At 38.7% G+C, this 72,089-nt stretch overlaps 2 protein-coding genes across 3 annotated transcripts in view; both read left to right on the top strand.

The window, feature by feature from the left end:
• Positions 1-15,325: 15,325 nt before the first annotated feature.
• Positions 15,326-63,766, top strand: cpa6 (carboxypeptidase A6). The gene is made up of 11 exons (XM_036558797.1): positions 15,326-15,578; positions 27,225-27,300; positions 38,638-38,762; positions 41,624-41,738; positions 45,964-46,065; positions 46,145-46,249; positions 52,439-52,549; positions 54,428-54,518; positions 58,318-58,520; positions 59,048-59,132; positions 61,040-63,766. The coding sequence occupies exons 1-11, from the start codon at positions 15,490-15,492 to the stop codon at positions 61,228-61,230; spliced, it is 1,293 nt and encodes a 430-aa protein (XP_036414690.1). The 5' UTR covers positions 15,326-15,489; the 3' UTR covers positions 61,231-63,766.
• Positions 63,767-70,584: 6,818 nt separating this feature from the next.
• The window catches only part of arfgef1 (ADP-ribosylation factor guanine nucleotide-exchange factor 1 (brefeldin A-inhibited)), a 95,768-nt gene continuing 94,263 nt past the window's right edge, over positions 70,585-72,089 (top strand). For both annotated transcript variants that reach the window (XM_036558578.1, XM_036558577.1), the window contains exon 1: positions 70,585-70,809. In XM_036558578.1, the coding sequence (XP_036414471.1) occupies positions 70,686-70,809 (124 nt within the window). In that variant the 5' untranslated portion in view covers positions 70,585-70,685. The remainder of the gene's footprint in view (positions 70,810-72,089) is intronic.

Here is a 72,089-nt window from a genome sequence, read left to right as displayed (position 1 = left end):
TGGATAGTATCTGGAGATACATAGCACAGCTGAAAGCTAATGTGGGACAGTAATGAAAGCTAACTTTCCCAAATTTCCCAGTCTTTCAGTAGAACTTCTAAGAGCACAGGATCAGGCCAGTCTAGCTGCTTATCCCACAGCTTCTGAATTAGGATTTTCCTGAGTGTGCTGTAGATTCTGCAACACTCTAGGCTGATTGGGTGCCCACTACCGAATCTCAAAGCCTCCAGCAGCAAGAATCTCTCTAAGTTTGTCCACAAACTGACTGGCTTCTATAGCTGTCTGGAAGCTTTGCAGGCAATTGTCCGTGTAGAAGCTTCTGTCCATTGTGGAATAGATGTGGCATTGCAGCATGAAGACAGCGCAACATGGACTACAAGTAGTGCCAAATGGCAGAACTTAGCTCCCATAGACACTCAGTCATAGTGGGGAGCTTGAGAACATAACCTGCTCTTTCTAGCTTCTTGATCTCGTCTTTGCATGCTGCTGGTCTAGCAGGGTATCTTGACAGGCATCTCTCTGAACTCTGGAGATGGGGCATCACTACCTTTTTTGGAGCTTGAAGGAAAGACATGGCTTGCTTATGTGGCAAGGGAGTGGTGTAGTGACTTATCCCATTGACCAGGCTAGTCTTATCCTGTAACAGGTCCTGGTCTTCTTGGTCTTGCCATGACTGAGATACTTGCCGGTAGGGAATTACATCAGCCTGCCAAAGTTTCTTGACATTCCAAAACAGCTCAGCCATGTAACTGCAATGTGGAGGCACTGACTTGGCTGTAGCTGCTGTTTCAGTGCTTAGGTGGGACGCTGCAATGTCAATCCAAGCCAGTTAAAAAGCTGCTGGACCACATGCTGGGCCAAGTCAGACTGTCTTTATAAGCATGATAAGGTGGGTGTGATCTGCCCCAATCAAGAGAAGAGGATGTGCTTTATGGTTAGGATGCAAGGGGAGACTCTTTAAGTGGTAGTATTTCTGCTGGAGTGCAGCTACAGGCTAGGAATGGTCTGCTAGGCCTAAGTGCTCTGAGGTAAAGACTTGATGGATCAGGTAAGTCTTAGGATGCTGAGTAACAGAGGAAATCCTAAATGAGTCTGAACTCCCAGAAAGAGTTCCTCATGCATTCACCTCATAGTGACTGAGTGCTGATGCAGTTCTCTTAACAAGCTCACTGGTTGGCTTGTCTTCCTAACAATCATCAGTACATTGTTTATATATATATAAAAAATGTATGAATGCATCATTATTTGATTGACTTACTAACATTAAATAAATTTAAACTTTTTTAAAGTTAACAGTTCTGAAACATTGAAAACATGCTTGCATTTACAGTAATATCATACTTTTTATGGTTAGTGGTTTCCTAAAAACAGTTTTAAAAGGAAAACATGAAAAATACATCAAAAAATCAATGCTTGGGTTTTTGAGAGTTGAATAAATTTAAGCTTGGACTTGAAGTTATAGTACAAAAGGTTTATTAATTGGTTTAGTACATAAATTCAATTTAAATAACTAAATTAGTGCATAAATTTCATTTAAATAACTAAATAACAAGTAAAATTAATATTACTAACTGTTTAATCTGCAAATTCAAGTGGCGCAAAAAGTAAAGTCATGTAAAGTGAACCTTTGAACCTTATAGCTCTAATATAGCTCTAATGTACAGAATGCACCTTAACAATCACAAAGTGTAACAGCCAAGTTAAAATCCTGAAGACTGTATAAAACAATCCTTTCTCACATGCTTTTCTTCACAAGATTTGTTTGGGCAGCACTACAGCTGCAACTTGACCACATTAGACCCACATGGGAGTGTAAATCCATTTTTGTGCTGATTTAGTCAAGGTCTGATTTGTGAAGTGATATTTGAGATGATGCCTTTATTTACCTTGTAAATGATCCTTCAGCATTAAAGTACTGCAATAGACTTGATACCAGACTTGATGCCAGGAAGTGTGCAGCTTTTATGCAGGTTTGTTTGTGTAAATGCACTTGTCCATTAAGCCATATCGGCCCTCATTTCATGTAAATGCTGTAACTGCAAGTGTCATATCACAACTCATGCTTGAAGGTAAAACATATTTAATAGAAAATTACACAGATGCCTCAACAACTAAACATAGTATTGTTTTTTTTCAATAATTACTGTGTCCACTCTACTTTTATTGCAGCTTCCATTTTTTCAGGAGACTTGCTTGTAGTTTTTCAAAGAAATCTGCAGGGAGATTTTTCCACACCTCCAAAGTTCAGTTTTAGAAGTTGGTTGAACTTTCCGCTTTTCATGATCCAAGTAATCCCAAACACATCTGGTGATTTTGAGGTCTGGACTCTTGGGTGGTCAGTCCGTTGTTCTGCGAACACCAGCAGCTTCTTTGTTTGATTTCTTTTTTTTTTGTCTATTTCCTTTTCTCAGTAAGGGCTTCTTGACAGCAACACATGTCTTCCCACAGTGGAAGGATGGCTGTGGATCCTCTCTCTCAAATATGAAAGCTTTAAGTGCTGTTTATCTGACGGGGACAGTTTTGATGGTAACTTGCCCCAAATGGATGTTTTGAGCAGAATTAAATAAATGAAGAATGTTCTCTGATTCTTTCACATTTGTTGAGAATAGTCTAAACCTTACCTTAAGCTCAGGAACCAAAACAGTCACTTCTTGGGAAGTCAGGACGTTTTAATCCTGAAAATGTATGAAAGCACACACACATGCATATACTTCAGCATGCAGAGAAACACTCCATGGCTCACACTGAATTGTAAATTTGCAATCATCACCTCCAAGAACATCTGCCTCTGCTTCCATGCATGCATCAGAGTAAAATCCAGAGCAGATTGGCCTCCTGCTGCAAGCCTTATCACATCTGCAGATGAGAGCTAACACTGGGTTTGAATTACAATGAAATACACATCACTAGGCAGATGTCCCGTTTATTCTCAGCAGTTAGTCAAACCGCACCACCTCAACCCCCTCTTCTTCAGAGGAGATCTTGGAGATAAGTCATTCAAGCTGAACCCATGAACTGTATGACACCTTCATTGTCAGTGTCTAACAGCATATTTGTACTTTTACTCACTGTAATCCAGAGGTGGATACAGTTAAATGTATTTAAAGGAGAATTGTGGCCTAAAACTAGCATTTAATAAGCTATTTGGCATGTAATGTAATATTTTATAGTGCAGCATTGCGTTCCACAGCCTCATTGGTTTGGCAGGATGCACAATTTTGTATCCTTTTTGTATTTTTATTCATACATGTCTTCCCACAGCACCACAATACCCAGCATGCATTTCACAAATACATCATAAATCATTGTAAACCCCTCCACTGTGATAAAGAAATCCACTGGAGTGTGACTAATGTAAAGACTAATAAATACAAACATGATTCTCGGCTACCTCGCAGTAACATTAGCTATCAGGCTTTCTTTAGCGTTAGCCATCTTGCAGGAAAAAAAAAAAACATTTCAAACGGCCAGCCGTCATGTATCCACTCCAAAGCAATTTCTGAAAAGTTCATTCCACCTTCAAGATACATCATTAGAAGGGGATTTTCTTCATCTTTAAACAAGAAAATCTCCCTCTCAAGGCTGTTGTACTGCTGGAAGAGACAAGTATGCATGTTTATGAGAGATGTGAAGGATTGTTACAATTTTTAGAAGTTTTTATGAGAGTGCCCTTTAAGTACAATTTTGATAAATTTAGATTTTTAGCATTCTATTTTAGACCAATGGTCTAAATGTCCAAAAAGGAAAAGAATAAAGCCTAACAAACTTAATTTCCTATGCTAACGGATGCTGAATGTACTAAAATGTTTCACTGCCGTTCTATATTGAAACTTGTTATTTAGATAGTTTTGGACCTGATGCATTTTTCTTAATGTGGTTTTTGTACTAACTCACTTTTACTTCTACTTAAGTAACTATTAATTGAAGCATCAATGATTTGTATGGGTGTAGGCCATATGTGTCAGGCTCCAGTCCTCGCGGGCCGAAACACTGCGGGTTTCAGCATGCTGCCTCATTAAGCACACCTGATTCAGCTTATCAGCTAATTAGCAAGATCTTCATGAACTGATTCCAGAGCGATAGATGAGGGTAAACATTAATATCCACAGCACTTTGGCCCAGAATTCCCCAGCTTGACATGCCTGCTTTAGACTATTTTACCAATGTCTATTGAAATCAACACATCCTATGCACTGCATAGGTAAGAATTTGAAGAAGTTTAAGGCAAATATGTGATGATTTAGGCATACAGTTTGCACAATGCTAATTGGTGGCTATAAGTTGCCAGTAACTTCCATTACTTGTCAGCTACATTCAGTAGTGGACAAAGTACACAAATCCTATACTTGAGTGAAAGTCTAGATACCTAATTGGACCAAACTTTACATTATCATTCTTCTTTGTAAAGGTAAAGTTCTGTATTTACATTTCTACTTGAGTTACACTACAAAAGTTCTTGCTTTGAAATATACTGTGTCTTATTCTTTATTATAAAATGACTGTAGTATCATAGCATCAATGAAGAAGAAGACACAGGAAACATTTCACTATATAGGCAAATGCTCTTTTATTGAACAGGCAGCAAGGGAGGACTGCCGCTCAGCGCTAACCAAGCAGCTGGGATAGCGGCGGGTCACTTCTAGCTGTGGATCTGGATTTCCACAGCACTTCTAGGCGTTTTACTGTTACTGCCTCTGATTAGGCTAAGCGTGCCATGTCAGCTATGCAGTGTGCAAAGGCCAAAGTAGAATTTTTAACATGTCAAATGCTTAGTAACCTGTGGATCAATACATCCAAAGTTTCAGAGAGGAGTAGGCAAAAAGTAATGTCCAGTATCTCCAGTATGCTTTTAAAGACAACATACAGCTGTCTCATAGTGCTACTGCTAAAAGGATAAAGATAGAAAGCTGAAGCCTACAGATCACAGTCAGATAGAGGAAAGTCTCATCAACTAGTAATCAGTGTACATGGCATACATAATAGTGATATAAAAAAACAGTATCGTTCTTGTATTGCAAAAAGATTTCGCTTCTATTTGGAAGCTTGTTGAAAGCCTATTTGAAAGCCTGTTATTTTTCAGAGTAATGAGTAATGGCACATTAGTGAAGTAAAAATTCGAATATATTTTTTGAAATGTAGTGGAGCGAAATGAAAACGTCTCAAAAATGGAAATACTTCAATAATGTTCAAAAAAGCACTTAAGAACAGTAATGAAGTACCTCATTACTGTCCACCACTGTCTACATTAGCCTCCTACCAGTTGAAATCAACACAATCTGCACACTTAGCAAATCCTCCCTGATGATGTTCTTTACTGGAACTCAGCATGAATGGAAAGGATCATGTTTTTCCATACCTCATAAAGCTTAAAAGAAAGTAGGCCTCAAGTAAAGGATACAGCACATTAAGAAGCTCGAGAGTAGCCTCTGAGATCAGAGGAAATGAGCTTTGATGTGTCCTAAAGATACGTGATTTAATACATACCATAACAAAAAGTGTTCAGTCAGGAGTTCAGTGCTGTAATGCAATAGCTAGGCTGCACTGAATAGCAGCAAAAAACGAACTTCTGGGTGAGCTATTTCTGCGTACTGGGAGAGTGTCCAAACATGTTGCTTTGGATGCCATTAAAACGCTAAATGAACAGATGCGGTCTGTGTTTCTGTGGCTCTGAACGTTGCCATGCCACACAAAAGGCTTTTAAACTTGAGTTGGGGCACCAGATAATGACAGAAGAGCATGGGACGCTTGTAACAACCTGTCTGTGAAAGACTGAACTTTACGTGCCCTCGTCATATCATTCCTTGCCACTACCGCCACAGTTTTATAGTTTTCCCCCTTATGATAAATGTAGTCGATTAGCCAAGACATGCTTGGTGTCTGTTTCTCATGTTTAGCACTGAAGCTACGAGGCTAATGTAGCTCACAAGTAACAGAAACTTATGCCCCGTTAAATTAACATCATTACATATGGGCCTTAAACTATATCGAGTTGTTACATGATTTCAAATAGACTTGCCTATGTGGTTTCTGACACTGTATGATACACTGTTATCTAAAAAATAGACATAAAAATTAAAGGTGCAGTGTGTAAGATTTAGGGGGATCAGTTAACAGAAATAGAATATAGCTAACAAAACCATGTTTTCATTAGTGCATCACCTGTAACTATGAATCGTTGTGTTTTCATTAGCTTAGAATGAGCCCTTCACATCTACCTAGGGAGCAGGTCGCGCCAGCACCGGCATGTTTCTACAGTAGCCCAGAACGGACACACCAAACACTGGTTCTTGATAGTTCCTTTTGAATTTTTACAGCCTGAATTTGGTGGCGCTGAAGCACAGATTGGAAGACAGAAAGAAGAAGAATCAGCAGTTGCTGCTGGTGCTGGCTGACCATTTTGTGTTGTAAGAAGTTTAAGAACCCAAATTTTGACAAATGGAGGATCATATTTATTATTTAGCACAAGAAAAAAGGGAAGTGAACCATCATTGTCGAAAAAACATGAAGTAGCAAAACAAAATCGGGACCGCAGGTAGGGGTGAGAGAGAGAGGTATTCAGTTGGTTGCAATCTACAACCCCACCACTAGATGTCACTAAATCTTACACACTGCACCTTTAAAGGGGAAATCCACTGATTCTATTGTTGAAATGTATAAAAGTTGTGGTTTGATGTGAAATGGTTCGTTGTAGAGAAACTTTCTGAGTTAGATTTCTTCCAGAGGTCACAAAAAATTACAATGCAAAAATAGCCTTTTATTTAGTTTTTATATGTATTAGTAATATACATTTTCACATAGGTTTTCTTTGGGGACTATTTTGCCTCACAACACCCTGCATGTACCTCTGACTGGGTTTTTAAAAATGTTTTTAAGGCGAAAACCTTTTCAAAACTATCGTAAAACAGTGCTTTGGGCATTAGGCTGCTTAGTCGGGACCATTTTGTGTAACAACCTTCTGTGATGGAGCTTTTAAAGGCATTAAGCACCTAAGACATCTGGTTTCTATCAACCCCACTGTGAGCAGTTCTGACTCGGTGAGCTTCTCTACAGTGGGGCATTTTACATAAAACCGGTCTGAATTACTTTGTTTACGCAAAAAACATTTATTTATGCAGAAATTTTGAAACATTGGTGGAATTCCCCTTTAAAGACAGAAGTAGCAGCCATTTTACAATCTCCATTCTGTCCAGTTTTATTAAAAACAGTCATACAGTGTCAGAAACTATGCAATCAAGTCCATTTGAGAGTACTTATAAATTCAAAGCAGTTTGAGGCAAGTATGTGATGATTTAATTATGCAGTTATCACGATGCTAACTGGAATGGTATGAGCTTCCATTATGTGTTAGCTACATTAGCCTCACAGCTCTGGTGGAAAACAAAGAAGCAAACTTCAGACACCACACATGTCATAGGTGATCGACTACATCTGGGGTGAAGGGCAAGATTGTGTAAATGAGATTTTTTGGACCACGCCTTTAAAGCTAATCCACTCAATGCTTCAAAATAACCTTGCCTCTCTTAGAACAACCCAGGCCCTGCAAGCTACAAGTGCATTCACGGACGAAATAAAGGCCGTAAATCTGCAGAAAGATGTGACAGCCGTGCATTCATTACGATGAATCGCCTGGTGACGTTAGCTCGCCCTGGCTGGCCTGAAATTGATGGTCGCCCTCTAGATGAGAGCTTTGCAGTTGAAATCGTTTCATTCTTTCACATGACTTTCCCACATTTTAAGAAAAGGACTCTTTTATCTATTTACTGCAGGGCTTCCCCTGATGGTTCCCATTTGTGAATGACTTTATACAGTGATCCATTGTGGCTGTGATACGGCAGGCAATAAAAATGTAAAGATTGCACGTCTCAGCATATTAAATGTCTGGGAAGAAGAAACAAGAACAAAGGAATCAACAACTTCAAAAATAAGTTTTTGAAGACATTGCACAGCTATTATTTCAAACATTTGAATGGGGAATGTTTGCTGACAAGAATGTGAGCATTGCTGTGTGTTTACTAGAGCTGAATAATATATTGCTTGTCAATCGTAATCACAATATTGTTTTCTGCAAAACTATCTCAAAAGGCTGCAATATGCTAATTAGCCCTTTAACCAATCACAATGTCTGTTTCGATTTGTTTACTAGTTCCATATGTAGTAAATCAGCACATAGTGAATATGAGTTCGAACACTGGCGAGGTCCTTGGTAGCACAAACATTATTATTATGTCTTACATGGATGTAGTGACAGTACTCGATAATAGTTTAAGCCAGCTTAAGGGGATTCTGGCCACTTCCTATTTCTACCATTATATCAAAAACATGACAAAATGCCAAAGAGGGCATCTGGGTGCGAGTTCCTAATGAATGGGGGTGGTTTGAGATAAACTGCTAAAACAAAAAGGTAAACTCATGTTTAACCACTTTACAGAACCTTCTTTTAATTTTGGAAACCAGAAAGATGTACTGTGGTGACCCACTACTGGCCTCTAGCCGCTTGTGAGGTGTGGCCATGCTGACGGCCGTGGCGGGAGGATCATGTGAGGTGCGCACACTCCGGAAAAGAGACTTAAATGTTGTTCATGTTCTTGTTCGTCAGTTCGAGGTATATGGTATGTGTTTGTGTTCTCTGTTGAGGGTTTGGTTAGTGTGGGTTGGTGGTCACTGTGAGGGTGAAGCCTGTGGCTGGTGATGATCCGCCTGCGGGTTTGTGCTTCTCTATGTGCCTTTTCTGTACTGGCATTTAATAAAGAGCACTTTGCATGGTGGAATCATGGCCTCCCCTGTTGGCGCTGCAGCATCTTGCTAAAAATCTAAGAAAACTTACAGGTGTCTTTCCGTTTTTCTACAGAAAACAGGTTTTAGACCATAGGACGCTTGTGTTACAGCTAATGAATGCTGATTGGTTGGTGAACTGACTTAAGTCATTGGCTGAGTGAAGCTGAATTGCTCTGACTGACATCATGAATGTACATGAGGCACCATTGTAAAGTCCTGTTACTAGAATTTAGAAGTGCTCAGACATACAACGGCATTGTTGAAATATCTTATGCTGTTCTGTTTTGAGAAAATTGGGGCACTTTTTTACAAACTAGGATTTTGCATAAAAGCTCCATAGGAGCCAATTCATTTTGGACTTCAATTTGAATTGCTACTCAGTAATGTCTAACAAACCTGCAAGACATCATCAAGTGGCAGTTCCCCTCATGACACGTTCTCTGGTATTACAACAACACGAACCAGGCAGCTTAGCCGCTGTGTTGTGCTTAGCCATACTGTCATTTTTAGAATGGATATTCCAGTCATTTCATGAATGTTTTCATTTTGTTTACACTGAGACTTAGATTAAGTCAAGAAAGACTTCAGGAAAAAAGATACATTTTAATAAATCTGTTTATGGGTGTAACTACCAAACATGTGTGAGCAAATTTGCAGAAGAAAACCTTAGAAAACAGCACAAATACTGACACATATTTAAACCACCACACTCATGTTAACATGAACACAGGTGTAAATGAACTGAAATAACTTGTAAGTGATTATTTTTGAAACAGGTCCAAAAACCAAAAGTGAAAATGAGAAAATCAAGTGACGAGAAGAAGATTTGGAGCAGGCTAATTAAAGTTGAAGGTGTATTTACACTGGTAGCTCTCTGTGTGTGAAATGTTGTGACTCTGTATTGAGCTGCTAGTGAGCAATAAGGACAGCATTTAAACATAATAAAAACACTTTTATAAATGTTGACTTGCTTGCTTACCTACGGAGAATAAAATTTTAATCCTACACGTTTCCAAGTATATTGTATCAACGTTATTGATGAAAAGAATGCATAATTCAACTGAGGGACTATTTTGGTACTGTGAATCTGTACTGTTTGTATCAATAAGGCACTAAGAGATAAAAGCAGATAAAAAACTTAAACAGAATGAAGTGTCACTCATCAGTGTGTTTCTAATATATTTCAATGCATATTGTAGTTCCATTGAATCACAATATGCTACTTTGTCCAAACCGTGCAGCCCCAGTTTAAACCGGGTGGCTGCAAGACCAACAGCACACATTAGCCCAAGCCAAAAAGTGTCTGCATCCATAATCTCCAACAGAGCTTTTTACACAAATTACAAATCAAAAGCCTTATTCAGATCAGCCCCCTAAAGCTGTCTAGCTCAGAGGGAAACGTAAGACGTGCTAAGCCTGGCAGCCTATGCTAACAGTTCAAACGTAGGCCTAAGCTGACATTTGTAAAAACAGTGTGTTTGACCACCAGACCCAGAGGAGTTGTGTAGCTGTGTTTATGTTGACCACCTTAACTCTGAGAGAGCTTTAGGTGGCCCTTCATGAAAGCCGAGCTAGACCAAGTGCTCAACAAATCTGCTTCAGTTTTCCGCTGTCTACTGCATGGGTCGGTATGCCCCGAGCCGGCTGCTGTGTTTATCTAAGCGGTTTGTTTTTTTCATCCTACACCAACCATGAACATGATCTCTGCAGAGCTCCTGAATATGCTTCTGTGTTTCAGGTTGTCCATATCGCCTCAAAACCGCCTGAGGCAGCCTTGTTTGGCTTGAGGATATTGCAGCTCTGAGGTGCATTAGCATTCAGCTAATAGCACAAAACATGTTAACAGCTTCTGTTTTCTGATGTTTTCTGTTGTAGAACTTTATCCCCCAGTTCACGCGTTCTGTGTTCCCTCGTTCACACTGTTTTAGAATGTTTTCCCCATATATGCTGTTCTAGAATGTATTCCCTTATTAACTCTGTTTCAGTGTTCCCCATCATTCACACTGTTCTAGAATGTTCTCCCCATTCACACTACTCTAGAATGTGTTCCCTCATTCATGTTGTTTTACAATGTTCTCCCCATTCACACTGTTCTAGATTGTTCCCCCTCATTCACACTGTTCTAGAATGTTCTGCCCATGCACACTTGATCTATAGTGTGTTTTCTTATTCACACGTATTCTCACACGTTCTCACATATTTCAAAATGCCCCCCCTCATTCATACCGTTTCAGAATGTTCCCCCTCATTCACACTGCTCTAGAATGTGTTCCATTATTAATGATGTTTTATAATGTTCTCCCCTTTCATACTGTTCTAGATTGTTCTCCTTTGATCACACTGTTCTAGAACTTTCTCCCCCATTCACGCTGTTGTAGAATGTTCTTCCCCATTTATACTGTTGTAGAATGTTCTCCCCTTTCAAGCTGTCACATTGTGCTCCCCCATTCACGCTGTTCTAGAATGCTCTCCTCATTCACACTGTTCCAGTAGGTTCTTCCCACTCAGACTGTTCTAGAATGTGTTTCCCTATTGATGCTGTTCTTGATTGTTCTCCCTATTTGCACTGCTCTAGAGTGGTCTTTCCAAATTTATGCTCTACTGGGATGTTTCCCTCATCAGCAATGTTCTAGAATGTTTTCCCATTTGCACTGTTCTAGAATGCTCACCCTCATTCTTACTGTACTCCCCATTCCTACTGTTATATAATGTTCCCCATCATTCAGGCTGTTTTAGAATGTTCTTCTCCATTCACACTGTTGTAGAATGTTTTTTCCCCATTTACACTGTCCTAAAATGTTCCCCCATTCAAGCTTTATGCTCTTCTAGAATGTTCTCTCTCATTAACAATGTTCTAGAATGTTTTTCCCTTTTGCAGTTGTAGAATACTCACCCTCACCTATACTGTACAATAACGCTTCCCTATTCATGCTGTTCCAGAATGTTCTTCTCCATTTGCAGTGTTCTAGAATGTTCACCCCAATTGATACTGTTTTCCGATGTTCTTCCAGACCATTCTAGAATGTGCTTCCCCATTCACACCGCTCTAGAAATTTCTTCCCCATTTATACTGTTTAGGTATATTCTTTATTTGCCATGTTCTAGAATGTTCTCACTGATTTCTCACCCAATTTGCAATGTTCTAGAATGTTCGCCTCATTTATACCTCTCTAGAATATTCTTCCCATTTAAAGTGTTCTAAAAGGATCTCCCATTCACTATTCTAGAATGTTTCCCCAATTCACACTGTTCTAGAATTTTCTCCCCATCTACGCTGTTGCCCTCATTCACACTGCTCTGGAATATTATTCTCCATTTATACATTTCCAGAAGGGTCTCCTTCATTTGCAGTGTTTTGGAATGTTTTCCCCATTCATGCTGTTCAAGAGCATTCTCCCCATTTATTGTTTGAGAATGTTCTCCCCATGTTGCAGAATGTACTCTTCATTCACACTGTTCTAGAATGATTCCCCTTTGAATACTGACCATTTTGTCTGCCAAAAACAGTAGTTCCAGAAGAGTAAATCAATTAATCAGACCGTCAGACGGAATTTCCTGTTGTCTATTCTAGAACAGAACCAAGCTGAACTTCCACCGTAGAACTCGGATGTGTTTTACTGTGTTTTATTTTTCACTGGAAATTCAGTTTATGGTAGCCCTCAAAAAGCTCTAAGCTTCAATTAAGTTCTCTTCAGTCTTCAATTCAGTTCTTTTTAGCATCCATACAAGTCACCCTGTTAGTCTACGTTCTGCAGTGTTGTTTGGGAATTTGTTGGCTCTTTGAGCTGTTTCTTTGAGGTGAACCCTGGGAGTGGACGTTGAATAGCCAATATTTTATTTGGTAAATTGAGACAAAACAATTGGAAAGATCTAATGACACTGTGGATTAAAGTCCCCCCTTCTGGATCTCCTTGGACCACTCTGGCTCTGCCTTGTCATTATCCTTAGACCTGCTACCTGTTGTGTTTGTCTCAGGTGTTGTTCTTGCTGGTTTAAATGTAATTCTTAGCTCGTTGGATCTTCTGATCTTTGATTTTTAACTGTCTTTGTTGATGACTGGTTGATGGATTATTGTTAATCAGTTCATTAGAAAGAAGATTAAGGCTTTATTGGAAATTAAATGACTAACTTGGCTAATTTTGAGAAGAACAACTGACAATGCTGCTAACAAACGTGACTCACTGAAAAGAGCTTGAATGCCCATCTTCGGTTTACATCTACTGGCCAGCTGGCTCAGGTGGAATGGGTGGACATACTGAGAGAGAGGATGGGGCACATCAGATTTAGGATGTCCATTGTTTGGACAGGAATGTCCTAGTGACGTATGCAAAAGTTTTGGCACATTTTATATTTTATGTTTTATTTTTTCCAATATGATGAACTCAGCATATAAATAGAAGCTGTGCACTAAAATATGCAGAAAAATGCCATATTTCTGTGTAATTTGACTGGGGGTTTTTCACCCTTTTACACACAAGTAAAATTTAGACCCTTCTGCCCTTCGTTTATCCAGCGGACTGCCACCATGCTATACAGTCAGTGATCCTGTTTCAGTGTGTCATCTGCTGCACAGTAATTGGGTGTAAAACAGGTGGTGCGGTGTTGACACAAAGAAAAGCATTTGAAAAATGTGCTGCCACAAAGCCAGCAGCCTGCTGGTTTACTTAGACCTTTAATCACACTTCTGTCTGATAAATGCAGGATCCAAACATAACCATGCACTGACTGACCTGAGCCAAAGGGAGCAATCAGAAAACACCAGTGCACAATCCTTAACACAGTTAAAGGGAAATGCCACCAATTGTAAAAAGTTTCTGTTTAATTCAGTGATCAACATGTAAACAAGGTCAGTCAGAGTGGTTTGATGTCAAATGCTCCATTCTAAAGAAGTCAGAATTGTTCACAGTGGTAACAGGAAGGAGAGGTTGTACTCACTATTTCACTGGTGGTTTTGGAAAGTAAATAAAAGGGCTGTATTTGTGTTGTAGACACTGTGACACCTGGTTTCTATCACCACCACTGTAAAGAAATCTAAGTCTGTATGTTTCTCTACACAAAACCATTCCACAGCAAATCACTCTGAATAACTGTTTACATCTCCAAAATTGAGTTATGCAGAAATTTTAAAAATCAGGTGTAATTCTCCTTTATTTCCCAAAACTGCTTCAAGAACACTGTAAATTATCTAAGAAAGATGAAAACTGAACTCTCATGCTAATGTTGGCATGCTTGTGCAAAGTAAGTAAATCCACACTAAACATTTACACTGGGTTACTCAGGGGAATTCCACCAATTTTTCAAAATTTGGTCTGATAGAAAATGTTTCGTTGTAGATAAACTTACCAACTTACTGACTAATTTACTGTGGTGGTGATAGTAACCAGGGGTCGCAATGTTTCCAATGCATATAAAGCCATTTTAATTTTATAAAATCTTTCCGAAAACAATAAGAGAGCCTACAAGCATCTCCTGAGCTTTTATATGCAATGTTGATAATGGTGGTATATCTGAAAAAAGGAATTTTTGGACTTTTGTAACTGTTTTGTCACCTTGAATTTCCCCCTTTGCCACAAACAGATTCAAAAATACGTTTTTCAGCGTAAACTTTCTCAAAATTATCAGAAATAATTATTAGGCTTCAGACAGCATATTCTAACGATTTCATGTAATAACTTTCTGTGAGGAAGTTTATAGAGATACTAAAGTCTTTAGACGTCTGGTTCCTATCACCACCACTGTGAACAATTCTGACTCTGTAAGCTTCTCTAAAATGGAGCACCAAACTACTCTGGATGACTTTACATCTCAACCCCTTAACAATCCAGACTTATTACATACAAGGGTTTATAACTACAGGGAATTCAATGTAAACGAATGGAGCTATTCTTAGTTTGTAAAGTGTGTTATAATACTTTGGGCCCACCGACGGGCCCCATGGCTTGTCAAGGGGTTAAACATTTAATTATACAAAAATAAATAAATAAACAGTGAAATTTGCGTTTACATCTAAGCAGTCTGGTAAAAACAAGCCCCGCCCAGTGTGCTAGGATTGGCTAGTAGTTTATATTCACTCTCCAGTAGAACTGTGCATGACAGAGGCAAAAACTGTAGATATGATATTAAATAAGTTTTTAATTTTAGTCTCTTTTTGTACATCAAGTTTTTTTAGAAGTAAACTCTCTGATTTCATTTTAAATAATTCAAATTATGTTGTTTGCATAATAGTAATAATAGATTGTTATGAAGATTCTAGTTGAATTATATATACACTTTTGATAAATATAGATATACATTGTATATAATTCTTGCATTGCTCTTGTAATTTATTTTTAAAATTCATTTTTAAAATGTATTTTTAAAAATCATTTATTCATTCATCGCTTATTCATTCAAAACTGCTCGTTGTGACTGTATTACAGACGTAGTTCTTATTGGTTAAAAGTTTAATTATTAAAAAAAAGGTCTGCCGTACTAGCCAATCCCAGCGCACTGGGGGGCGTGGCTTGACTCAATACGGGTGTGAAAAACTCCGCCTCTCTCCACACACATTTTAAAACTCCGCGATGGCGCTGGAATCACACCTGCCCCCTTTTTCTGACCCTCGTAGTTGCCCCAGCGCGTGCAGGACCAACATGCCCAGCAGCAGTAACAGCGTCCCAACTCAGCTGAAGCAGAAGAGCAGCACGTGCGCGGATCTGTAGTGGTTTGTGAAGGATGGCAGTGCTGCTGGCTCTCTGCGCTGCGGTTTGCTGCTCTGCTCTCCAGACTGTGGGCGTCAAGCTTTACTCCAACAGATACGAGGGGTGAGTAAAGACCTCCATTCATTTCTTCCTCTGTGCCATTAGCTGCTGAGAGTGGAAGTAAGTGTGCACGCTGTGAAGGAATGAGCTGCACTTAACGTTCATTCGTGTAATGTGCGTGTGATTCAGCTAACTAGAGGGTAGAGCAGCCTCAGCCATTAAAAGGTCCATATTCTACATTTTTCTGCCCCCCCCCCAACCGAGGTCTACTGATGTCACTTGAGAGGGGTTTGTGTGCCAGATAGAGTCATAATTCATTTTTACATGATGCTTTTCCAACCTCTCTTTTAGGGGTGGGCGATATGGCAAAAAGATTATATCACAATACTTCAAGACATTTTCACAATACACAATTTTTTTTGAGATTTAATAAGCTGGAATGGACAAAATAGACCTTGTAATGGCACTTATAAAGAATACTGTAACAAAACTATGACTACTACTACTACTACTACCACTACCACTAATAATAATAATAATAATAATAATAATAATAATAATAAACCTACAACTACAATGATTTTTATTCAAATCCAAACAGGCCTAATTATGCGCACTTTGTAATGAAACATGTACTTGGTCAGTGTTTTTTAATTACTGACGATATCTATAATATGCTCACAAACCCATATTATGACAAAATTTATTACGATAATGATAACATTGCCCACCCAGACTCTCTTAATCCCTTAGAATAAACATAAAAAAGGACCTCCGTTCTAGCTTGATGTTCTGCATTGCGCCTCGTTCAAAAGCAGTCCAGGCTAAAACTTCAGCATGAATGGGTGGAGTTAAACTGCAGGCTGAGCAGTCGTATATATGTAAATGAGCTGTTTTTTGTGACATCATTGAATTCAAAACAAGCTGTTTTTCGTTTCACTTCGTTTCCATGTATACATTGTATGGACTGGGGAGTAAACAGTATTTCACAGATAAGTGAAAACAGATAACAGAAAAGTGAGGAAAATGAATTTTTCCCCGATTTCGGGCCCTTTAATCTAACAGAGAACTTGGCTGTGGATGGAACTGGAATGTTTTCCCTTTTTTGACTGATGGTTTGACAGCCATAATCACTTTGTTTATGAAATGTGTTTGTGGTTCAGACTGAAGCAGATGTGAAAGCAATTATCAAAAACCGTCCTGAGTGCAACATGGTTCTTAAAAAGATGGTTCTTCAAGGGTTCTTCATTAAGGGCTATGCTTCTATTTAGAACTATGAGTTCTATATAGAGGCATTTCATGTTTAAATGGTTCTAATATCTGAATTTATTGGTTTAGACTACTCTACACTCTTAAAAAAGATGGTTCTTCAAGGGTTCTTTAGTGAAGAGAATGGTTCTGTATATGTAAATAGAACCGTTCGATTTATTAAAGAACAATTGAAGAACAATCTTTTCTAAGAGTGTAGGTGAAATACTAAAGAAATGCTAAAAAAAGAGTATGGTTCTGTTTAGAACAATGAGTCCTATATAGAACCATTTCATGCAACAGTAATAAATGACACTTCCATTCCAGACCAGATACTTCAGCCATAAGCTCATAATGCAGTGAAATGCAGCTAATAAAGCAGTGAAATGCAGCTCATAAAGCAGTGAAATGCAGCTCATAAGGCAGTGAAATGCAGCTAAAAAAGCAGTGAAATGCAGCTAATAAAGCAGTGAAATGGTCTCATGAAGAATAAGGTGGATAGCATGGGGGCTGGAGTAGCTAATATCACACTGAAGAAAAGGTGTTATTACTCAAATAATGACTTGAGCAGAAGTTAAAACAGCCTCCAAAAACAACTTGAATAAAAGATAATAAGTCCAAAAAGTCCTTCAATCCTTAGTATAGAACTTATAGATCTGCAATAGAAGTTCTTAGTGCATCCACACTGACATTGGCTCAGCTCTGTTCTTCTCTTTTTGAATTATGGTCTGAAATAAAGCGCCAAAGCTCCAAAGCGAGGTGGGATCAACAGCAAAGAAGTCCAGAAAGAGAATTAAATGAATCTCAATGATCATCATTTGGAGCTACTCAGAAAAGCACAAATCCATCAAAATTGTACTTAAGTGGATGTAATTGTGTAAATATAACTACATGCTACCCATGTCTGAAGCTATCGCCCATGACATGAATGGAAAGCATTGTGTGAGATAACGCTCTACAGTTTGTCCTAACACGTTGGAATGGAAGGCACATGGGACAGCTGTAGGTTGTCACGACCGATGAACATTAGCTTCATTTATGGCATGAAAAGGCAGCTTTGCATTGGGAATATCAGTGTCCACCTGGCACTGGCTTCACTGATGAGCGTGGAGAACAGCTAATGAGAAACTGTGTATTGAATATTGCAGAACAGATGACACTAAAGGGCTCTTTGATCTGTCATGGGTTTTGCTTCTCCGCTGCTAATGAGACCAGCAGGTGGCTATTACAGTGAATGTGAAGTTTGATCTGTTATGCTTTCAGATGATGCTGGGTCATTTTACATTTTGTGTGGGTCTGTAAGTAATGACACTTTCACAGCTGAAAGACTTTGAGGTACTAATATCTGACACACAACGCACAGATGGCTGTTTTGGTTATTAACATTTCCAAAGCACTGTGCTTTAGGGAGTGCACGGGTCAGCATTTATCCCATGGGCAGCTGGTCAGGATGTCAGTGACTGAATTGATTCTGGTTTTCAGCATCATTGTGCTGTCATTAAAATACACTGAACTTTTTATTGAGCCTGTCATATTTCTTTCTGACACACCAAAAATCAACTACGATAGGAAAAACGGTAGCACAGAGAGTTCCAGTCCCATATGCTGATCCATTTTACTGACCAACATGGGCATGCAGCTCGCCAACTACTCTGGGGACAGACTGTAGCCCATTAGGCTGACCTTAAAACAGCTGTTTCTGCTTCCAGTGCTGTTCTTTGTTAATAACATGATTTCTCAGTGCTTTTTTGTGTTTTTGTTTGTTTATTTCATATGTAATGAAGGTGATCTAACAAAGCTGAACATTTTATATAATTTCATTCTACCGTTTCTGAACAATTAAACACTCAAATGGGAATATTTCATTGTTACTTTTGGGAAACAAATCAATAAAAAGCTCTTACTGATCCGAATAGTGCTCTGAATGAGCTCACTCAGAAAATGTTACAGTGCATCCAACAATAAAGGCAGCATCATGCATGTTTTATACAGTGATAGGAAACATGGTAGCACACCGAAAGCTCCAGTTCCACATGCTGATTCACAGCTTCAGATGAGTTTAAGGAGACGTCACTAAAGTCTCTGAATGGATTGCAAGTAATATGCTCTGTCTTGTTTGGGTTAATGAGTTAAAGAGGACATTGCCAAAGACTCTGGATGAATTACTGGCAAGGTTTTATGTTTTATATATTTAAAACTGGCTTTTAAATATCATCTTTTAATATTTTAATCCCTGGTTGCCACATTACATTTTCTCTTTTGAGGCATTTCCATAGAAAATCTGAAATGTGCCACATGTAGCTCATCTTTCATACCCTCTTTAACCAATTCCCTTGTATAGAATTCAACCCTTTAAATTAGTCCCATAAATACTTAGTTTCATATGACTTACTGGATAATAAGATTAAGAAGTTTATTGATGAATAATACCTAATACATTTTTCCTTTACCTTTGCCATGAATTTGTGAGCACAGGAAGGAATCTATACAGCATCTGAAGAATTTCAGAACAATAAAAAAACTTCTTTGTCCAGTTGTCAGGAAGCAATTGAAGGGCCTACAGCAGAAGTGAGAGCTGCTGGAGGAAATTGTTTGACCAACAGCATAAACACACACTCACAGAATCCACAAAGAATGTGAAGTGCTGTGACCAAAACATTCCTCAAACAGATCCAACAAACAACTAACAGGGTCGTCGTCCAGAAAAAAACATTTCCAAGATTTAAACGTGTGAAGAGATGATGTGTTATCAAACAAATGTCAAAAGTTTGTCAGATTGTACACTTTATTGTTTTTATAAGTGAAAATAAGTTAAAACATCATTTAGAGAGAACACACAATTTGGCATTTTCCTGCAGATTTTAGTGTACAGAAGAGTTTAGCATATTGGGAAAAAACATAAAATGAGCTGTAACTCTTGCACAGGCCACATTTTATGTTTCTTGATCTCTAATACGTTCATTTCAGCCAATAAATAGTAAAGATGCCAAAATGTGTTCTCTGTAGAGGATGTGTGTTAACTCCTTCATTGGCCAGGGCCCTTCGGCGGGGCCAAATTCAGAACAACTCAGCCAGTTTACATTGAAGTCCCTGTAGTTACTGACTAATAGTAGTAACTTACTATGTAATTAGCCTGGGATTTTAACTCATTTTCACTTAGCAACAACAGCATGTAATTTGACCAGGGGTGCCAAAACTTTTGCATACATATGTATAAGGCAAAGCTAGTAGCAATAGGGTTGAAGACCTTAATGAATCTTGTGCCACAGCTCCTGATGTGAGCCAGTGTTGACTTTGACTTTAGAGTTAGCGCTTGCGGTTTGTTCAAGATTGCCAAAGCAATGGTGGCCCTTTGGAGAGCTTCTACCTTTGTGCCTGGTTTCTTGTGTCCTGGCATGAAAGAGCGCTGGATAGCAAATTAAAGAAGAAAAGAGCAGAGGCCATTAAAGCAAAGCTGTAATACATGCTGTAAATCACATCAAGGTGTGAATACCCAACAGGCATCATAAGCAATGAGGGCCGACAGCTGAGAGAGAGAGGAAGTACTGTTTACAACTCTATCAACAAGGTATGTAAAGAATCAGGATCTGAGCATAATTTAGAATGAAGCAAAGGGGTACTTATTTATATTTGCTACACTCTTTAATTACTAACAAAAATAATCAATAGCATGTTTTATATCACATAACAGAATTGGCAGTTAGTGTTCTCCTCCAAGCGTGTTGAGCTGTCCATTGACGTTGGGTCCACAGGTATTGACAAGTATGGTCTCTCATACGACTCAGAAGACTGCTTGCCTTTCTTTTCATGTCTGTTTGTATATGCACTTGCTTTATTTAAGAGTTGTAGTGCTTTGTGTGCTGAACTCTGTAGTAAATTCCACTCGTCTTCAGTGCTAGCTGTTGTAGCACCCCACCATAACCCTGATGGGGCAATAAAACACAATCATCAACACCTCAACACTTCGCAGCCTGAGACTAATCACACACACACACACACACACAAACATCTGTTTTTATGCAATGTATTTGCAGGAGATATTTCTGAGAGTAGATGTTAGATAATCCACTTGCATAAGGAAGGAGAAAGTCAATGGGAAATCAATGAGTTTCCAAAACTGGAGTTCTAAAAAATTATTAAAAGATACAGAGAAAATGGGAGCCCTAACAACCATGCAAGACCTGCCCCCAACAGATAAACAGCAATTAAAGCTTTTATCTGTGAGAGAGAGGGGAAAATCAAGCTCCACTCCTGCTTCAGATTTGAAAAAATCCACAGCCATCCTTCCACTGTGAGAAGATAACTCATTGTTATGAGACTGAAAGGATGTGTAGCTGATAAGAAGCCCTTACTAGAAATGAAAATAGACAAATCGAACAAAGAAGTTGCTGGTGTTCTCAGAACAACATACTGACCACCCCAAAGTCCAGACCTCAACCTCACTGAATGTATTTGAGATTACTTGGATCAGAAGAAAGCAGAAAGCCATTACGAAGCTAAGAAAAGAGGGAAAATCGATCAGAGCTATGGCCTGAGCATTGGGCGTAGCCAATACAACAAATTGGAATGTCCTGAAAAAGAAAGAAACCACTAGATTGCTGACAGCCACTTAAACAGCTTGGCCAAGGAAAACAACAGCAGTTGATGACAGAAACATTGTGAGAGCTGTGAAGAAAAACCCAAAAACAACAGTTAGTGACATCACCAACAACCCCCACAGCACAGGCGTGGAAGTATCACATCAGCCGTTCCAAGAAGACTTCAAGAGCAGGAATATAGAGGCCATACCACAAGATGCAAACCTCTTGTTTATGGCAGAAAGAATCCTAGGGCCGGATTAGAAAGAGGCGCAAAAGTTCTGGAACAGAGTTTTATGGGCTGATGAGACTAGAATTAACCTCTGCCAAAGTGATTGAAAGGCCAAAGTGTAGAGGAAGAATCTACTTATGATTCAAAACATACAAGCTCATTGGTCAAGCATGGTGGAGGTAGTATCATGGCTTGGACTTGCATGGCTGCTTCTGGAATGGTCTCACTAATCTTTATTGATGAAGTAACTGACGGTAGCAGCAAAATGAATTCAGAAGTCAACAGAAACAGTCTGTCTGCCAGTTTCATGCCAGAAATGCATCCAATCTAAATGGGAGGAACTTCATCATGTCATCTTGCAGCAAGACAATGACCAAAAAACACACTGCCAACACAAAAAAATGTCTTCATCAGGGGAAAAAGGAAGGTTTTGGCCAAGTCAATCACCAGACCTTAACCCAACTGAGCATGCATTTCACCTCTTGAAGAAGAGACTGAAGGGAGACCCCCCTCCACCTAAAACAACAAAACAACTGAAAGAAGCTGCAATAAAAGCCTGGACAAGCATTACAAAAGAACAATGCAACATTTTGGTGAGTGGGTCACCAGCCCAATGCCGCTATTGCAGGCAAGGGATTTATATGTATATATATATATATATATATATATATATATATATATATATATATATATATATATATATGTATAAAGACCACCCCAAATCCTTCTTAAATCAGCATTTCTACTTGTATGGCAGCCTTTCCATTCCAGCATCTGTTAAATTCTACTTCATGAGGTACTGATTAGGTGATCACCTGTACCAAATATTATTTTACAAAGAAAAGTATAAAAACCACTGCTGTGGTCACCACTATCGTCCTGTAATAGGACCAGCTGAATGGCAAAAACAGTGCTAGTAGTACCTCAAAAGTGATTGGAATCAAAAATCACTGTTTACCATGCCAAAAGCCTGGAAGAGAAGAGTTTTGAGTGAGGAAAACAAAGGTTCAATTCTGCTTTTACTGATAGAAGGTGAGCGTCAGGTCACTTCCATCCTTAAAAATTCAAAGACAGCAGTTCATAAGAACAAGGTCAAGCAGCAGACACTGGGGACAACAAAGCTACAGACCGTCAGAGGGTGAAAACGACTCTCCACTGACCGGGATGACCACCATCTCATTCAAGTGTCACTCAACAACTGTAGGATGACATCAAGTGACCTACAAAAAGAATGGCAAATGGCAGCTGAGGTGGAGTGCACAGTGAGGACGGTTCGAAACAGGCTCCTAGGGGCAGGGCTGAAGTCATGCAAAGCTAGAAAAAAGCCCTTTATTAATGAGAAGCATTGAGCAAGAGCCAGGCCTAGGTTTGCCAGAAGGATTGGAGCGTAGGGGACTAGAGAGTAAGATCGTCTGCTTTGATGAGTCCATGAGTCCTCGTTGTCTAATGGTTAGACGGAGGATTGGTGATGATCTGGTGTTGCTTCAGCTAGGCAGGTTTGAGCAGATTTGTCTTTGTGAAGGACATGTGAATCAAATCATGTACAAGCTTGTGATGGAAGAACTTGTTTCGTTCTGCTCTGAGAATGTGCCCCAACGCTGAAGATTTGTTTGTCCAGCAGGACAATACTCCAGGCCACACAGCCAGATCAATCAAGGTGTAGATGGATGATCACCAGATCAAGGCCCTGTCATGGCCAGGCCAATCTCCAGACCCGAACCCCAAAAACCTCTGAAATGTGATCAGGAAGAAGATGGATGGTCACAAGTCATCAAACAAAGCTGAGCTGCTGGAATTTTTGCCATTTTTGGCATAACATCACCCAACAGCAATGGGAAGGAAAGCATACCAAGATGCAGGGATATTTCACCATATGTTGATTTCTGAACTTTTGCTAAGTTAAAACGTTAGTTTATGTTGTTTAAAAGTGAATCTGAAGTTTTCTTTGGATTAATTGAGGTCTGAAAACACAGCATATGTTTGTTATTTTGACTAGTTGTCATTTGCTGCAAATAAATGTTCTAAATGACAATATTTTTATTTGGAATTTGGGAGAAATGCTGTCAGTAGTTCATAGAATAAAACAAAATCTTCTATTTTAATCAAACACATACCTTTAAATAGTAAAACCAGAGCAACTGTTTTTGCAGTGGTCTTATATATGTGTGTGCGTATAAATAAGACATTTCTAAACCTAAATTTAACCCTAATCCCTAACCCTAATCTTAACTTTAGGAACCAAAAAGAAATTGTTTTACTTTCAGTTCAAAATTAACCAAGCACTCTGCATTGTCAAATGCATTTTCTAAAAAGCTCCTCACAAAGGATTATTTGCCCTCATTTTTGTTTTTTGAAAATATACAAAAATGACCATATTCGGACTTCAGCGTATATGTGCAGAGTTCAGTGTGAAAATCTCACTTTTTAAGATGCTCAGCACACATATAAAAGAATATACGTTTAACGTACATCTTCAGGATTAATGATAGGTTTTTATTTAAGAATGTTTTATGTATAACTGCATTGCATGTAGACTAATTACAGAATGTATTTATTACTTGTAGTAATTCAGCTCAAACCTGATCATAATCACATGAACGCTGGGTGAACTTGAGATTTCCTTCTTGCTGTTGCTTTTGTTGGTTTGCTGCTCATTCATTTATCCACAGGTCTCTCACGAACATTCACCAGCGTATTCTGCTAAAGACGTCATTGACACATCAGCTCTGTGTTTTGCTTGTAAATGAAACTTCGCATTCAACATACTTCAGTGATGAGTAAATGAATGGCGTGGTAGCAGCTGGAAATAACTTTGTTTTTATCAAGAGAGCCATCAGTGGAATGTCTTGCTATTTAAAAGCTGTAGTTGAATGAGGTGGCTATAGTCACGGTGTGTGAACGGTTGAGCTTTAGGCTGGAGCTGTGGGTGGTTTGTAAAGCCAAACTAGGAAAATGCATCAGTCATTTAAAGCATTAACACATTATTAATGCATAAATATTCCGACTACCGATATGAACCATGACACAATATGGTATATACACATTCATGATTCTACCACATCTCAAAGGTTTGGGTTCAGATCTGGTGACCATTGAAGGACACTGAACCAATTTTCATGTTTGTGGAACCAATTTGAGATGACTTATCATGGTGGAAGTAGCCATTAGACGATAAGAAGGTAAATTGTGGCCATAAAGGAAAGCATGTGGTCAGCAACAGTACTTAGATAGACTCTGGCATTTAAACACTGCTTGATTGTTATCAAGAAAACACCATTACACCACCACCGCCAGCTTAAACTGGGAAAACAAGGCAGTTTGGGTCTACAGATTCATGCTGCTTATGCCAAATTCTGACCCAACCATCTGCATGTAGTAGCAGAAAACGAGATTTGTCAGACCAGGCAAGATTTTTCCAATATTCAACTGTCCAATTTTCCTTCAGCCTCCTGCTTTGGAGCTTCAAAGCAATGGTACAGATTATTTTCCTCAAAGAAAGCCTTATTTTTACTTGTTTTTTTTTGGAAAATACACTCCAAATGTGGTGACATAATATTCCCCAAGTGAAAAAAAAAGTTCTTTATTTTGAGGGAAACACGTTGACGTAATGCTGTAACCTTCTGAATTGGAACTTGAGCCACCCTCCATTCTCTCTATAGAGATATTAGCTAAAGTCACACCCTACAGGTTCTCTAAAAATACCGTCCAGGCCACACAATGCCGCCTACGTCAGCGCTGCACAAAGGGAACACTATAGGCCTGACGTCAGGGGTAATCTCCATTCCGGAGGGGGGGTGCGCCTTTTACTGCCGATCTGTGACAGGTCTGGCAGTTTGTTAGTGATTAAAGTGCAGATTAGAGAAGGAGAAACTGATTCTATCTGCGAGTAAAAAGAGCAGCTTTTAAGCTGGAGCTCTCCTGACACCCGCAGCATGAAAAAATAGAAGCTTCCATTCACTGATGCATTGTTGGTGGTTGTTGAACCAGCTTGTGACCTCTGTCAGGGAGCCTCTAGGTGTCAGCCAAACAAAAAAAAGACCAGCTTACATCTCCTCCTTGCCTGGAAGCACTCACATTAATCGCTAATAATGTGGTCGGAAAAAAACGGATTGTGGGCAGTTATTTGAGATTTAAACAGTGTGTTTTTGAAGAGAAATGCTCGTTGAGTCATCACAGGTCTTTTTACTGACATATAGCAGAAATGACTGGCTAACATTTCCTTCTCAGCAGGTCTCTTACTCACATTTTGTACGTAAAAGCAGTAGTTCTGTGAAAAAAATGAGACAAATTAGTTTTTGCTCATATGTAAACAATCCTCGAAGACACGTTTGGTGTCCGAAGTTTGCTTCTTTAGTTTTGTACTGGAGCTACGAGGCTAACTGAAGCAAAACAGAAAATGGACAATATTAGCATAGCTAAAAACGTATTAGCCGCCACCTTAAAGCATGAATTATGGATATCCATAATTATGGATAGCATGTTAAAAGCCACATAACCAAGTCAACTTAAGATTACTTAACAACTTCACGTGGTTTGAGGAAAGTGCGATGTTTTAGACATGCTGTTTGCGCAATGCTAGTTGATGTGCATAAGCTTCTATTACTTAGCTACTTTACATTAGCTACATTAGCCTGACTGACTACATTTGGGCTAAGCAGGAATTGGATTTTTCATGTGATTATAGCTTTAACATGTAAACCTGACTTTTTATTAGTTTTGGAGTAAAACTTTGAACTAAACCTTCTTGTCAAATTCACGAATCATTTATCATTTCTGGTGAGTTGGCTGTGTGGCTTGTCAAGATGATAGCAAGTCAAAGTAGTGCTTTACAGCAGGTCTTACTAGTGTGAGCTAATCTTTGTTAGACTGCTAAACAAATGTTTTATTGGTTTTTCTTTTTTCTTTTTACGTTGTTATTATCTTATGGTTTTTTAATAATGTATTTTTCTTAGGGAGGGTGGGTCACGGGGTTGGGGGTAGCAGGGCTAGATGGTTACAAGATATTGTGGAATTGACATTGTTATAATTGTAACTGTTTTCTTTGAAGTTGTGGAATAAAAAAAAAAATTAAATTATCGTATTTTTCAGCAAAATTCTCAGCTTTTAAAAGGTTTACAAATGTTTTTGAATGGTGTAATGCTCAAATATGCTATATTAATAATGCATTAACACATTATTAATGCATAAATATTCCGACTACCAAAATGACCCATGACAAAATATGGTGTATACACATTTATGCTTCTACAACATCTTAAAGGTTCAGGTTCAGATCTGGTGACCATTGAAGTACACTGAACTAATCTCCATGTTCATGGAACCACTTTGAGATGACTTATCATGCTGGAAGTAGCCATTAGAAGATAAGAAGGTAAATTGTGGCCATAAAGGAATGCATGTGGTCAGCAACAGTACTCAGATAGACTGTAGCATTCAAACTCTGCTTGATTGATATTAGGGGGCCAAGAAAACACAATTACACCAGCTTAAACTGGGGACATAAGGCAGTTTGGGTCCATGGACTTATACAGTTTATGCCAAATTCTGAAGATTTTTCCAGACTTCATCTGTCCAGTTTTTCTTCAGTCTTCTGCTTTGGAACTTCAAGCTTAATAACTTCTAAGTTAAATCTATACCTCTTTTTTCTTGCAGTGATCAGGTGTTGAGAATAATCCCCAGCAGTCATGTGGAGATCCAGTTACTCAAACAGCTTTTTCAAAACATGACGGTAAGTCATTTCAAATCACTTACATCTGCTCTAAATGCAACACTTAGAGTCACTTTCAATGCAGGTTATATGACTTTGCTTGTTCACTGAGCGGATGAGAAAATCAATCAGTGCACACAGCAGCAGTTTCAGAATGGTTTGATGTGAAATGGTTCACTGTAGAAGATTTTTGTTACAGTGGTGGTAACAGGAACCAGGTGTCCCAAATATTATATACTATCTATTATTTACAATTTTATTTACTATCTGAAACAACCAGTGAACTTACATGTGTATTCTGGGTTTATTTGTCAGGATGATAATGGTAAAATAGTGGTAAATCAGAAAGAAATATGGCCACACTGAACACTGCCTTTTCCATCAAATTCATAGAGATTGTGATGTTAAGAATGCTTGTCCAGCACCCGTTCCACTCCAGTACCAGGCAACCATCCTAAGAGGAGTGATGTGTAACCCTTTCGATAACAGCAGTGAAAGAAAGGAGGGAAAGTGACAGTCACTTTTTGTGTTTCATTTTCCCCTTTAAGGTCCACTTATAACATTTTCTGTACTAAAAACAGTAATTTACTTTTACAGTAATTGTGTATTTAGTGTGCAGAAGTGTGTTCGCTGTCATCGACAAGACATGGATTGACCAGGAACATCCATACTTTTGCATATGACTGTATGTAAATGAGCTCTGCTCTGAAAGGCTGACACAGTCACAAGTGAAATGAGGCACAAAACATTTAAAACAGCAGCAAACAGTCATATTTAAATGTGTGGTTGTAACATTACAATAGTGGAGATTTCAAAATGGGTAATTTAGTTTCCAGATATGGACGGTATGGAGTAGGGAGTAAACAGTGCATTTCGGCAATGTCTACATGATACATTCAACTCTATCAAAAAAGCAAAGAAAGATCTTTTTTCCGTTATATAGGCTCTTTAATAGAAAGCTCCAGGTAGTGTACTGTTTGAGTAGCTCAGTTTGTCCCAGTGGGGAACCCAATTAGATATCAGTTTGAAACATGTAGGTAGGAAATGTTCACATGGCACTTACAAAGAACATCTGAAATGCATGAAAAGTGCAGTTACAGTTATAACCTACTGTACCACTTACAGCTGCTACTAATGGGCTTAAAGCCACCGTGGATGGGGTTAAAGGTGTTAACAGTTCTGCAGTATAAGGACGTGTCATGAATCTGACGTAGACTTTTTCTTAGGACCTCTCTCAAGAACAAATTTAAGAAAAAACATGGGAAAATATTGGTGAATGGGGCCCAATATTATTGGTTAATATTATATTTTCACCTGCATGATGACGTCGTCAAACTTCAGAATGTTTTAGAGTCATTACATTTTGATGGAAGATTATAAGAAAACAAGACTTCTGTCTTTTAAAATTATATAATATGATAAATTGTGCTTAATATGACATGGACCATGAATTAACAAGGTGAAAAAAAGGTTGACTTTTGATTTTTTGATTGAAATTTCATTTGATTATTAAACTCTAAATTATTAAAATCTAAATCTTCCAACATCACTGTGAAAGAAATAAACAAAAAAAAATTGAAAAAATGCGAAAAAAATGTAAGTACTATTTTCTTAAGTTGAAGTTTATGGGTAGGGTTTGGTAAAGCCACCTCCCAGTAGACAGCACTCTATAAATGATCATTTTGTGTATATTTAGCTTATTACTGTCTGAAATAATGCATTGGGCTCAAATAGATCATAATATAATGTAAATATATAATGTCTAAATATTTAATTTTGTCTGAATATTTAATATTTAACAGTTTGAAGTAATTCAGTAGAGTGGTCCATATCTGATATGATATATACACTTGTTGGGTGGAACGTGCAACCACTGTTGCTCTCACTGGACGTCAGTGATGAAAAATAGAAGTGTTCACTCTGTGTGGAAGTTATGATTTTCATGTTCAGGTTCAAATTATAACGAGCTATAGCAAAATGCACTGCTTTTTAAAGTGAAAAACATTTCTTTAGGGTCTTTGTCTGAGCAAATATGATTTATCGCGGTTAACAACACAAAATAATGTGAATAATCATGATTGATGAATTGAATCAATTGTCATTCGTGTAAACAGATTTCATTCTGAGTGGTGTTGGACCATTTCTTTTAATCTGCTCACACTGTGTAGAGTACAGCTCGTATTTTCTAAATGGAAAAAAAAGCCCAAAAAATAGTTACAAGGTTTTGTTATGACAGTGAGGGTAAATGAGATGAGTGGGGAAATCTTGCTTTCTCTCTAGATGATATGGGTTTCAACCATAATCTGAACCATTTACAAAGGGAAAAGGAGGCTTTCACTTCAGTGAAACACTTCTTTTCAATTACTCTCATCCACTATTGTGGACTTTTCTGCGAGAGAGTGGAGTGGAGAAGCCCTCAAACGCCTGGCAGCTTGCCAGCCTGATACGATGTATGGCGTCTCTCATGTATGAAAGCCTAAGCATTTCTCCCCAGAGAAGATGAAAGAGCTTTCAGCAGCTTCTTCTAGTGAAGATGTGACAGTGAGATCAGCTTGGAGTGCTTGAAGGGTCTGCAAGCACTTCAGCCTTTGAGGGTGGCAGCAACATTTTTCTTACCATTTGGGAATAATTATGCTCCAATTAGAGCAAACTGCCATGCCCTGTTATTACTTTCAGTACGAGGAAATGCTTGTTTGCCTTACATTAGTTTGAACATGGAAATGAAACTGTGAAGGATACAGTTGCCATAGCCAACCATAGCCATTAGCAAACTACATCACCCTGAGGAAACTCCTTAAAGGGAACTTTCACTGACTTTTTTTTATTTTAATAATTCAATGGTTGAGATGTTAACAGTGTTATTCAGAGTGGTTTGATATGAAATGGTAGAGAAATATACTCACTGATTTCTTTACAGTGGTGGTGAGGAACCAGGGGTCACAATGTCTATGACACAATTATAGCCACTTTATTTACTATCTGAAAGCACCAGTGAACCACCATGTGTCTCCTGAGTTTTTATATGTGATGTAGATGATGGTAAAATAGTGGTAAACCTGAAGAAAATAACTTTTTGGGGGAATTATTTTGCCTTGCAGCGCCCTGTGTGTACCTCTCCTTATTAATACATATGTTTTAGGCCAAAATCTTATCTCAAAACTATTGTAAAACTATTGGCTTGGTGCTTTATTTGAAGTATTTGAAGTAGGAATAATATACAAATGTTCCCATAATAGGTTCAAAGAAATTAATGAACTATGAAGAATGTCTGCATCTTTAGAGACACCTCCTCATCCAATCAGGGCCAGCTCTAGCTTTTTGGGGGCCCTTAAGCAGGCTGTTTTTGGGGTCCCTCTTCTTATTAACTGGTGTACTATAAAATTATAAGCTAACTAATAACAATGACTATCACAAGTTATGTAAATTATATAAACGGCTAATTGTATATTGTAGTTAATTGTGGCTAATTATGGCTGCTGATTGTGCGTTTGGTGTTCTAATAAGTCAGATAAACCTCTCAGCATTCTGGATCCAGGGGTCTCATGACACAGTATTTCTTGCTTACCCATCTAACTTTAAGCCTAGATCCCCCTGGTGGCTTTCATGTGCACACGCACAAGGATTAATCACAGCCTGAGTATCTAAACCTGAATTAACAGATAAAGCTGTCTGAAAAATGAGTTAACTGCCTTTGTGGCCCACTGCTTGTGTCGCATATTATATAGGGTTGGCACTGCATCCAGTGTTTCTACTGAAATCAAGGGTATTAACAGGGAGGTTATCCCCCTTTACTGCAGTAACAATCTCTATTCTTCTGGAAATGCTTTACACTAGATTTAAGTGCGTTCAGCCACAAGAGCGTTAGTGAGGTCAGGTACTGATGTGGGATGATTAGTTCTGGATCACAAGCTTCACTCCAACTCATCCCAAAGGTACTGGATGGAGTTTTATCCCTCCAGAGAACACAGTTTCACTGCTCCACAGCCCAGCACTGGGGGGATTTATAGCTCCCTAACCCCCAGAGGGCACTGGGCATGGTGACTCGTGGCTGCTCCAGAGCATCCGGTTCTATTGGTGAGTGCTTTTCTATGGAGATGATACAAGCTCTGTTTGCACAGTTAAACACCTGTGTTTGTCATGTTTGCAGCTTAAAGGGGAATTTAATTCCACAAATGTTTCAACATTTCTGCATGATTAGCTGATTAAGATGTAAACAAAGTCATTCAGAGTGGCTTGATGTGAAATGTTACATTCCAGAGAAGCTTACAGAATCAGAATTCGGTACTGATAGGAACCAGACGCTATTAAGTTATTACAGAAAATGGAATACGCTGCCTGATGTCTGAGAGATACGCTTTTGGACTAAAATGTATTTTTTTTTTAATCTGTTCATAGTGGAGAGGTACATGCAGGTCATTATAGGGCAAAATGGTCCCCAGAGAAAGCTTACATTTTACAGATTCCACTATTTTATCACCAAAATTGCATATACAAGCTCAGAAGACTGTAGGTAGGTAAGTAGTAGGTTCACTGGTTGTTTTGGATAGTAAATAAAATGGTTCTGCTTGTGCTGTAGTTATCGCAACCCCTGCTTCCTATCACCACCACTAAAGAAATCAGAGTCTGTAAGTTTCTCTACAATGAACCATTTCAAAACCAGACCACCCTGAATGGCGTTGTTTACATATCAACCACTGAATTATGCAGAAAATAAGAAAAATCTGTGGAATTCCCCCTTAAAGTAGGAGAAATCAGTCATTACAAGAGCTGTCTGAATACTTTTGGATAGATTGAAAAAATCAAATGATTAGATGGAGCCCGTCTGCACCTTTTCAGTTGATTTCAAACGATTTAAATAATCTAGACTTCCGAAGGGCTACTTTTTTACAAACTCATCTAATAGAAAGCCTTGTAAAGCAGATGAAAGATTTCACCCGGGCCTAAATTGAATATGGATAGTCTTGGATTCGGGCTGGTGTGAGTGATTCTGCTTTATGGCTGTGCTTGGGTGTGAAGGTCCTTAGCGTTCCGGCTGAAGGACAGCTCCAGTGTTTGCACAGCTGCCTCCGGCTCCTTTCATTTACTCAGGCGTGATGCCCTTGGAGCTACGCTAACACTGCTGTCTGAGAGTGCGCCAGGTCATTTAGATTATTCTCCTGTGTTTAATTTCATTGTACACAGTGGCTCTTATTCATCAAAGCTGCTTATGGTCAAATCTGATTGTAAAATGAGTGCATGCAAATTTCACAAATTCACAAATGATACAGAACACAAGAACACAGGCACTGCGGAAGCGTCTCATACACTGCAATAACACTGCATTTAAATATGTTTTGTTATTACTTTACATTTTATTCTTTGTAGTTGTCATATATGGAGGTCAGAATATGCCAAAATAATAGATGCTCATTAATTAAAAAAAACACCTATTCAGCTGGCAGCAGTTTAACTCTGCCCTTTGAGACTGAAGTTATAAGGAATGTTTCAGCCCAGACTGCTTGTTTGATGAGGCACAGAACAGGGCAGCCAATCGAAACAGAGTTTATTCACATATATCAGTCCTAAAGGCCCAGCCTGTTTAATTCTAAGGAATGAAGAGAGGTTGGAAAATGGTTATGTAAAATTAAGTGGACCTGGGGGGTGAGGGGCTGTTTTTTCCTTCTCCCAAGTTAGTCGAGTATGATCTGGGCCATATGCAATAAAACCACACTGAGTCTTGATTGAATTGGGGCCACACTTACAGTAGAACAAGCTTTTAGCCCTTATTACGTTTGACTCCAGCACAACAGTCACACAGAAGTCTCTGCAAACCGTTAAAGTGATTTAGCCATTATTCTGCGAATTTGCCAGCAATTTCGCTTCTACTAAATGGGTTGCAGCTGGAGCTGCGGGCCAAACAAGGACAAATTAGTCCACACAGTTTTCTCTATGCTAGACTTTTCCCTCAGTTTGATTTTATTCAGCTTCAGAGAAAAAGTTTAAACTGAACATTTTTATATGAAATTAATTTGACATTTTCAAACCTCCTAGGCCCCCCGTGGCTAGTATGACTTGAAACACCCCTCCTTACTTTTTGTTTAATTATTTCTCGCTCTTAGCTCATTGATGCAAATTAAGAAGTTGGGCTGAAGGTGGAGATTAGAAATTTTCATTCTATGGCACATTTGTGTCTATGAATAGAAGAGGAGATATTGAAGTATGATTTAAATTTGTTGAAACATTGTGGGGTGGCATGGTGGGTAACGCTGTTGCCTCACAGCAAGAAGGGCCCGTGTTCGATTCCCCAGCCGGCCGCCGGGGTCCTTACTGTGTGGAGTTTACATGTTCTCCTGGGTTTCCTCTGGATGCTTTGGTTTCCTCCCACAGTCCAAAGACATGCAAGTAGTTGGTATGTAACAAAATACAAGTATTGGGAAGCTGCATTCAGAACAGAGAAATGAAGTATCTTTGTTCAGTACTGAGCTCTGCTAAAGCCTGAGTAGACTGATAAACCAAAATGATGATCATTTATTAATCTCAGTATTACTGAGCTCTGCTAAAGCCTGAGTAGACTCATAAACCAAAATGATGATCAGTTATTAATCTCAGTGTTACTGAGCTCTGCTAGAGCCTAAGTAGAATGACAAGTGAATGATAAGTCAATGTGATGAGCCAGATATTAATCTCAGTGTTATTAAACTCATTTGAGGGATGATGGTGCTAAACAGTCTCCTCAGTAGTGGACTTAACATTGTTAAGTTGTTAACATTGTTATGTTGGATGGACTCAAGCATGCATTTCATGACAAGTTACATACATGTCATTAACTGAAAATCATACAGGTGCCCACTTTATAGTCAAATTTGCAAGATTTTGTTATTGGAATATGCCAAATTGTTTGTTTAGTTAATGAGACAGCAGTGGAATTATGGGAGCGGCAGTGGACTGAAGCAGGTAATGAGAGCCAAAATAATGTTTTAAACTTCATTTAAATAAGTGAATATTTGATGAAACACATTAACCGAACAATTACACGAAGAAAACAGCCAATTAGTAACAGCAAAGAACATTGGGAAATGAAAAAAAAATGAGAACAGCAGGGTTTCTAAATATATTCAGAATACTTTTTATGTATTGTAATGGAATATGCTACTGAATACATTTATGACAGTGTCTTCAGTATTTAGCCGTCAAAGTACTCTGCCCAGCACTGATGTTATAAAGCAGCTTTCAAGACAAGCGAAAAAAGACACTGTTTGGCTTTGAAAAGTCTTTGAAAAGAGAAGTTCTTGGTTGCTTGTGTAACTCACTCTTTAAATCAGAAAAGCTTCATACAGCTGGACAATGCCTTATGTCTCATGCTCGTGTTTTCCTGACCCTGACATGGGCCGTCTGGTTGACTGAGACATCTGAGACTGAGACGTCTTCTTTATCTGGACAGTTGCCACGGCTGAGAGTGACTGCCTGTCTGTGTTGAGTTCACACAACGCTGGACACACTGACACATTCCCTCTGCTTAGCTTATTTTATTGGACTGTTTCTACAGAAACAGTTAAAACTGCATTACAGAAAACTGTGTTGAAAATTAGCAGCATGTTTGGGTTATTTAGTTTATTGAATAGCTATTATTTACCAGATATATAAACAATATTTTAAAGAAAAGTAACGTGACAACTACTTATAAGTCAAAACATGTAAATAAATAATCTTTTCATGGCAATAAAAAGTTATGTAATTACTCTAAATATATGTGATATAAATGTAGCCGTAAGGTGCAATAATGAGGCCTGATTGAGAACACTCCAGATTATTGCTCAGGATATGATACTAAATGGGCAGTCAAGATAGTTCATAGAATCTGTATTGGGACAAGAGCCAAAATCTTTTAGTTTGAAGTTTCATGTTCTACCAACAAAGCCACCTGCTTCATTCTAGCCACCATCAAATCAATCCGGGACAAACTATTCACTGTTTAAGCCAAGTGTTGGAGAAGGTACAGAAGCCATCTGTGAGCACGGTCTGGCTTGAAGAATTAGATGAGGAATTACAACAGCTGTGCTGCTACACTATTGTACTAATCTATTTATTAAAAAAAGACAAATCCTTATTGTTTACCAAGGGAATCACACTTGCTATCAGCTAATAGTGAGACAGCAAGCAGTGCTGTGTTTTTTTTTCTACAGATAAACCCATCAAATCAGGAGGATTTGCAAGAGACTTCACCCACAGCCATTTTTTCAACAGGATTTTTTGTTGATGGAGAACAATGGAGGGACAACACTTTACTACCAGACCCCTGAAGAGAGTTATTTAAGCCTTTTCAGCTACAACATTTCTAGGACTTGAATAGTTGCATGGTTGCAAGTTGAAACAGACAGAAGATATGCATGTTTGGATATTTTACGGAGGTTTGGGCGAAAAATTTAATCCACTTTCACTCGCGTGAAGTCAAGTAATTTCATTGAGACCTGCCTATGTGGTTTTTGACACTGTATTTCATATGGTTATCTATTATCTATCTATAACCTGAACTGGCCAAGCATCACAGCAGAGGGGTTTGACTGGGCCACTGGGTAGTGGGCTTTGCACTGCATTGGCAGAGTTGGACTGGGCCACAGGCTGGAAAAGTTTTCAGTTCAGTGGAGAGAGTTTGACGCAGGTGCAGGCTGGGACACTTTATACCATAGCAGCAGAGGGGTTTGACGAGGCTGTGGACTGTGAGACTTTGTACTGTGGTGGTGGAGTTGGACTGGGCTGTGGACCAAGAGATTTTCACCACAGTAGTGGAATTTGACCGGGCCTCAGATTGAGAGACTGTGCACCATGATGGTGGAGTTTGGCTTGGCTGTGGGTTTGACTAGGCCTCAGGTGAAGGGGTTTTGCATTCCTGTGGAGGGACGAGACTGAGGTGCTGACTGGGTGACTTTACACCATAGAAGCAGAGTTAAGTTACCCTTTATTAATCCCAAAATGGGGAAATTCAACACATTTAACCCATCTGTGCAGTGAAACACCCACACACACTAGGGGGCAGCCCTATCCACAGTGCCTGGGGAGCAGTTGGTGATTAGGTTCCATGCTCAAGGGCACTGCAGTCATGTCCTGGCAGCTCAGGGGATCAAACCAGCGACCTTCCGCTCACAAGGCTGGTTCCCTAACCTCTAGCCCACAACTGCCGCTCAGTTGGAGGGATTCTGCATTGCCGTGGTGAGGTTTTACTGGGCCATGAGCCATGAGTCTTTGCATCATTTTGAGAAGTTTGACTGGTCCATGGGCTAGGAGATTTTTTTCAACACAGAGGTGGAATTGGACCATGGCTCAGGCTGATGGACTCATTGCATTGCAACACAGGAGTTTGACTAGGCCGTGGGCTGGATGTCTTTGTATCATTATGGAAAGGTATGTCTGGGCCATGGGCTAGGAGATTTTTTCATCACAGAGTCAGAGCCGGACTGGGCTGCAGGCTGAGGGTGAAGAGGTTTGACTGGGCCATGAGCTGGGAGTCTTTGCATCACTATTGAGAAGTATGACTGGGCCGCGGGCTGGGAGACTTTTCTCAACAGAGGCGGAATTTGACTGGGCCTCAGGCTGAGGGACTCTGCATTGCAGCGCAGGGGTTTGACTGGGCCATGGGCTGGAAGTCTTTGCATTGCCATGGATAGGTTTGACTGGGCTGTGGGTTGGGAGACTTTTCCCCACGAAAGGTGGAGTTGGAGTGGGACATTGGCTGATGGCCTTTGTAGGAGATTTTGTATGTGATTGTGCTTTACTTTATGTAATGGCTATACACGCATATATCACGTTCTTTATGTGTCATGAGTGTTTCAAAGCATAAAAACGCTGTCAAATATGTCTCACAGTGGCATTCTAAGATATCTGGCAGTTTCAGTCCGCAGTTTAGTTTGGTATTTTTAAATCTTTTTTTGTTCTATGCATCTCCTTTAAATTAAATTCATCATGAGGCAGGAACACACATTTCCTCGATTTCTTGTTACATCAATATATTATTCTAGATCCCAGATCACTTCAGACTCTGCATGTGCTAATAACAACAAACAACAGAAACAAGTAGAATAATTTGAGATTTAGCCATCTACTCAATGAAACCTCGAATATTTCTAGCAATAATCTATAATCGGATTCTTAAATTTCCCTTCATTTCAGCAGAAACTCAACTTCAGAACACAAAAAGCGATGCATTGCATTGACTTGATATAAATGTGTACATGAATAAAATACATTATATAATATTGCAACACAGTTATGTTTTTCAGTTTATTTACTTTTACAATAATTGAGTTTCAGTGCATAAGTCTAAGTCTCAGTACTGCCGATGGTTGTTGATAGTGTAGTGTAGAGTTTGAGTAGCTCTGTGCTTTGTTTTCTTGCTTGATGGGTCAGCTGTAGCGGCCAAACCCGAGTGGGCAGTGAGTTGGCAGGAGATTATAGGACGCTGATGCTGAAGCTGTACTCCAGAGAGCGAGATGTGGGCTACTGCGAGTCTTTCACCATGTGCTGTCGATCTGCTGTGGTTTTGTGGTTCATTAGCAGTGGTTAAACATGTACACAAACACATATATGTATATACTCAGAGCGCATTGAGTCAAACGACTTACTGAGGCTCAAAGCATTGATCTTCAGCAGCCAAGTGTAATTTAATCCAGTCAAAAGCCTCTAAAAGGCTTTTGCAAACCTGATACAAACATGGCAGTGTGACTTGAAGGCCTATTAGAGATGGCTGATTAGTTTGGGAAGAAACAAGTCATTGTTTTTGGTCAGACTATGCTGATTGTCTATTTGTCTTGGGCTGAGTGGGTGGATCTTGTTGAATTCATTGTAAATTTGTTGGCAGAAAAATGTAAAGCCATTTTAAGCTCTGTCACAGTGAAAATACAGTGTCCTGTGATCATATCATTTTAGGTGGAATATGTCAATACACAAGTCCAATATATGTTATAAAGCCAGTTTCTTAGACCTAGATTTGGATAGGCTTTGTAAGTTACACAGACTGGTCACTTTACTGGAAACCCTTGTAGCTCCATCTTGCTGGTGTATAGTTTGAGACTGTAACTCATCTTTTGATACATGGTTTGTGTTAGCCAACCCATAGCCCTTCATTCGTGGTCAGTTTCTGACCACAGAGTACCACAGATAAACTATGCAGCAACAGATGGGCTGCGGTTTGCAAGTGCACCTTTATAAATACCTACCTAGTGGCCTAATAAATGGACTAAGCGAAGCTCATGATCAGTGAAAAGAAGCGCAAGGTCAGTGGGCAGCTTAATCTATGTAGGGGAAATAAGCGGTAAAACAAATACATGTTCAACTGAACACAGATGATTTGAAAAGTTGACTGACTGATTGGACATTACTGTGCAGGTGGACTTCTGGCAGCCCAGCAGCACTTCTTTTATCCACATGGGCAGCTCAGTGGACATCCACGTGGGACGAAACAGCACAGGACGTCTCAAAGCTCACCTCCAACAGACCCACATCCACTATGAGTAAGAATGTGACACTCTTCCTCACACTCCACTGTCCCCTAACACACTGGTTTCAAACTCTGGTCCTGGAATAGCCCTGTCTGCTTAAAATCTAGATTTTATTATTCAATTATTTACCTTTAGACTTATTATTTAGTTTTGAGGAAGTTAATTATTTAGTAATTACTATAGAACTAGGATATGCATTCACTGGCCACTTTATTGGAAACACCTACCTTGTACTTCCACTCACTGGCCACTTTATTAGAAACACCTACCATGTCCTTGCACAAACTGGCCACTATATTGGAAACACCTACCTTGTACTTCCACTCACTGGCCACTTTACTGTAAACACCTGCTTTTGTACTCTCACTCACCGGCCACTTTGTTAGAAACATCTACCTTCTACTTCCACTGACGGGACACTTTATTAGAAACAACTACCTTTCACTCACTGGCCAAGGTGGAGCTACAAGGGAGGGTCCTATATAGGGTTCAAGAGGTTAATTAGCTGATGAATCAGGTGTGTTAGGGCAGTAAAAACACCAACATTTGCACAGCAGGGCTGCTCCAGGACCAGGATTGGCAACCACTTCTGAAAAATCCCTGGAGCGCAAAGATCAGTCTCTGGACCAGAGGAGAAAGGTGGCTTCCTGCGCTCACGATCCGACCCAGACCTTTCCTCAAAGCAGCCTTTCATCCTCTCCGCCCATCAATCACTCAGCCGAATCAACAGCGCAGCGGCACTTTTATCAGTCTGCCGCAGCCACAGAGGCTCCTGCTGTCCCTCCCTCGCTCGCTCCCTCCCTTCATTCCTCTCACTCATTTCACCAATCCAAACAGACTTTGCAGGCTGATGCATTTCAGCAAATTTAGGCGAAGGCTTTGATGCCTCGGGCCAAGGAAAAGTGGGTAAACGTGTCAGACCCAAGCGAGCTCTGTATATGTTTCTCGGGCTTTTTTCCACAAATTTTATTCATTTTCAGATGAAGAAAAAGAGCAAAAACAATGCAGATTAAGCACACTTCTGTCATGTGTACAATAATTGCAAGAGTCCACCCTTCATTTATTTATGTCCATTATGTACAAGTACAAAAATGAGAAAACATATATAACAGTAAAATTACACAAAGCATAATATGTATTTATATAGAATAAAGGAAAATAGAACATCTTTGAATCCTGGTGATTCCACCATTTAAAAAAGCCACTAATTTTTGGCACATTATCAATGATATTTTCATTGATACTGCTAAAGCAACGTCTTCGTGCGTGCCACTCTGCTCCATATGTTCATGGTATGCGATTCCCTGCAGAGTGTTCTTTGGTTGTGAAGGACCTGCGTTGACTTCTAGAAGCAATTCTTGCCTGGAAGCGGAGCAGTTTTTATTCACAAGCTGTGAAACACACCGGCAGTCCCTGTCCATCAGTTTCGTCTTTCGGCCACAATTCTGATGAGAATTTCCTGTAGACTGCGATTTTGTCACTGCTGGTAGACCCATATGACTGTACGCTTCGATACACCTGCAAATGGCCTTTGTCACGCCCAAATGCAATCGCTCCTTTTTGCCAATCATTAATATCTGCTTTGTGACCACCGTTCACTGGACTGTACCACCTCTTCTCAATCTATGAATCCCGTCGCACAACCCGCAGGTACTTATAGCCAGATCATTCTCATGCACCACCATCTGCAGGAGCCTGAAGTTACTACCACCTTAAACACACAAGGTGACTAATTTTTTGTTCGGGGAGCTTATGTGGGTCATCCATAATATTGTCAGCCAGCTGATATATTGGTTGGGTTCTACTGGAGAATGCAGAAGATTTTTCTTGTTTGAGTTGGAGGAAACATACATGATTTTTTTACAAATAAAACTGTAAAATTAGAATTTTCTGTGTATGAAGTGAAGAAATTGTCCTAAATCTACGGTAGTGTCATTTTTTATAAAACATAAGTGGAACAAAGACTAACTAAAACATTGAGGAATCAAATGTTTTCAAATTATAACCAATATAAATATTAATAGAGATGTACAAATAAAATATCACAGAGTAGTAAGAAAAATAAACACTGAAATTAACAATCTGATCTTTTTCAGTCCCTGATTCAACACTTAAGAAAAGAAAAAGAAAATTGTATTTAAAAAGTCGATTGAAATACACCGCTATGCTTTGTAGTTATAAACAGGTGGACTTTGGCGTGGAAAAGGTTGAGAACCTCTGTTATACAGTGTCACAAACCACATAAGGAAGTCTATTTGAGATTAGTTAGTAGTCAAATATGTCATGATTTTAGGCATGTAGTTATCATGATGCTAATTAATGTATGTAAGCTAACTGTTAGCTACAGTAGCCTCATAGCTGCAGTGCAAAACTAAGAAAGCAAACTTCAGACAGCAGACATGTCTTGGTTGATTGACTATGCTTAAGTAGATTTGATATTTCACCACATTGTTCCTTTAAAAAAGACGTTTTCGCAGCCTGAACAGTTGGCACATGTGAACGGTTACAGCTGAATGGCATAATCTCTAACTGAAAACCATAGAAAGCTCTGTGGCTGTGTTGACCAAATGCAATCAGCGCTGCCACTTCCTCAAGTTAAACCCTTACATAAACAACCATTACTCAGTGTTTTTGATTCATCAGTCTATGACCTTTTGCTCAGATATGATACGCTGTCCTCCAGCTTCTGACTCAGCCTGCCTTTCTATTGCATATTACAGGAAACACGGTACTATAGCCAGTGAGCCACTTCATTCTACTCAATTTAAACTGGACACTGTCGAATTTGAAGTAATTTAACGCTGGTGATTTTACTGTGAAGCAGTTGAGTGTAAATAAATCCTCTCTGTCCTGCCCCCTGCTGTTCCCCACAGGGTGCTCATCCCTAATCTCCAGAAGGAAATGGAAAAACAGGCAGGATATCGATCCTCCAGAAAGCGCCGTTCAGAATTCCAGTACGACTATGAAGTGTATCATCCGTTGGAGGAGGTGGGTAAAGCATTGGCTTCACTGAATATTTGGCAATAGGATTAGATTGTGCTCATCAGATGCTGTTTATTTGGTATTATTACTTTGTACCTACACTCTTTGGCCATTTTACTAGAAACACCTACCATACAGGTGCACTTTGAACGTTTACTGTAGTCATCTGTTGCCTCAACCCTGTCTATCAACATAAAGAGACCACTTTATTAGAAACACCTGCCTTGTATGTCCACTCACTGGCCACTTTATTAGAAACACCTGCCTTGTATGTCCACTCACTGGCCACTTTATTAGAAACATCTACCTTGTACTTCCACTCACTGGCCACTTTATTAGAAACACCTACCTTGTTCTTCTACTCATTGGCCACTTTATTAGAAACACCTACCTTGTACTTTCATTCAATTGCCACTTTATTAGAAACACCTACCTTGTACTTCCACTCACTGGCCACTTTATTAGAAACACCTACCTTGTACCCCCCTCTACCTTATTCTTCACTGGTGTTATTTCACTGGTGGATCATTCTCAGCACAGCAGTGTGACACTGACATTTTAGTATGTATGGTGCTGGTACGAGTGTATCAGACACAACTGTGTTCCTGAGGTTTTTGCACACATCAGAGTCACTGTTAGGTTGAGAGTGATCCACCACTCAAAAATATCCAGTTAAACGCAGCTCTGTGGTCAGAAATTGACCACTGATGAAAGACTAGAGGTTGGCTAACACAAACTGTGCTTTAAAAATGGGCTACAATCTCTAACTGTTAACCTACACAGTGCATTTTTGTGGTAGGTGTTTCTATTAAACTGGCCACTCAGTATACATCTTGTGGCACACAAGAGAGAGAGTCTCCAGTCTGTGACAAACCTCAGGCTGGGGAAGAAGCATGGTAAATCAGTCATGTCAGTGGAGCTTCAGAAGTGCCTCTCTCTGCCTCTGTGGGTGCAGCAGCAGAGCCGAACCATCCCTCAGGCTGTTGTTTTTCCGTGAGCCTGTTCTTCTTGTACACACCAGACAACAGAACAAGCAGAGTTTTTTTAATAATCTGAGCAATGCTAACCTCTTATTACACTCTCCCTCTCACTGCAACCCAGCTTCAGCTTAAATAAACCCATACATACGCAGCTCTCACTCTCTACTTTAGATTACATGATATGCTGATGAATGAGGAGCAACTTAGTGTTGACAAGTGGATAATAGCACATTTTTAAGCAAGTAATATCCTAAACGTCTTAGTGTTATATTGAAATCAGCCATGCGAGGCTCTTGAAGGCATTGAATGAATTCTTTGAACGGCAGGTTGTTATGAATAAAGCAATAGATCAGCAAAATAGGAAATTTCCCACTTACCCCATGTTGCTTATCTAGCTTTGCATTGTACCTACGAGGCTAATGTAACTAACAAGTAATGGAAGCTTATAGCTCACCCAGTTAGCATCAAGTCTACATCGTCACATACTGTATGTAGTTGTTGTGTAGCCTTATGAACACTGGCCTTCAGAAATGTATTAAAGTTACCGGCCTAAAGTGCATCACATAGCTGAAAACAATAGTAGCCGTCTTGAACTTTGAATTTTGTCTGTACTCTTGTCAATTTTATGTATCTCATATGCGGTCATATGCAAAATTTGGGCTTTCTGGTCAAATTACAGAAAATAAGTCCACATGCTCTACAGAGAACACACTTCTGCACATTTTAATGCACAGTTACTGTTTAATTGCTGAATTTGACAAATTGGGAGAAACGCAAAATATGGTCTGTACAAAAATTATGGCACCTTTTATTTTAAAAACACCTACCTTGCACTTCAGCTCACTGGCCACTTTATCAGAAACACCTTCCTTGTACTTCTACCGACTGGCCACTTTGTTAGAAACCCCTACCTTGCACTTCAGCTCGCTGGCCACTTTATCAGAAACACCTTCCTTGTACATCCACTGACTGGCCACTTTATTAGAAACCCCTACCTTGCACTTCAGCTCGCTGGCCACTTTATTAGAAAGACCAACCTTATAAGTCCACTATATCAGTGTACAGTTACTGGCTGTAACCCATATGTTGCTGCAAAGTTTACCACTCACTCTCTACCTTATTCTTCATTGGTCAGTTTCTGACCACAGGACCACTGCGAACCTGATATTATTTATCTGATGGATCATTCTCAGACACAGCAGCGTGACACTGACATGATAGTATGTGTGGTGCTGGTACGAGTGTATCAGACACAACTGGGTTACTGGGGTTTTTACATGTGTCAGAGTCACTGTTAGGTTGCAAGTGGAACGCCACCCAAAAATATCCAGCCAAACGCAACTCTGTGGTCAAAAAGTGACCACTGATTAAAGACAGATTGTCTAACACAAACTGTGCATAAAAAATTTAATACCGTTTAATTGCTGAATTTAATAAAATGGGGAAAAATATAACACAAAATATGGTCTGTGCAAAAATGATGGCACATTTTATTTATTTATTTTACAGTATGTTAAACTCAGCTCATAAATAGAAATTGTGCACAAAAATATGCATTAAAATATGCACTAAAATATGCACTAAACTGTGCATGTGTTTTCTCTGTAGAGGATGTGCTAACTTATTTTCGCTTCAGTCAATAAAATGTGTCATATGACCAGGGGTGCTCAAACTTTTGCATATGACTGTAGTTGGACACCAAACATCTTCACGTTTACCTGTCTTTACATTTACAACTTTACGTGAACTTACAGTTCACACTTTCTGCTTTATACCATGTGATATGTTCACAAATGAGGAGCCACTTAGCTTTGACAAGAGGATAATAATACATTTCAGGCTTTTAATATCTTAAACCTCCTGGTATCGTTTTGATAGCAGCCATGCTAATCTCTTAAAGCCTTTGAATGAATCAGGTTGTTATTAGTGACAACATTAAGGTATTAAGGTAATTGAGTCAAGAAGAGATGTAATGTAACCGCTGTAATAGACGTCTCCAGTGTGTCAGAGAGCTTAAACAGCGTTTTCTCTGACACTTCATTATAGAGGCTTTTCATATCTGAATCATCTGCACAGTGTACCTGAGATATTAGAGTGGATTTTGATCTTTGGCTGGTGTAAAAACACATGAGATGGAATTTGGAGATGATCATGGACTTTTTTTAAGAGACCGGAGAGTAGAATGAAATATGTGAGAAGGATAAAGAAGTGATAAGTGATAGTTTCATTAAAAGCACATATGGAAACCCTCCAAAATCTGGTTTAAACACAGGAAAGATTTCAGTACTGACATCATAACAAGAGGATACAATGCGTAGCCTTTGGTTTTATTCCCAAGATTGGACTGTTATCAGGTGTTCTTTCAGTTTTGCAATTTTTGGAAAGAATAATAGCAATATATGAACAGCTTTCCATTTAATATGATAAGCTACTGCAACTTGACAAAGTTTATTATAAACATTCTGGGCAGCTAAACCTTTATGGATAGTGATAAAGCAACGAGCCACATGGGCTATCATGATTCTACAGTGGTTAATGGGTGTTGTTAGGCACAGTGAAGTCAAATAAAGTCTGCAGCAACACACATCATAAAATACACCAATATTCAATAAATAATGTGATTTATTAATAAAAATAATTGTAATAAATATCTTTGTCCACTAAGCATTGTAGTTCATTAAAGGAAAATTCTATGTGTTTCAATGTTTCAAAACTTTTGCATAATAAAACAGTTCAGATATAAGAAAACTCATTCAGTGGTTTGGTGTGAAATCCTCCATTCTAGAGAAACTTAGCAATCAGAACTGTTTACAATGGTGCTGATAGGAACCAGAAGGCAAAATAGTTTAATGTCTCTAAAAGCTCCCTCACAGAAAGTTATTACACCAAAAATAGAAAGTTTTAACCTAAAACATTTGTAACACATAACACATATGCACAGTGGAGAGATGTATACAGAGTGTCGTAAGGCAAAATAGTTCCCAGATTTACCATTTTTTTCACCATTATTGGCACAACGTATAAAAACACCTGTAGGTTGACCGCTTGAATTCCTCAGAAAATTTTTAAAAATTGGTGGAATTTTCCTTTACCATGAGTGCGGTCATATTTTGAGTGTATATGTTGGTATATATTAAGTATTTTGAGTATTTTACAGCTTCGAAAGTGCCTCAGCCAACTGGATTTTAGAACCAGATCTATCTATTTTAAAACACTATATATGCCTACATTTGACCTTCTTTTGACTACAGATCCAGAGTTGGATGTTTGAAATGAACCGGACACACCCGCACCTGGTGGACATGTTTTCTATTGGACGGTCCTACGAGGGACGGCCCCTGTATGTGCTAAAGGTATGTGAGAGGTGTGGAAATGAACGCTCAGTGTCCAGAAAGAACTCCCTCCGGCCTGACTAATGTCCTTTCTTGTCAGTTAGGAAACAGAAAACGGCTCCATAAGAAGGCGATGTGGATAGACTGTGGAGTTCACGCACGCGAGTGGATCGGCCCGGCCTTCTGCCAGTGGTTCGTCAGAGAAGTATGTATTTCAGTATATCAGTAACAGTTGTTTCTTAAAGTGATAGTTTGGCCAAATGTACAGTTTCTCCCCTTAGCTCAAATGTAGTCGATCGGCCAGGACGTGGTTGGTGTCTGGAGTTTGCTTCTTTAGTTTTGCACTGGAGCTACGAGGCTAATGTAGCTAGCAAGTAATAAAACCTTGCTTATACCCCACCAGTAGCATCATACACACTGCAACAGTGGATGAAAGTGTGCATGAAATTCAGGCTTCAAGATGGCCTGCACAGCTTTTTTTTAGTTTGGTCAAAAGTTCTCCTAAATTACATTTTTACTACATTTTACTACATCTAAGTTAGTGGATTTTTACTCAGTTCCACCACTAAACTTAGTCATTGCCAGTTCCCACCCACAGGCTATGACACATAGAACCCCCAGGGGTGGTGGGCAAGGGCTTTCCCCTTCTCAGACCTCTGACCACAGTTAGCTGAGTCATCACTGGGATTTGAACTCATGATTTCATGTTTCCTGATGATCAGTTGTGCCACAACCATTTTTATTTAAAACTGCACTAGCATTACTGAGTCTGGATTAAAAAAAAAATCTAAAATATGGTGTGGATGCGCAGCTGTAAGTTGCCTGTAAAGCCTGAAATAATAACTTTAAAGTCGGAGGCATACTGTCTGATTTGACAGGAGTTTTTTGGACTAGATCTTTACATATTAACGTCACACGTGCAGACTCAAAAAGAAGGTCCAGCTCAATGTTTAGGTCTCAAATGCAAAATCAGCATTATACTGGTGAAGATATGGTGACAGTAGTAGATAAAAGAGGATACACCCTTCACCAAGTTTTGACTGAGTTCTCTTTGAATGCTCTTTGAGTGAGCTCGCGGTCATCAGATTCATAACCAAAGCACAATCCACATTACATGTTGCATGTATTTACACATTTCTGCCAGAGAGGTCTCCAAATTCCAAAATCTTAGTGTAGCTTTCTGTCTGATCATGAGGCGCTATCTGACCACAGGTCACTCTACTCTGAGTTTATTCACCTTTTTGTTCTTTCTTGGACTCAGAGGTTTAAGCAACTTTGTGGCTCCTATTAATCACAACTGTCCATCTGCCTAATTAACAAGAGATCATGAGTTCAAATCCCAGCAAAAGCTCAGCCATCCATAGTGAGAAGTCTGAGAGGAGGAAGCTCTCATCCCCCGGCTGGGGGCCACTGGGTGATGAGCGGAGTGGAAACCGGTGGGTGGGAACTGGCACTGACTAAATTAGGAGAGAAACTGAATAATTGTCCACCAAAAAATAGAAGTGATTTTGGCTCATAAGATGCCAACAATTCACGGTTTTTAGTTATTTATTTATTTATTTCTTGAGCTTAACTTAAAGTGTTTTTACTGATCTAACATAAGATGCAGTAGTAAAAGATTTGTGCTTGAACTTTAACTAAGTAACTAAGTAGAGAAAAAGCTCTGAAGAAAGTTGTGAGAATTTCAAGTTTTATTTCCATTTTTATGGAAAAAACAGTATGTCAAAGTGTCATAAACCACATAAACAAGTCTTAAAGGGGAATTCCACCAGAGTGGTTTGATGTCAAATGATCTATTCTAGAGAAACTTACAGAGTCAGGGTTGTTCACAGTGGAAGTGATAAGAACCAGATGTGAATCATTTAATGACTCTTAAAGCTCCCTCACAAAAAGCTATTATATGATGTGGTTATAAATATGTTTGAAACCTGAAACATTGTTTTACAATAGATTTTAGATAAGCTTTTGCCATAAAACATATTTTTTAAAACCGTTCAGCACAAGAAGATTTACACAGGGCGTTGTCAGACAAAATAATCCTGAAAGAACTTTTTTTTTTTTTTCAAATTTGCCACTATTTTACCATCGTCAACATGTGCTGCTCATGTAGACATGTGCATTCACTGGTCATTTTGGATAGTAAATAAAATGTCTATATTTGCGATGTAGACAGTGTGACTCCTGGTTCCTATCACCACCACTGTAAAGAAAATATAAGTAAGTTTCTCTATAATATATCATTTCACATCAGAACTGAATGATGTTCTTTAAATCTCAGTGATTGAGTTATGCAGCAATTTTGAAAAATCGCCGGAATTCCCCTTTAATAATCCACATGGTGTAAAGCAAGAGTATCATGTGTACACATGCAGTTTGCACTATGCTAATTGGACTACATAAGCTTCTATTATTTGTTGGTCACATTAGCCTTGTAGCTCCAGTGGAAAATTAAACGTGCGAACGTCCGACACCGTTTGGTAAAGAGATGCTTTGCTGAACTTTAGCTTTAATCCAGCTCTTATTGTCTCTGACAGTAAATGTAAGGACATGACAGCTCTTTTCCTGAGGTGAACCCACTGCAGGGCAAAGAGAGTGCAACACTGAAGTAAATCCACTCCATGCCATTAGAGCCGGTCACTTCACATCAGTTTAGACAGCCCTGAAATGCCGGGCTGCTAAAACCGCAGAGCCGTAGCATCTCAGGCTTTATGGAGGAATTTAGCAACAGGGGGTTAGAGGGGCTTTTGTGATGCTAATCTAGAGCCAGTGACTTCTCAAAACATCCTTCTGCATTCCATCTAAAATGAAATCGCCTCTGTTTCGGTACAAAAACTTGTGATAAGTTGATCACATGAAAAATATAAAATAATAAAGGAAAATGTAGGATATACTATTATTTATCATTTTACTAACTATTATACTAATTATATACCTCAGAGAAATGAAATAAAAACACTTTTAACTGTTGCTGTGTATATTATTTTGTATATCTTATGTGTACGAATAAAGAATTAAAAAAAACCTCTTTGCTCATTTCAAGTTACGAGTGACAAATAACTACACAAAATGTAAGAAAAGGCCAAGAGGGACCCAGGAGGGTTAAACAGAGGCGATTTCATTTTAGATGGAACGCAAAAGGATGTTTTGAGAAGTCACTGGCTCTAGATTAGCATCACAAAAGCCCCTCTAACCCCTTGTTGCTAAATTCTTTCCTATCATGACATCACAAAAATGATGAAGGTCCCATTTCATGGAAAAACAAATTTCCTCACTTTTTTGAAATATAAGAGTTTTATATCTATATTTATATCTTCCTTCAGGTATATTTGTCCTACTTTTGTGATAATCACACTATCTAGAAAGCTGCTTTGGTACAGTGGCTGTTGTAGAAAGTGCTGTACTGCTTAAAGTGAGCTAAACAGGAAACTGAGCGAACTGATCTTATATCAAGCATAAAAGAGAATTTATCAATAAAAGATGGGAAATAGAGCCAAAGTACATCTGATGTAATTCAAGGTGTTTCAGTACCTTCTTTAGGCCACAGTGTGGCAGAGCACAGATGCTCTTCTAAAGCAGATTAACCCTTTAGAAGATGTCAGTCTGATTACCGCTCTACTGATGCCTCCTGAACCTCATCTCCCTAGTGCTACTATACACCAGACTAGAGCTCTTCACCTACAGCAGTGCCAGTAATCTGTCACTCATTCTGGGCGTGAAAGCCAGGGTTTATGGTTGAAAACTTCTTTAGGTTCAAAAATTCTGTTTTACATTTTATTTAAAGAGAAAATTACACTGATTTTGTTAAATATCTGAATAATTCAGTTGTTGACATGTAAACAACTCATTCAGAGCGGTTTCATGTGAAATGCTTCCTTCTAGAGAAACTTACCGACTAATATTTTTACAGTCTTGGTGATGTCTACAACACAAATATGGGCATTTTATTTACTGTCTAAAACTACCAGTGAAACTAGACGTGTCCTCTGAGTTATATGTAATGTTGATTATGGTAAAATAAATAATAACTTATCTGTGGGTACTGTTTTGCCTCACAATGCCCTGCATATACCTCTTTGTTGCATTTTACTACTATAAAACAATATCTAGGCAACATATTTGTCACTATTTTGAGTACTAACTTTCTGCGATATGGCTTTTAGCAGCATAAAACTCTTCAGACATCTGGTTCCTGTCACCACCACTGTACACAATTCTGTTCCTCTAGAACTGAGCATCAAACCACTCTGAATGACTTTGTTTACATCTTAACCATTTAATTATGCAGAAATGTGTATAATTCCCAACAAATGTAGGTTATACTATGAATAATTGAGAGGAAGGAGAGGCATATTAGGCATTTTATAATAAATGTAAAACTTGAACTAGTATAAAATCAAAGTAGACCGCATGGCTAAATACACCAGTACATGTATTGCTAATTGGTGAGCAAAACATGGTGAAAGTGATGTGTATAAGCAGGGAAGGCTGTCTGCAATGGTGAGGATTAAGGTCTACTGGAGATGTTTTGCAGCATGGTGAAGGTGGTCAACAATGGCATGACACACAAATATGATAATATGAAACTGAACTGTGTCACTGATCCTAAAATAAAGATATGAAGAATCGTACTGTCTTATTGGCCACTTTTTTTAGAAACCCCTCTCTTTTAGCTCCACCCTGCTGGTGTACAGAGACTGTTACCCATCTGTTGATGCAGTTTGTGTTAACCAGTCCTTTTATCCGTGGTCAGTTTCTGACCACAGAGCTGCTTTTGGCTGGATATTTTTGGGTGGTGGTCTACTCTCAACCTAGCAGTAACACTGACTTCTCTAAAACTCCAGCTGCACCGCTGTGTCTAATACGCTCATCCCAGCATCACGTAGGTTACCATGTCAGTGTCACTGCTGTGCTGAGAATGGACCACCACCCAAATAATATCTGGAGGGCAGTGGTCCAAAACCACCAGTCATGAACAGGATTTGGGGGTCATGAATTATGCAGCAACAGATAAGCTGCAGTCTTTAATTACAACCCAGTATAGTGAGCCCTAAGGTATTTCTAATAAACCACCCAAATAATATCTAGACAACTGACCAGTGAAGAATGGGGTGGTAGGGGGAGAATAAATTGTCCAGTAACAGATGAACTACAGCCTGTAATTACATGCCAGTATGTAGTGGCTCTATAAGGTATGTGTTTCCAGTAAAGTGGCCAGTAAATGGAAGCACAAGGTAAGTGTTTATAATAAAGTGGCCATTGAGTGGAAGAACAAAGTAGGTGTTTCTAATAAAGTGGTCAGTGAATGGAAGCACAAGGTAGGTGTTTCTAACAAAGTGCCCAATGAGTGAAAAAACAAAGTAGGTATTTCTAGTGAAGTGGCCATTGAGTGGAAGAACAAAGTAGGTGTGTTTACAATAAAGTGGCCATTGAGTGGAAGTACAAAGTAGGTGTTTCTAATAAAGTGGCCAGTGGGTGGAAGGACAAAGAAGTACAACTGACCAATAATGAATGGGGCAGAGGGGGCTGACAACAGATGAGCTACAATTCATAACTGTAGTGCACCTGTATGGTAGGTGTTTCTGCTAAAAAGGCCACGGAGTGTTGGTGAAGCCAATAAACTGCTCAGTTCACTGTAGGATTAAATGTCCTTGTACAGTTTCATAAATAGCAATCAATGCATATGCATAGGCATTTATGAGATCCTGCTGGTGTGGGTTCATGCCAGTTTCCTCTCTTTCAATGATGCACACCAATGTTAATTGCACTCCCTTGGGGAGAATCGTCAGAATGCTACACATGAACGAGTGTGAGTGACAGAGAGAGCTGTTTAGTGTCTAATGAGTTAATGAATGAGTGAGCGAGTTAAGTCTTTTCAATACTAATCCAGACATATGTTAAAATGCTGTTTTCATGTCTCAACTTTTCATTATTATTCTGTAGGTTTAGTAATTGGACCCCCCTCCTCGATCACCCCAGGAACATTCCAGCTCTGTTCTCCTTACTATCTCAACACCTGTTGTGTTACTTTATCTCTGGTTCTCTTCTTGACATTTGTCATGCAGTTCTTGGCTAACGTATTTGGTATAGCAAAATGATTTAGCATGCAGCATCTGGTTAGTTTCACATTTATTTATATTGCTTTTTTTTATAATGAACATGTTTTTTTTGTATTCAAAGGTTGTATTAAAAAAGTAAATAAGCACTGGAAATAATTCATAGTTTGCTGATTAGAAATAGAAAGATTGTCGCACTTTCTTTCTAAGAGTATTTACTTCCCCAGCAATGTGTGACCTTGTGCAGCGCTTTTGCTGCACTGTGGCTCTTCTCTGGGGAAGATGAGTCTTTCTTTTATCAGTTTTTGTGCATGTCACGACTCCCTCGCTTCTGATTGCAGGCCGTGAACTCCTATCTGCACGATTCCAGTATGAGGCGACTGATGAATCAGCTGAATTTCTACATCATGCCTGTCTTCAATGTGGATGGATATCACTACAGCTGGAAAACCGTAACTGTCTCCTTCTCATCCATCAAGGCCCTTTGCTTCCCTTTGTTTGCTGTTCTGTTTGGCTTTATGTGTGTAGTTTTGTGTCTAATAAGTATATTCTATACAGTAAAAAAAGCTCTTCTCGATTCAAATGTGCACATCCACATTTCCACATGAATAAAATACAGCACTGTGTACAAACCAGAGACCCTTCATTTATTTCATTTCCAGTTAAAACAGACAAAAGAGTACAAGTTATTCTTTGTTCTGATTTCTGAATTAGATATAAGACAACCCGTTTGCATAAGGAAGAGGAAAGTCAAATGAAAACAAGTGAAAAAACGTCATTTTCCAGAATCAGCGTTCAAAAAATGATTTAAAGATACAGAGAAAATGACTCCTAACAACCGTAAAAGACCTGGTAGACACCAAAACTGTCCCCATCAGATAAACCTTATGCTTTCATCTTTGAGAGAGAGGAGAAAATCAAGCTCCACTCTTGCTTCAGATCTGAGGCAAAGCTTCTGTGTAATCTTCTGTTAAAAATATGTTTTCTGCCTTTTTCCTGATGCTGAAAAATAAATAACTTGTACTTAACGGCTGTTTTGACTGGAAACCTATTGAGCGATAGTCTCTGACTTTTACACAAAACTATATATGATCTCACTTGATTTGGATAGTACATAATAGCTCCCTATAGATTATCTACAGATGTTCAAATTGTGAATAACCTATCTGGTGATTCTCATCACTGTTAGGGTTAGGATTTGGACCAGGGTGAGGATTAGGTTCAGATTCTGGATTGAGGTTAAGGTTAGGACTAACGCATGTTTAGTTGAAGGTAAGTTAAAGATAAGTTAAAAATACTATCCAAATAAAATGTACCCAAATATATCACATCAACACAACTCACCTTTCCATGCTCCACTCACAAATGCATTCTTTTGTTGTAGGTTGAAGAGGCTTTCCAGGACATCTAAAGACAGAAATCCCATTCAGCTTAATGTGAAATTGTAGTGATCCTTCTTTAAAGTCTCTACATAATGTTTTTCTGGTTTAAGTTCGTCCTACTTAGCTGGACTGTGTTGTTGCAGCTAATCGAAACTAGGCAGGTTAGAAACAATAACACATTAGCCATCATGCTAATGTTAGCTTGCAAAAGCATTTGTGGGGGGTGCATGGGTAGATCAGTCATTGATATATAAAAAATATATAAAGCTGTGTTGATGTGTTTGTTCATATGGAAATTATGTACACATTTGAATCAAGTGCATTGAATGCAGTACTTTTATAGTGTAACAACACATTTCTTCAACCCCTTAAAATACAGGTGTATTATTCAGTTATTAATCTTACTACTTATTTTTCAGTACTATGAATTATTCAGTAACTACTACTACCACTAATATTAATGCTAATAATTGTAATATTATTAGATCACCTTATATAGACCTAAGGATGCTTTACAATGCAAAGTAATAGAGGACACAAATAAAAGCAGCAAGAAAAAACAAACTTTAGTGCTCAATTTCATTTTTTTTTTGCTGATTTTAACACATTAAAGAAAAATAAATAAATATGAAATGTGCCATAACTTTTGCACAGCCTTTTTAAAAGTTTAATTAAGCAGATAAACAGTAATTGTGAATTAAAATGTGCAGGAGTGTGTTCTCTGAAGAGAATGTGTTACCTATTTTCGCTTAGAAACTCCACAAAATGTCATTTGACTTGTAAATACATACATATGTAATCTGGGAAAAGTTTTGTGTTATGAGAGTGAGAAGTTGTGGTGTGGGCCCACATATGAACCCTTGCAATGTAAATTATGCTAATAAAAAAGACATTTGTACTCATTAGTGACTTAATTATGGAAATATGAAATGTCCTTTTCTCTTTCAGGACCGCTTCTGGCGGAAAACGCGCTCCAAAAATGCCAAGTATCACTGCCGTGGAGTCGATGCGAACCGCAACTGGAAGGTGAAGTGGTGCGGTGAGTTTTGAAGCATGAAGCTGCTCCTCTTCCTCAGTCCAAACCTTTGATTTAGCAGAATGTCTTGATAAGAATAAACAAGTGTTCATCACAGGATATGAACTGAAGTGCATTAGCAGTCAGCGGTGATGCGCATACAGTGAATACAAAACGTGTAAATGATGTGGAGTATTTAGAGCAAATATGATCCCTGATAGTTCAAATATGCTGGCTTGTATGTTTGTGTGCGCTGCTTGGTGATGAGTCTCCGGGTGCTGTGGCTGTATAATTAGTATAAGCTGATGATTAAATGTTGTGATGACGTTGCCGAACCTTTTGATGTGGTTGCTGAGCCACTGCCATCTACTGAAGTCATCAATAAGGCGTATATAAAGAGTCTTCTCATGGGAGCTGCCCACAACACAGCTTAGATACATTTACATTTGTATAATGTAATGATAATGTAGCTGTTTCTAGGAGACGGAAAGCATTCTACGCCTTAAGGAACATTTTAATCTCCCCCCCAGGGGAAGTAAAGACAAATCTCAGGGGTGCAGGGGTTCTGAAAATTGCACGTATGAAAGAATTTTTATAGTAAGCATGCAGTTGTAACTGCAACATAGGTACTAGGCATTTATGAGATCCTGCTGGTGTGGGTTCATGCCAGTTTCCTCTCTTTCAATGATGCACACCAATGTTAATTGCACCCGCTTGGGGAGAATCGTCAGAATGCTACACATGAACGAGTGTGAGTGGCAGAGAGAGCTGTTTAGTGTCTAATGAGTTAATGAATGAGTGAGCGAGTTAAGTCTTTTCAATACTAATCCAGACATATGTTAAAATGCTGTTTTCATGTCTAAACTTTTCATTATTATTCTGTAGGTTTAGTAATTGGACCCCCCTCCTCGATCACCCCAGGAACATTCCCGCTCTGTTCTCCTTACTATCTCAACACCTGTTGTGTTACTTTATCTCTGGTTCTCTTCTTGACATTTGTCATGCAATTCTTGGCTAACGTATTTGGTATAGCAAAATGATTTAGCATGCAGCATCTGGTTAGTTTCACATTTATTTATATTGCTTTTTTTATAATGAACACGTTTTTTGTATTCTAAGGTTGTATTAAAAAAGTAAATAAGCACTGGAAATAATTCTTCAATGAAAATGAAATGATTGAAAATGACCCTAAACAAAAATATAAACACAACACTTTTTACTGAAGATTTTACTCAAACCCTGCAAAAACATCCTGAATGTTTACCCAGAAGGATAAGCAGCTAAGTGGCCCTGTCGTCAGGGGGTTGTGAGTTCGATCCCTTGTGGTGCCACAGCCATCTGTGATTGGGAGTACAAGAAAGCATAATAGTCTTCACTCTCTGGGTGGTAGGAGGGTCCTTCATCCCCCATCACTCAGCGCAATGCTAGCCAATGTGGCTGTCTGTTACATAACAGAATTAGCAGTTAGTGTTCTCCTCCAAGCATGTTGAACTGATGTGTTAGCAGCAGTTTAAAGAGATATGGTGGAACTTCTGTATCTTGGAGGAAACTTGTACAAACCTTCACACTTCAAGCTTGGTCGTATTGTGCAATAGTGGGAGACGTGGTGGTTGGGAATTGGCAACAACTAAATTAGGTAAAGCAAAAAAGACTAAAACGAAAGATATTTTCACTAACAGAAAAAAAACCTGCCAGTGGTACGGAAGGAACAGCTGTTTTGGTGCTGAATGCATCAGCTCATTTTGGTGCGTTGAGCCAATTGATGTTCAACGAGCTAGAATGCCTATCACTACTAGACAAGGCTTTATTGTGAACAAATGTCTAGGCATGAGTCTTGTAATATACACTGTAATATGGAGTGCCTTTAGGGACACCTTTGGGACTTAAATAGACACACATACTGCAAAACACACACTGCAAAACACTCAGACAAGCTTTACATGGCACGTTAATTACTGCCTGAGCAGACCGTCCATGCCCATCATTAGTTCTGCCTGCCGCCTGCATCGGCTAATGATAAAGCAGGCAAATCAAACTTGCTCTAAACTCACCCACTGAGGTTGAGACCTGGTTGAAAACAACTCTGTGTGTAGATCAATTATCTCAGCAAAGCAAATGCAACAACTCGTGCGCTGTTGCTGGAGGTTATATCTCCCTGCGCTCGTCCCGGCTCAGCCTCGAGTTCTAATGAGAGGATAATAACACATAATGAGAATCTATATTTATTCCCTCGTCTGATTTTTTGTAGTTAATATAGGATGTTATTTATCACCCTTCACTTGTTCAATCCTCTGTGGACCCACCAGTACAAACACTTTTAAACGTGTAGTTCCTGTGTGGGGGTGTTCTCTCCATTCTGAGATTTTCAGTAAGAAATGAATTCTTGCCTATTGCTATGGAATTTCATCTTCATAACTTTAATGTCTCAAAAATAAGTCAGTATTTTAAATGTTAAATTAAAGCCTCATGGAATCAGTAGGGCAGCCGTGTGTCTGAAGAATCGATCTCTATTTCTTCTGCACGCAGTTTCACAGAACTGACTCAAGGATCCACTGACATAATCATGGTTATAAAGGCTCAGGCACATAGCTGCTTGGACAGTTGCCAATAATAGGAGCAACAAAGCATAGGTGTGAGAGAAGTGACCATGTAGGGATAGACAAGAATAGCTGAACAGAATGTCCAGAATGTCCTGGGGACAGCCTCACAGCAAACACATGCATGATATAACACACACGATACAGAACATAACATGACACACAGCAGATCATTCCTTCAGAACGTACTGTAAAATGTATGTTCTTGCAAGCGTACAGAGAAATACAGTATTCCTCAGTATTTTAAGAAAATAAGTTTAAAATAAATTATTTTGAGATTTCAAGTCAATTTTTTAAAGAAAACAAGTCTTTATTTTTAGATACCAAGTCAATATTTCAAGACAATAGGTCATTACTTGAGGTAGTAAGTCAAAATTTCAAGAAAACAAGTCATTATTTTGAGATATTATGTCAATATTTTCGAAACAATAAATCTAAATAAATTTGAGGTATTAAATCAATATTTCAACATTATACATCATTATTTCAAGATATTAAGTCAATATGTCAGGACACCAAGTCATTATTTCAAGATAATAAGTCACCATTTCATAAAAACAAGTCATTATTTCAAGATATTACATCAATATTTCGAGAAAATACGTCATTATTTTGAGGTGTTATTTCAATATTTCTAGAGAACAAGTCACTATTTCAAGATATTAAGTCATTATTTCAAGAAAACAAGTCATCACTTTAAGACCAATCTATGTAAATTATCTTTGTTCTGATTGGCTGTGCCTCATTCAAAAAGCGGTATAGGCAGATACACTCCTTATAACTTCAGTGTGAGTGGGAGGGGCTTGACTGCTCTGGGCTAAATAGGTGAATATATGAAAATGCTTTGCTTTTTTGTGACATCACAAAAACTAGTTTCTGAAGCTTTGTTTCCATATATATATGAAATGTATGGATTGGGAAGTGAACTGCATCCATTAGGCTGCAAGTGAACGTAGCTGCTCTGTGTGAGATATTTTAAATTCTATTTTCCACCTCTCACTTTTCAGAAGGACACACATATATTAGCAGCCTCAACGAGCGCCTCTGTGAATGCATTGGTTGGTTATAACTGATACTGAAATAGAGGCTGCACAAAGCCCAGCAGTGAGTCAGCAAAAACTGCTGAAAGCATGGTGCTGTTCGCTTGTGAATGCCAATACACAGGCAAAAAGGAGGGAATAACTGAATGCCTCAGTGACGCGACACTTTCTTTTTCTTCCTTGCAGATGAAGGAGCATCCTTACACCCGTGTGACGACACATATTGTGGCCCTTTCCCTGAGTCGGAGCCTGAAGTGAAGGCCGTGGCCAGGTTCCTACGCAAGCACAGAAAGCATGTCAAGGCTTATATATCCATCCACGCCTACGCTCAAATGCTCCTGTACCCCTACTCCTACAAATACGCCACCATCCCCAACTTCGACTGTGTGGTGAGTGCTCTGTTTAGTTTCCCCTTTAACCCTCCTGGTACCCCCAGTTTAGTATTCAGTTAATAAATACAAAAACTAATATGCATTTTAGGAAAAAAAAAACTGCACGTTATTAGAAACACCTGCCTTGTACTTCCAGTCAGTGGCCACTTTATTAGAAACACCTACCTTGTACTTTCACTCAGTGGCCACTTTATTAGAAACACCTACATTGTACTTCCACTTAGTGGCCACTTTATTAGAAACACCTACCTTGTACTTCCACTTAGTGGCCACTTTATCAGAAACACCTACCTTGTTCTTTTGCTGACTGGTCGCTTTGTTAAAAACACCTACCTTGTTCTTGCGGTCACGTGCCACATTATGAGCTCCTAAATTGTGTATGAACAGATGAGCTACAGTCTCTAACTGCAGCAAGGTGGAGCAACAACAGAGGGGTTTCTGATAAAGTGCCCAATGATTGTATAATAATTTGTGGAACTCCATAACTAATCAATTAACCAATTAACCAGTATCATTATCTGTAGGAAACAGCAGCGCAGAATGCTGTGCGCGCCCTTTACTCTGCATATGGAGTGAGGTACAGATACGGACCTGCCTCCACCACGCTGTGTGAGTATTACATGAAAGATTAGCCTCAGACGATATTACTCGCTGCACCTCACATCTCATCTCATAAACGTATGAGTCATTGTCCTAGGGTTAGCCTCTCAGCAGGCCTCTGGGCAAAGCCGTAATAATAACAGTCTCAATGTTACCAGTGACACAGCATTAGTTGCATGTCAATAATGAGCGTAGCCAGTAGAGGTCTAAATCTCTGACCTCACAATAATTTGATGACGTTTGTTTATAAGCAATTCAGCGCATCATGAAATCAATAATTTCACCAGGGTTTGATTTGATTATTTTGGTATGATTCAGAATAGACCTCAAGCCACATACTTGAATGCAACTCAGGGAATTATTTTCATAGTAGTGGAATATAGACTGTAACAATAAAAATATATATATATTTTTTTAAAAATAAAATTTTACGTTAAAAAAAAAAGTTCACATTTGGAAATAGCCCAGTACATACTTCATATAGACTATTGAGAGAACAAGTAGTGTTTCACAAATGTGTCAAAAAAGTAGTCATCCCTATAGTTATGACTTCAGTATTCATACCCACATCTGACAAAAAGAATTGTAAAAATGAGTGATATTACTGTCTGTCACGTTAGCAATTGAATTACTAGTATTTTGATGATTAAGCAAGTAATCAGAGTTTTTAAAAAGGCCAAACCATATAAATGGAACTAATTGAGCAGTAACAAACCATTAATAGCCTTTTAGATATTCCAAAATACTCTTTATTGGAACAAAAAGGCCTTTCATCAGTTTCTTACTGCACATTGTAAAAACTTGTACAGTAAATTTGGTGTTTTAATTAAAAAAAAAAAAGCCTGCCCTAAATTCTGATTTATCTCCAAATAATAAGTTAACAGAATGTAATACAAGAATTATTCTAACTTACTGTTCATTGGACCCAATATTTTCACGCAGCCAATTTACTTACATTTAAGTTTTTAAGTTTTAAGTTAAGAAATCTTTTTTACAGTGTTGGAGAGAGCATTAGGAGAATAAAGCCTTTCAGTGGGCATTTTGGGGGCTGATTGGAAATGAACTCTGTTTTTAATCAATATGATCAAATAAAATATTTTCTGTCTAACTCTGTTATCAGATTAACTAGGACACTGTCATCTCTGTGTGAAATGTGATTCTGTGTTGAGCTGCTAGTGAGCAATGAGGGGTAAAGGGTGAAAGGGGAGGGGTGAGAACCCCCTGGTGTGAAAACAATTCACAGCTCTTCACCAAGACATAATTAAAAATAGCATTTAAACACAATAAAACACCCCCCCCCCAATTTTCCCAATTTAGACGTGTCCAATTCCACCCACTAGTTAGGACTCCCCCAAACACACGATACTAACAGTGCTAGGAGGGCGAAGGCTAGCACAGGCTTCCACTGAGGCCTGTAAAGCGAGCCACCTCATCTTTTCGAACTGCTGCTAATGCAACGTCATTGGACAGCCCATCGTGCTTGGAGGAAAGCGCCAACCGTCAGATCTGTTACGTCAGCTAACAGAAGCTGGCTAGCATCACGCTGGGTGATGTGGGGAGTCAGAGGGCTATCCTGCCCACCTAGACAGAGTGAGGCCAACTGTGCTGTCTTGGACTCCTGGCCATAGACAGCTGTAGGGATCGAACTTGTGATCTCCTCTGGTTATATATATGCAAATAACACAAAAATGCATAGTTTAAGTGACTGACTGAACTGAGGGACGTCCTCCAAAACAGGCAGATATTGCATTTAATGGCTACTAACCTAAGACAAGGGGTTTAAAATGATCATGAAATCATGCAAACTGCCAACTAATCATAGCTGATTCATCAGGGAGGTGCCTTGGTTTAAAATATGCCCTAGTCCTAGTAAAATATAGGTACAAATGACGCACTGTGTTTGTTTACTCTTGCAGACGTAAGCTCAGGGAGCTCTATAGACTGGGCCTACAAGAACGGAATCCCCTACGCTTTCGCCTTCGAGCTGCGAGACACGGGCTATTATGGCTTCCTCCTGCCTGAGGCCCTAATCGGCCCCACCTGCATGGAGACCATGAGGGCAGTGAGAGCCATTGCCTCGGGCTTGCTGAAGAAATGCACCAGCTGAACCCTGAGGACATCTCTCTCTTTCTCTCTCTCTCAAATGCTCCATCCCTTCCTCTTGCCCCTGGAGCAGCTTTCAAAGCTAACATGTCCCTACTGGCTGTTCCTCAATGTGTCAGCGCTGATATCTCAAAGTATGTGTCATGAGGGCATCCAAAACAGCTGACACTGTGAACTGTGAGAAACATTCTAGCTTCAGTGTTGAATACTCCCTCAAGGTGTGGGTGGGTGATATGGACGAAATGTTGTATCACAGTACTTGGAGACCTTTTCACGATACATGAAATATATCACGATATTTAGTGTTTTTGAGGTTTGCGAACAAGTTAAAATACACTCAAAAAAGACTAAAATCTATGGGCATAAGGAACATTTAAGCAAAATAGGAGGAATAATCAAGCAATTGGTAAAAATAAGCCACTAAATTTTAAATTAAGGCCATAAATGCATTTTCTAAGTGTGACGCGTCAACCCTATAGAAGCATTTAAGTAGCAAAATTCAAGTGAATATGTAAAATGTGAATGTATTCTAATGTTTGAATTGAAAATTTCCAATTGCAATTTTTGGCTCAAAATGAAAATTCATATTCAGTTTTAGTGTTTTAATTTGCCATTTGGTACACTAGTATTGACATTTCACTTACACAGAAATTTAGATGCTTTCCAAGAAACTTTAATGAAATTAAAATATATTTTCAGGTCTGCATATTCAATCCTTATGTGGAAACACACAATATTGGTGTCAATGTAATAATTAAAATGTAATTTACCGTATTTGCATTTGCACTCTCTAATAATAGTTTTCAAATTGCACTGTCAAAAGAACACTAAGCTAGAAAAATGGCAAAATGCATATAAAAAGGAAAACAGTGCCTCTCCTCTTCTCCTTTTTCCAATTACATATTCTCACCTACTGCACTCATTCTGCCTTTGACCTGATTGCATTTAGGGTCAAATTTTAGCAAATGAAGCAAATGCCATTATTCATGATTAACTACACAAATACTGCTATTAATCAACATAACTTATTTTAATCATTACAAGTGGCATAATGGCCTGCTATCCAGTTATACACAGAAAGGCGTAATATATCACAATAACGATAACATATTGTCATATCACCCACCCCTAGCTCAAAGTAAAACAGGAATATCACACTGTACACAGATATCTCTCTCATTCTTATACCACACTTACCCTCATTTCCATCAAACTGTTGTTCAGAGTGCCTTTGCCTCGTCCTGCAGCAAGGGGAAATGCCCTGTGGCCTTTTGGAGATGCACCTGTAAACAAAGTGTTTCTGAAGTGTCCTGCTGTTTCGGAGCACTTGCTGAACCTCACCTGCAGTACGATCCATAAGAAAAGCAAAGACCAAAGAATGTAAACATTGTATACTTTTATATTCTAGTAAGTATATTTTGTATAGTATTTTGTAATGGTGGCTTTATACATAATGCAGAGCTACGAAACCAGGCGAAAGCTTCACTGAGCTGTGTTTGATGTGCAATGGACCATTGAAGTACATTCAAACAATGATGGGCAAAGTACAGGAAATACTTCCTTATGGGCTTTTCACTCTATTTTTTATGATGTCAAGCAACAATAACGACATTTTTCATATATTACAATGACGATAGCATTTTTACTGTACTTCAGACAGGTTTCTGGCTCTTTTACTGTGCTAACCTATTTATAGATATAAACTGTTATAATAACTGTTCCTAATACAGCACTGTGCAAAAGTCAGAGACCACACCTCATTCATTTGTTTTGCAGTGTCAGGAAACTCCTGGTCTCCAGTACTGTATCATGGATGATGGGATATGTTTTATGGCCTGTAATTTTTACATGCATATTCAAAAATGTTTTATTATGTTTAGCATCTTATACAGAAAATATGGGAGCGATACCCAAAATAATGGAGTTTTTATCTTTATGGACTTTTTATTATGTTTTTATGGCATGAAGCTACAATATTGTAATTTTTACTCTATATTACTATAACTAATACTTTGTACTGGATTTCATATTGGTTTTTATATTCAAGCCTATTTATAGAGCGGTAATTATTTCATATAGTATGCAATATGTGTGCTGGATATAATGATAATTTCAGTACTGTTCCTCTGTTTAGTATGTGACTGTAGTACTGCAGTTTTGTCTAGAAGTTAAAGATGAATATAAATCACCTGTTCTGGATTGTACAACACACCCGAATGCTGCGGCAGGGGTTTGATAATTCAAACAGAGGACCCTCCGAGATGGTGTATGCTGTAATCTTTTCATAATGAAGGCTCGTCTTTGGGTTTTATTCAGGCGGGCCCATTGTAGGAGCTCAGAAATAAAAGACTAGCCCCGCTCCTTTGAAACCTCACTCTGCTTTTAATAATTCATTTCACAAGAAGAAGACTGTTGAGTCTTTGGGATACAGCTGAGAGTCCTCCAGCAGTCTGCGCGTCTGTTCTGTCTGTGAGACGAGGAAAATTGGGCGTTCAGCAAAGGGCTCAGAGAAGAAAACAGTCAGGCTACAAATACCAGTAATGATCCTAAAAGTATCTGCTGACAACTTTTTCTCCATATACTAAGGCAAGTATCCAGATGCCCTGTCTAATGAGTGAGTTCCAGTGAGTTTTAACTTTGTTGTTGCATTGTAAACAGAGTCGTTCAGAGGTTAGTTACAGTGGTAGTGATGGGAACCAGGGGTCACAATGTCTACAGCACAAATATAGCCACTTTTTTTACTATCTAAAACCACCTGGTGGACCTACATGTCTCTTCTGATGTTGAAGGTGGTAAAATAGTGATAAATGCTTGAATAATCTCTATAGAAAAGGCGTTGACCAATAGAATGGGATGCTCTGGAGCAGTTGCACATGAGCCTAAGGTCACCATGCCAAAGCTAAACGTCAGCTGGAGGGGTGTAAAGCCCCCCTGCATTGGGCTGTGGAACAGTGGAACTGTGTTCTCTGGAGTGATGGAGCTCCCTCCGATACCTTTGGGATGAGTTGAAGTGATCCAGAACTAATCCTCCAACCTCAGTACTTGACCTCACTAATGCTCTTGAGGCTGAATGCAGTCACATCCTCACAGCAATGTTCCAACGTCTAGTGTAAAGCCTTCCCAGAAGAGTAGAGGCTGTTAATGCAGCAAAGGGGGACAAACTCGCAATTAATACCCTTGATGGATGAGCAGACGGATATATAGTAAGGTGTTGCCATGTGAGGCAATGATACTTATGTTCACATGATATTTATGCTGTATAGCATCATTAATCATAAGACGTGTGATCTTTAATACAACTGTTCCAATCATGCAATCTGATTGGTTCTGCCTGTGCTGTTGTAATTGATAAATGTATCACTGTTCAACATATCATTCTGCTGATTATGAGTTGCTAAGTAACAGTAATGGATGCTTTAGGCGAAGCTGCTGGAACTACTTTTTATGGCGGAAGAAACCGCCAAACGTAAAATCACAAATACAATGTTCAGGGCTTTTTTCTTTACTGTTGTACAGAACCAACACTCACGGTTATATTTATGTGTGTCTAAATATCAATATTTTGTCATTTGTTTATTCAGAGGTTGTTAGGTGTGGTTAGAGATGGGACATATATGCAAATTTCTTTGTACAGCACTTTCTACAACAAAGCAGCTTGTCCTGAAATGACCGCCTTATGAGTAACAGAGACTCAAGAGCAGAAACTCTATAAGAGCATGAGCATGAAGAAGAACCATTAAGAGGAACCAAAACTCAAAAGGAGGAACTCCATAAAGCATGAAGAAGAACCACTGAAAGGAACCGATACTGAAAAAGAGGAACTCCGTAAAGCATGAAGAAGAACCACTGAAAGGAACTGATACTCAAAAAGAGGAACTCCATAAAGCATGAAGAGGAACCACTGAGCGGAACCAAGACTCAAAACGATGAACTCCATAAGAGCTTGAGGAAGAACCACTTAGAGGAACCAATACTCAAAAAGAGGAACTCCATAAAGCATGAAGAGGAACCACTGAGAGGAACCAATACTCAAAAAGAGGAACTCCATAAGACCATGAGGAAGAACCACTGAGAGGAACCAAGACTCAAAAGGAGAAACTCCATAAGAGCTTGAGGAAGAACCATTTTGAGGAACCGAGACTCCTCTGGGCCACACTGGACAGTGTAGTTAGGATACAAGTAGGACAGGTTTATTAACCTTAGGAAGATTAACCTTTAGAAGAGTTATTACTGTTAATTTGCAATACATTCAATTGACATTACATAATTATTAATATGTAATTGCATAAGCCTAGCTCATTACAAGGCATAGGATTAGCACATTATTTGAAAATTTCAGTAGTTTTTATCTTTAGTTAGTTTAGTTTTGTTTTTGATTCCAATTTAGTTTCAAAGTTTTTAGTATTATTGTGACTATGTTGTCAGAAACTGGAAATTAGTTGCAAATAGAAATCAGCACAACAACAGACTGTCCTCAGTTCCACAAAGACATCACCATCTCCTGGGTATTTGAGATTTGATATAAAGGAATCCACTCATACACCATCCTTTATACTGAAAACATGAAAACAAATGTGGAAGTTTTCGTTTTTTTTTTCATTTTTATTTATTATAGCTTTTAATTTTCATTTTTCGATTTAGTTTTACTGTTTTTGAAAACTGATGTTTTTCTATTTGTTACACTTAAGAAGCACATTTCTTCATTGCTAGTCTTCATTGTACTAATAGTTGTCATTAATGATAATAACCCTGCTAATTATGCATTCAGTTAGACAACAAATCAAATTATCTTTTGATTTAGATTCTGTATTAAAAGGTTTGAATCTGAACTTTTTCAAAAATGACAAAAACATGGTAAAAATGAAAAGGCTGTTTTTCATTCTGCAAAACGAGACTGTGCACACAACCATAACCCTTTCATCAAATTCAATTCAATTTCATAACAAAATTAACATAGGTCCTCTTCTACAAACACTGCACTGCGGGCCTGCTCTTCAATTCCTCAGTCTTATTTATACAAAATGTACATATTAGTTTGTTAGAAGTTTCTGATGTACTCAGAGTAGTTACTGAATAATAAGGCTTAATGATTAATAACTGAATAATAAGGTTCAATCCCATTTCACCCCTTGTCCCTACCCCTAGCCCTTAGCCCTCCGTTTTGCATGTTCACACCTAGGTGTAGGGCGTCCCGTTTTTTGTTGAGATAGAGGGAAAGGGGGAAGTGTTAGGGCTGCATGGCCCTCCAAACGGAGGTTTTTCAGAGACACACTCCAAAAAAGAAAAACTGGCAAGATGGCTGCACGACCGACCAAAGAAACCACAAAAGTGAGTATTTTCTCTGTTAAAAATGACAATAACCATTGCATTGTCTTAGTTTAATGTCGTTTCAATGTGTTATAGTCCTTTTCTTCATAACAAGCATAAAAAATCGCTAATAGTTTGCTAATGTCTCGGTAGCTAGTTAGCTAATTTTCCAGTTCCACCTTAAATAGTCCAGCAGTTCTGAGCCTGAAGCGCCAGGGCAATGTTCCTTTTTTATTTAAGGGTTGTTTCATTTTATAGGGGGAGATTTCAACCACTGCCCCTTGTAACTCATTTCTAAGGGGCAAGGTGACACTCGAAAACAAGGAGTAGGGGTAAAAATAAGAAATGAAATTGGGCCGAAGTCTGCAGTTTAAAGGGTTAATCAGAAGTGATTTGAATGTCAACGTGGAAACCTGTTAGTAAGCATATAAACTATTTTGACCTATAAATCCTCTTTTTCAGTCATATTTTCCCCAACATAAATAGCGTCTTCATAAAGCCGCTTAAGCAGGTGACTCATAACCAGAGCTCAGACCAAAATGTGAATCTGCTAACTTCCGTTTGCACATAGTTGTTGCAAAGACATTTGTGCCATTATTACACAAACCTCCATTAAGCCTCCATTTGTTTATTGACAATAACTCTGAGACACAAATTCAAAATGCATACTTAGACACTTTAGAATTTAAAGGGCCCTTATTATGGAAAACTGGATTTTAGACATAAAAGAGTTTGATGTAGTTTGTAAACATTGTTTCACTCCCAGGTCCGTACAGCACATACACGGAAACTAAGCAGTGAAAAAAAAGGCTGTTTGGTGTTCATTGTTTTTGTGAGGTCACCACTTGCATATCAGTTACCTATCTACCAGTTCAGCCTGCAGCAGTTTAGCTCCACTCGTTCATGCTGAAGTTATAAGGATAACAAGCCTGGATAGCTTTTTCAATAGGGCGCAATACAATGCAGCCAATCAGAAAAGAGGTAATTTACATATATCAGTCTTAAAGGCTCAGTAACAACAAAAAAAACAAAAACAAAACAGGCTGTTTGATTCTAAGGGATAAAGAGAGGTGTGAAAATGGTTGTGTAAAAGTAAATTTGTTTTTAGTCCACACAAATATCATCAGTAGTCCTACTAAGAAAATGTAGTTCATGAGCCCTTTAAAGTAATGAACAATGAACATGAATTATCTGAGTTACAATAATGATGAGTCACACTATCACACAGAGTAAATTCTAAATATCGCAAAATATATATCAGACTAAATATTCCAAGAAAGAGAGAGAATTCTAAGTTGTATTTGCTCCATATTTGCATGTAGCTCTCTGCCATGAAAGCATTTTAAAAATACATTTTAGGCCAAAACTTCCTCAAAAATATTATAAAACAATGGACCTCATTCACCAACCTTTCTTAAGAAGAGGTTTCTTCTTAAAACCCACTTACGATTTACCCACTTGGGTTAGAACAGAATCTACACACACTTAAGATCACAAAGGTTTAAGAATGTCACAAATCTGACTTAGACTTTTTGTTTATTTAGTCATTATTTAGACAAAGTGAATCCATATTTTAGAAAGTAAGTCATGATTTATACATAGAAAGTCAATATTTCAAGAACAAAAATCATTATTTAGACATATTAAGTCAATATTTCAAGAAAAAAGTCAATATTTAGACATAGTAAGTCAATATTCTAAGAAAAAAGTCATTATTCGTTATTTAGACATAGTAAATCCATGTTTTGAGAAAAAGTCACTATTTCGACAAAATAATTCCATATTTTGGAAAGCAAGTCATTATTTAGACATAGTAAATCAATATTTTGAGGAAAAAGTCACTATTTTGACAAAGCAAGTCCATATTCTAGACAGTTAGTTATTATTTAGACAAAGTAAGTCAATATTTTGAGAAAAAAGTTACTATTAGAAAGTCCACATTTTAGAAGGTTAGTCATTATTTAGACAGTTATTCAATACTTTAATATAAAAGTCATTATTTTGACATAGTACATAAATATTCAGAGAACACAAGTTGTTTGACCTAACTAGTAGATATTCTATGATAAATCATTATTTTGACATGATAAATCAATACAAGAGAAATGAAGACATTATTTTGACATAGTAAGTTATTATTAAGAGATACTCAGTCACCAATTTGAAATTCTAAGTCATGTTATGAGAAAATAAGTCATTATTTCAAGATACTAAGTCAAAATGTTGAAATACTGCTACCAGAAACAGAGAAGGAGAAAAGAACAGGCGATTTTGTCTTCTCTATCTGGCAATTGGCTTCCAAAGACACCACACTCACTTACTTTTTCTCACTTTCTCTTTCACAATCTTTATCTCTCTCTCTCATACAGAGTCTCTTCCTGGCTCTCTCATTCATACACACACTCCCTCTGTATCTCTTTTCTTTTTGTCATACACACACACACTGATTCTCAGTCTCTCATTGATATGCACACTTCCTCTTTCTATTCTTATATGTGTGCCTTTTTTAGAAGAAGGGACTAAACCTGTCATTGGGGTGAATATGTCTTAATACCTTTAGTTAGGGAACATAGTTCTACCTCATTTCATTTCACTATAATAAACCCTGTCCTGACTTCAGACATCATATCTTATTTTCTATTTTAACATTTTTAGATGATCAACATGTACAAATCTGTCCCTTTTACCTGGAAAGGTGCGGTGTACCTTTAAAACTTACTTATCATTAAAACCCTATCATTGAAAACTGAATCACTGAAAGCTGAATTTCCATCACTTTTCTGAAGTAACAAGTTTGTAACATGTAAACATTGTTAATATAAAGGCATATAAAGAAACTGCACTGCAAAAACAGCCCGTTTGAAGTTCACTGTTTTTGTGATGTCATGAGAACTCATTTACATATACCCACCTATTCAGCCTAGAGAAGTTTAGTTCCACCCACTCAGGCTGAAGCAATAAGGAGCCAATCAGAACAGAGCTCATTTAATTATATCAGACTTAAAGTCACAGTAACAAAAACAGCCTGTTTATAAGGGATAAAGAGAGGTCAGAAACTGGTTACGCTTTGGTACATAAACCTGCACAAACGTCATCGACAGACCTCGGAATAAAAATAAAATACAAGAAAAATGTAGGATATGGGCCCTTTAACGCACATGACTGTACCTTTGAGGATATACTTGCATTGTTTGTACTTGGCAGGAATAATATTAATAAACTGTTACCAAAAATGATTCTATAATACCAAAAAAAGCCTCTGTGACTTGGAAAACTAGCTGAACCCTTTTTGATGCTATGTAGAATTTGTAAGTCATAATTATGGGATGCTAAGTCATAATTGAGATATTAAGTCATAATTATGAGGTTGAATCTCATTAGTATGAGATAGCAAGTTATAATTGAGATGCTATGTCATAATTATGAGATCCTCAGTCATAATTATAAGATTAAATCTCCTTATTACGAGATAGCAAGTCATAATTGAGATGCTGTCATAATAATGAGCTACTCATAATTATAAGAAAGTAGTTATTATGAGATATTAAGTCATGATGTGTAAGTCGTAATTATGAGATAGTAAGTCTTAATTATGAGATCCTCAGTCATAATTATGAGATACAAACTCATAATTATGAGATATGAAGTCATAATTATGGAAAACCTTCTCGTTATTATGACTTACTAAATGGCTGTATATGTTTCGCCAGTGGCGGAAATGGGTTTCCATAGTTTTTCAACACAGAGAAGAAAAATGTAACCATGCAAAACAGCATTTAAACATCTAAATGGTTCTTTGTTTTTTCCACGGTTCTAAGTAATCACAGCCTTTATTGAAGAACCGCTTCGTCTTTTTCAGGGATGCACTCTCTGCATCTTTTCTCTAACTCGCTCACAGATTCTCAGACTCTTTCATTCATATACACTCCCTCTCTTCTCTTCCTCATGTGCACAGATTGTCTCTTTACCTCTTTTCCCTCATAGACACACAGACGCGTACACGTTTACACTCTCTCTCTCTCCCCTCTCTCTCTCTCTTCCTGACGTCGTTTCCTTCCAACATGGCGCAGGCAGGTTGCTCATGGCTGAGCTGAGTACTCTCTGCTCCTCCCGCAGGCCCTTCAGCTGGACTCTAACGTCGCCGCCCGAGACATGTATGAGGGCAAAAAGACCAAAAACATGTTCCTAACCCGAGCTTTGGAGAAGATACTGGCCGACAAGGAGGTGAAGAAGGCTCACCATTCGCAACTGCGCAAAGCCTGCGAGGTGGCGTTGGGTGAGTCTCGGTTTATTTCACCTTCATCACTTCAATCCGAGCTCCGTTCACTCCCTTAATCTCCATAAAACAACTGCTTCACTCATTGCAGCCGGGGTAACGCTGGCCTTTGCTCGGCTAACAGCGCTTGGCCGGCATCGAGGAAGTGCTTTTTGCATTCGTTAATGTCATAAATATTCATAGAAGTCGAATTGTGCCTGAAATGTCACGAAATTGGGGTGTTTCTGTCAGTGTTTTTGTCACCAAGTTGGTCGTTTTGCTGCTCACCGTTCGTTGACAGCACCTTGCTCGCTTGCTAGCTGTTGTTATGGAGGCAGGGGCTGTGGAGATCAACAAATGCAACCTTTCTGGTGTTTTGAGGCATAATTTTATATCTTTGGAGTTTCTCAAAGGCCGCTGGGTATGTGTGGTTAAATTTGCTGCAATCTGTAGGACAAGGAAATTGAGAAATAGCAACGGACCGACGGAGGCTAGCTGGCTGTGTGGATTAGGGAATATGAGTTTAGACTGCAGACCAGAAAACGACAGCTTTTGCTGCACCGTCTTCCCATTTCACTCGGTTCAGAAATGCAGTGTCTTGGCCAGAAGAATAAAAAAAGCTGTGCTTGGGGGAGCTGCAACGCCGTGTGGCCGGTTTGGGGGTTGCTCCAAGACGGGCTGAGCCGGTTTGGACGCAGCCTCAGCCCGCAACAACATGATCGGGGTGGCCGTAAAATGCAGGGTGCGCTCCATTCAGAATTGACATTACCTATTCCCTGTGCCCTACTCACTGGGAACGTCCATTCAGATCTCATCGTGCCTACGCCCTACTTCCTATTTCTTATGCCCTACTTCCCATGTTATACTTCCTTATGAGGTCCATTCAGAAGTATCCATGCATAAACCCTAAGCCCTAGTTCCCCTTCAGAACTGATCAGGGCTCTGTATTCGTTATGCCCTGCTCCCTCTGCCCTACCCCCTACAAAGGTCCCGCCCATCACAAACATAGAAGAGTTGGAGTCAACATTAGGCCTGTCAAGACTGTGAAATTTTAGCCATTGCCATGTAATTTTTAGTGTTTAACAGTTATTAGTGTTTTCGTTTGTAAGACTGTGTATTAAGAAAGTGTATTAATGTGCAAGACTGAAGTGACCAAATTGGCTGATTAGGTATCCTGTTTTCTCGCTGTCGACTCCTCCAAATTAAAAGCTCCAAACTCTAATAGAGTGTAAGAGGTTGAAAATTAGTCGTTCAGGAACATCATTGCAAAATTAAAATGTAAACAGATCTACAAGCAGAGA

Source organism: Colossoma macropomum, unplaced genomic scaffold (assembly GCF_904425465.1).
Source record: "Colossoma macropomum unplaced genomic scaffold, Colossoma_macropomum, whole genome shotgun sequence".
NCBI lineage: Eukaryota > Metazoa > Chordata > Actinopteri > Characiformes > Serrasalmidae > Colossoma > Colossoma macropomum.
This window is presented reverse-complemented; position numbering and strand designations above follow the sequence as displayed.

Coding starts and splice junctions, on each gene's coding strand:
- cpa6 (XM_036558797.1), top strand. CDS start 15,490: ATGGCAGTGCTGCTGGCTCTCTGCGCTGCGGTTTGCTGCTCTGCTCTC. Junction 15,579..27,224: donor TACTCCAACAGATACGAGGG/GTGAGTAAAGAC, acceptor TTTTTCTTGCAG/TGATCAGGTGTTGAGAATAA. Junction 58,521..59,047: donor TCCCCAACTTCGACTGTGTG/GTGAGTGCTCTG, acceptor CATTATCTGTAG/GAAACAGCAGCGCAGAATGC.